The following is a 72,089-nucleotide window of genomic DNA, read 5'->3' as shown; positions in this document are numbered from 1 at the left end:
TTCACTCCAAACAGCCTAAATGGAACAATCCCTTCCTGGTTCAACACTAATCTTTTTTCTACCCTGGCCTTTCATATCTTATCCATCTAATCCCTCTCTGAGACAGATGTTGGAACAGAGCATTCCTTCATGAACATTCCCTAGACAGAAGGTAGAACTGTGAAGAAAATCACAAGGTAAAGCAAAATTTTTCATATTATATTTCATCTCTGGAAAAACTTATTTTTGCATGACAATGGCCCAGCATTACTTTTGCATTCTGAGACAAATTGATCGGTAGAATAAAAAAGTTATGATTTTTCACTTGTAGAAGTTAAAGTGTTAGGAAGAAAGTTGAAAACAAACACAAAATAAGCCAGCTAATATTGAACTAGTTATCTATCATAAGCTACATTTTTAGTAGTCTCCTTGTGGAAGTTAAAGTGAGTCCTGAAAAGACGTCCTATGTTTTTCCCAAGATTTAAATTTACCTATGCTCAACAAAATAACATACATTTGAATACTACTTACCAGGACGGTCCAGGTCTGTTTCAAAAGTCCTTTCTTTCCAATATTTATATCTATATTTCCAGTATTTATATATATTACCACTATTGGTGTTATTCAGAGATTATATAAATAATGATTTAAGGTTTTCTCCTGGCTCATTGATAAAAACTGTTTACATTGTAGGGCCATGAACTGATTTCTGTGACCAGGGACAGCTCTTGCTATTTCACTGCAGCAAGTGAAATAAATTTTGCTGTGCATTTATGCATGTTCATAGGAATTCAGACCCAGGAAATGAGTTTGTTTTCTATGCTGTAATATAGTAATGAAGATACAAATCAATTAAAAGGTCACTTTTACATTTAGAGTTGATCTAAGAGGAGTGATCTTTCCAAAATTTTTAACAATAATAAAAAACATAATGTACTATAGGAAGAAGAGGTTTAGGAGAAGGCAGTCTAGTAGTCACCCCAAGCACTTAGAATTCATATTTGAAACTCAAAAGCCTCATTTCTACATTTATTTTAATGTGTCATAAACATACTTCATTCTCCAAAACAAAATCACTTGACTGGGGTCTTGGAGAAGAATGAAGAAAAAAAATCTAAACCCCTGTTTAGGTAACTTTGTTAACTAAATCTATTTGTCCTACAAATTTTTAACAACTATTTCAGGGCAATGTACTCTGAAAAGATGAAGCCTACAGACATTCACATTGTGAAAAGGGTATGAACATGTAAATGCTGAACAATTATATCCTTTTTTTCCTTTCTGTTATCCTATGTAGCTGTGTAGTCTGGCCCTCTAATATACCAGCTTTTCTGAGACATCTGAACCCTCAACTCCCTTCATTGCTTCCAGCTTTCAAATTTCACTTGAATCTATTATCCAGTAATTAGTGCATTCAACTTGACCTGTATGCTTCCTATGGCGTAGTGCCTCGATCAAAAAGTTCCATGGTACCAAATCAAATATCTCACCATGGAAATTATTTTAACCCTATAAATTTTATCAAAAAATCCCCAAAACTTTATTTTTAAAAGTATTTTGAGATAGGTTCATGGGAAAAGGCTATGCAATAAGAATTCCTTTGTCAGGTCTTAATTTTTCTTAGGACCAAGGGTAGCTCGCCAGGCCGGCAGATACCTCATCACCTTGTTTACCCTTTTGAGTAAGCCCATCAGATGGCACTGTTGCACATAATCTTGTAAATGCTCTCTCAGCCCATTTGAGCAAAGTTTTAGCCCTGTAAGAAAAGGGTTTTGTTGTTTCTTTTTCCCCCCAGACCTGTGGTCCAAATGGGATCCATAAGACGTAGTCACGGCTATTTCAGTTGGACTGTCTGCCACAGAAAGTCTTTCACCAGACAGAGCTATCTGACCTTGAGAACTGGGCATAGGCATCTGAACAGCAGCCCTTGAAAGGAAAGAAATTCTTGGAGTGGCATGTAGTTGTGTTATAAACCTAGCTGCATTAAGACAGCGTTGTGATACCATAGATAACACTGGCAAGGTTGCAAAGCCATTTTGAGAAGGAAAGTAATTCTCTCTTTCCTCACTTCTTCCACTCTTATATGCCATGTCAGTGGATCTCTGCCATAAAGGTGGGCCAGTCTGTTCTTTCCAGCTTCTGGGGATACAGCTTCCCTGGATCAAGGAGGGGGTCAGAGTCTTCATTCAAGACAAACATGGAATATTTGATGTAAGAATCATGGAACGAAATAGCAAGGTGCAGCTCAAGAAAAAGTCTGGTTTATTCTTTGTGCTTTCAGCCTTTCCTTTGTCTGCTTTAAACCAACTAGCATCACACATAGGTTCATTTTTTATGTGTTCTTTGGTATTTAAGGGAAGAGGCATTAAAATTGATTAAAAAGTGCTTTATTAGCCACTGAGGAACCCATGTAGAGCTGTATCTTTGCCTATGCTGTTCAGAAATTTTATTATGTTAGAAATCCAGCAGCAAGTTAATAAACAACCAATATGACCAGAGCAGTCCTACTACCTGCCAGCAAGATCTCCTTCTTAGGCTGCCTGTTCTTGGTTTGTTCATCTTATGAAAGCAAACAGGCTTGAAATGTAACTAACAAAGATTCCAAATGTCCCACAAAGTTCCTTCCCAAACATAGTATCATATTGTTATGATTATAATAGAACATTCTCCGTGGCAGATATTCATCATCTCAAGAAAAATCCCAATCATGCAGGACCCTAAAATAAAACTGAGGAAATTATGTGTGTGTATGCACGTGCACTGTGAGTATATAGATCATCTTTTGCCTGAACATTGTATTTTAATATAGCCAGTATTTATTAATCCAATCAGAAGATCAGGGGTTCAATTCTCTTTCTTATTTATTCCCAGGAAAAATGCTGAGCTAAGTTGGAGAAAGCACAAAAAATAACCTATACAGAAATTATTTACTCAGTCACAGGAGACTTCAGCATTCTTTAAGTGAAGCCTTCAACTAGTTTTGATGATGAATGAGAGAAATTAAAGTTGAAAATACTGGGTCAGTTCTTCAGCAAGCAGAGTAAGTGCAATTATATGAACATAAACTGGGAAAGAGTTGCTTTGCAGAATATATGACATACATAAAAATAGGCTTAATTGAGTGCAGTGGGTCAGACAGTAATATTACCATGGGTTTAGATAAAACAGCAGTCAGGCTCCTCCTAGTTAGACTTGCTTTAGTCTGACTTTAACCATCACCTTCATCCATTTGTTTCAAATGAATCAATTCTGGTTTACACCAGTGTGGCAGGAGGAACAGGTTCCTTGCTGTGGCCAAACACTTCAGCAGTGAACTCAGTGATGGATCACAGAGTTATTCTTAAGCAAGAAAACATTTATAAACCATTTGTGGCCCATTTGTTTTGTCTGTAGTCTTGAATTTAAATTAATTCCATGCTCCTTTGTGAAACACTCCTTGACCAGGAAGAGAAGTTTGAACCTTAAAATGATCCCATAACTATCCAGTTCTGCATGGGAATTGTATTATTTGTAGCTGGAGGAAAATGACTTGCTGCATCTAATTCACTTTTTTTCACCCCTGAGTTGAATAAGGATCTTTCCACGTTGCCACAGGCCAGCATGCTCTTCTTTCATTATACCTTCTTTGAAACAGAGCCAGGCTCTGAGAAGACCCCTTGGAAATGTGAATGTGTCCTGTCACATGCTTTATGGGGAAGGAGGAATGCCAGGGTGACTGATGGATGGAGGATTTGTGTCCTAATGTAAAGGAACAGGCTTCCTGCAAAAGGGAACAGAGCAACGGGCTTTCTTTTTCTGTATGCGGTCTGTTAGGAAAGGTTGGTTACAGTCCCACAGTAAACCTGGATCACCCTCTTCCCACCAGCCCCCAAGAGCCCTCAAATCTCAAAACTGTGAATGCAGCCAATGAGTCACCACATGGGTTAATGTTTCAGCAGTCTTGCAGACGGGCCCACAAGGACGTGAGGCACAACGCAGCCTCCTCGCAGGGCTCAGCTGAGCCCATGGTGTCCCGGCCCCGGTACCAGCCATTTTAAACTGACTGTGACCTGAAGATACGAGGTGCTCATTAGAGGCCCTAGTAGCCTAATATCATCAGTAGATTGAACCAAGCTGTTCTAGTCTTTGCCAGCACAAACATTAATAAAAGGGACCATGTCAATAAAACTTCCCAAGATGAACCCATAGAATGAGGCACTTATAGACTATTATAAACAATTTGCCCTTTGGTGGTTGTCTGTTATCAGGCCCAGTCAAAGCCTTGATAAGACTTGCCTCTTTAGGAATCATTAATTTCCTTGGAAATTTAAACAGCTGTCACTTGTGATACTCTTCAGGTGTACATGTGGGAAAGATTAGCCAGTGTTTATAATCCAATCTGTTCATTAAGTGCCTGCCCATGTGGAACCTCCTTCACGAGCGAGGAGTCCGGCCTGCTAAGCTCCCACAGATAATTGGAGGCGGCCATGAATTATGTGAATGAGCTGTCGACAACAGGGATCATGAGGCCTTACTGGTATCAGCTGGTCTCAGGACAACTTTTAATGATTCTCAGCAAACAAGATCTGGCCTCTCTGGGCCCATGTACTCCCTATTAATGAAGAGAGCCAGGCTGATGGCTTGGGCTTTCTGCTTGGGCTTCTGTCCGTCCGTCTTGCTCCTGCTCGCTAAGATGGCATCTTTCCACAGCACAGGGAAATGACTCTTGGAATCAGGGTCATATGAGGTCACCAACTGGCCTTAGTGGCCCCAGCTGGCCTCACTCAGGATATTCATCCACGTTTCCTCTGTCCAGGGGCTCTCTGTACGGTCATGAATCAGCACTCTGTCTGGTCCTGAGCTAGGTGTGACTATCTCCAGGTCCTACTCTGTAGCTAGCTGGAGCCACTCAGTCACATGTTGCAGTTTATCTCCAACTCTGTCTGCAGGTCCTTCTACTTGTGCTGCTTACTGGACCCCCTAGGTGGACCCTGGCTCTGGTTCATCCCTTATGTTAGGGGTTGTGCTATGGACCCTGTGGTATCATGCCCTGTTAGTGAGGGTATGATCTGTGCTGGAGCTGCCCTTGGCTGTTGATTTGTCTGACTCCATGGAAGAGTCTTGTTCTTGCTGCTCTCTGGTTGTAATTCCATTATAAGACACAAGCTTCAGGCTTTGTCTGTGCTCCTTCAATGCAAGACCTCTTTCTTCCTTGGGAGACAAGAGATGAGCATCCCCTGCGTCACATTCCAGTACTGAAAATGCTTCTGAAGCTGCTGGTTCTGTGGCCATGGTCACAGTCAAGACGATGGGTGTCACTGGGCACCAGTGTTTTGTAAAACATTGCCATAACTCAAGGAGTCAGGGACTTGCACAACCGTGCCCTTAAGAACACAAGTATTTTAAACACCTACTTATTTCCATTCTTGCTCATTGTGCAATCCCACTTGGGCAGCCAGATCAGACATCATCACAATAGCTGGCATATGACCATTTAGCATGAGATCAGTGTTTCAAATGGCCCATGGTTTTGCTAAAGACATGGGGAGCAGCTGGCAAAATACAGCCTCTCCCACTGAAGCTACTGAGAGTGGAAGCTGCTAAATGCTTTGCAGAGGATGCAAGTAATTTTCTCAATTTACTCCTTCGTCATTATTCTAAAAGGATAATTTTCAATTTTCATTCTCTACCCCTTACCCTTTCTTGAAGTTCCCAACAGTCAGCTGGAATACAGTTCTTCTAATTTTCCTTCTCTTTTACTGCTTATCTTTAAACCATTGCCATCATAATGAAAAGAGAGACTGTATCTCATTTCAGGGTCCACCCAAGCCTGGTTTAGGCAGCCTGCAAGAACTGCTGGGCCTTCAGCCAAGGTTTCTCATCTAGGCCAGGGTGGAAGGTTTGGGTTTTCAGTGAGAGTTTTTGAAGGGATGGGTGGAGGTTCATGTCAATACTTCTAAAAGTCATGCTCTGGCTTTGAAGCACTTTTCTGGAGATAAACAGACCCTGCATATACCACACATTGTTTCTGGAATTTGTGCTACTTTCTGACCTCCTTGACTAAGGATGATTTAGATCCTCATATGTGATATTCAGATGGGCTCCCTTCTTATAGCAAAAGTCTGCTCTGACCCATCACATAGACCAGCACCATAAGTCTGCAAACTCTAAAAGCATGTCAAGTACCAGACTGGCTCAGAAATGCTCAGTTGAAATGAATTATTTTATTATTTTCTGTGATGTTCATATATTGAGGTAAATAAGTTTGTCACTGAAAAATGAAACAGTGGACTTTGGGGTCTATCTTTGAAGGGCAGCCTAGGTTCTCTATGTCATTACACTGATTGATTCCAAACAATGGTTATGTATTTATGTTTTAGAGCAAGGACAGGATTTGACTCAACAACAAATGAGTGAATAAGGCAGACCACATATTGGACAACTTCAAGAGCAGCATGCTGGTTAATTACAGAAAGCTATAATCAAACTTGATGCTTGGGAGGCCATACCCAGGATACAGCATCTCATTTTAGCCCCAGTTCAAGGAGGAGAAACTGGAGAGAGACTAGAGGGATAGGTTAGGAGCCAAACAGCTTAGGAGCCCAGAACATATCACCTCTGAGGAGAGATTGAGTGAGCTGGACTTGTTTCTTCCTGACAAAGAGAAACCTAAAGGGTGGCTCCTAACAATAGAAATATTAAGATGTGTCAGAGCCAAACTTTTATCTTCTGTGGCAAAGTACCTGGGAAGGATCAGTAGGCACAAAATGTAGCTTGGGAGGACATTAGAAAAAAAACTTTTTGATTAGGAGGGTAGAATAGAGGAACAAGGTAGTGTGTTGAGAGCCAGATGCTTCCCATTAGTGTCCAGTGTAAGGACAAGAGGCAATAGGTGCAAACTGGAGTACAGGAAACTCCATTTAGCACAGAAAAAGCTTTTTTTAATGGTAAGGATGATCAAACATTGGAAGGGTTACCCAGAAAGGCCGTGGAAACATCTATCCTTGGATATTTCAAAATCTGACTAGGGAAGGTTATGGACAACCTGCTCCGGCTGACTCCTCTCTGAGCAGGGAGAGTAGACTAGATGATTGTAGAAAGTCACTTCAAACCTCAGCTGTCCTCTGAATCCCTGAAGTTTATCTGTTGTTGCTAGATTGGTCAGAATTTGGAACATTTTTTTTCTTCCTCCCGGCATATCATAGATACATAGTCCGTTTTTGATCATCCAAAGGAAATTTTCAGGTTGTGCATTAACCATGAAACAGAGACATCAAACCTAGCTCAGTTTGAGTCAGGACAGTCCCTGAGTTTGTGTGGTGCCATACATCACTAACCTGGGTTGGCACTACTTGAATGAATTTTTTTGAAGATACCCAGAAAGTACAATCTGATAATTTAGATCAGCTGTATTTTGACATTGTCTGGCTAAGATTAGTTCTGTAATAATCGCAAGACATTAAAATACATATTTATTTAAATCTCCCTACTGATATTGAAACAGTTTGCTTAAAAATCAGCTTCTGTTGGTGTCACATCTGATTTTCCCTCCCTACTTGTATCAGATTATGCTCAGTTTTTAAGAACACAATTTATGAATCTATTGTTCATAAGAGGATATAAAATGCAATGTACATTGTGGCCATTCTGGAACTCTTACCTGATTCTTCTCCCAGGAGTACCAGTACTGTCACAGGTGTACCACAAAATGCTTCTGCTGAATTTACCTGTATTTTCTTAAACATAAAAGAAATAAGATAGGCAGTTTTACCTAGTCTTCTTTTTTCTTTTTTTCTAGATTATTTCAATTTTAAGGTGCCCAACTCCCCTTAAAATGTACTGCTTTAACATTGCACTATGTACTTCCTGAGTTCCTGAAGCTGCAGACTTGGAAAATTGTTCCTAGTGGGAAAACCTCCCAAGCCTGCAGCTATATTGTTATACTGCACAAACCACAAATCTCTGCATATACATCGATGGCAACATGTTGATATTGCACTACCTATTGGAAGGTATCTCATTTTAAAAAAAGTAAAATGAAATTATCATGCAGGGTTGCTAGGAACTAGTGCTGCATGACCATTGAATTTGCACAGAGCAATTAATGTCAGATGTGAACAATCAGGAGGCTGAGCCCAGCCACTTCTTATGACTGTGCAAACAGGTGGCCAACTTTCTCTCTGCCACTAAAACCCAGTGTCTTTCAGGAAAAGCAGCTTATATCAAATGACCTTAAAAAATCCCAGTTGCCTAGCCACTGTGCCCTAGAGAGAAAGCTTGCCTTAAATTCTGTTTACTTTAACAATAGTAAACAATTTATAAGAACAAATTGGCTGAAAGAGGATCTAACTCTTTTCTTACACTGATGGTATCAATGCATTTGCACTCAGTGGTGCTGCAGTTACTGACTTGGCTGCTCTGGGAAGTCTCCATCCCAAATGAAACTCAGTGTCTAAGTGTCTCCGTTCGGTCTTTATTGAAGACCAGCAACTAACCTTGTGAACTGAAGGAACGACACTATCTGATCAGTTGTTGTTTTTTTTTTTTCCCTTGATTATTAATTAGCCCTTAAGGGCATTACATATTTAAGGCTTAAGTCAACCCTAATATAATGTCAGTGACTTATTTGCATTATACGGAAGGTTAGATGGTCTTCTATCCCACCTGCAGGGCCAGACTCCTCCAGGCTACATTAATCTTGTGTGCTTTTATGTCCTTTTCCAGAGTATCTAGAGGTAAAGCTGCTGCCAGCACTGGCCATGTTCTTGTGAGGAGCTGGCCATGCTGTGCCGACCTCAGCACGCTCACTTGTGCTGGGAGCAAGCTGTAATGGACTGCAGCTGCAGAGACACATCCTAATTTCTGCACCATGGTAGAGCATAAGTGAGAACACGCCTCACAGCTGAGGACCTGCTGTGGCTATGCAAGCTCTTAGGGAGCTTTAAGACAATGACAAGACATAACAGAGGAGCCCACTAAATTTTAGATGCCTTCATGATAAGGAACTGCTGGATAATAGTATTCTTCATAATTTTTCTTGGACCTAGGTTTTGTCTACATTGCATTCAACCCGGCTGCTCTTGATCCTTCTAAACAAATTGGAACAATTTTTTTTTTATAAATGAGTTATATTTTTATACATTCACTATAAGAATTTTAATGAAGTTTTGGAATTCTGTTTCCAGGATGAAATCTGCAATATTGATGTATTTTCTTTTCAGTTCCTCCCTTTCCTTGGCAATCCCCTGCTAGCATTAGATTAAAGTATTTGCCTTTCTGAATTGTAGCCTAAATGGTTACAGCTGTTGAATCATCCCAGGCTAATCAGGATGAATTATGGCATCTGATATTTGAATAGACTTAGCTCTCTCTTCACTTGGCTTTGTAAATCACTTTGCCTACGTCTACACAACCTTTGACATGAAACCATGCTCATGGCATGCTCCCTGACATGCTGCCTTGCAGGAGGCTCACAAACAGCCTGTCTGGGCAAAACAGGTGGTGAGACCAAGGCTGTGGGATGCTATCTGTTGGGATGTTCTCCAAGATCACCTGGGGTCAGTCTCTCAGAATGGCTGCCTGTCTGTGGGAGCTGTGGAGCTCTGCCATGGCAGGCCACAGGGCGGTTCTCCAGGCTGTGCTGGGAGCAGTGATGTCCAGTGACAGCAACCAGGGTCACCCAAGAATCCAGAACACCTGAAACATCCATATACAACCTTGTATAGATGTTGAGTTTTGAACTCTGAGGTGCTGGAACTGTGCTACTACATGTTAGTTTTTATTTATAGGCCACAGTGATATTCCTGGTGATACACCAAAGAGTGACTCTGGACCGAATGACTCTGGACCGAATGAGGCGGACAGCCTGTTTCTGCACAGCTTAAGTCTCAGCCATTTGGAAGGTTAGATTTTATCCTTGATGCACATCCGTGGTGTGCACTGTGCTACAAGTACTACCTCTTCCTCCCTTTCCTCACAGACACCACTGGACATGCTAATGAGTACCAGAGTCTTAACTCACTGCACAAAGCAAGAGCTCTCACTCGTCTGAGATGTGGAGAGAGAAACGTGCCAAAACAACAACCAGGACTGAGATGGATGATGCTGCCTGCCTAACATGGACTGGCCCCAGTTGGTGCTTAGATTTTTCATCCAAAAGAGTTTTGGTAAATACTAAAGCAGAGATGAGTGCAGACTACACATTCAGGGGGAATGTGGAGCTGACATATGGATGTAGATTAGTGTTGCACAAATCAGTTTGGAAGGTCCCTGGCTTCCAGTGAGATAGGAGCTCTGGCAGGTATGTGCATTCAGTGCCCAACCCTGCAGTTCATTTGCATCCTTCAGCTCTGGAGGTTGTGGCTGCATTTCTTCCCTCAGCTGCTCATTTACAACCTCCACACCTCAGGACCCACAAAGTTACAAGACTTTACCATCAAACTCCTCCTGGCCCTGTCTATGCTGTTCACAGCTTCTGTGGAAGGAACTTGATGGGATTTAGTGTTCCCTCACTCTGTCTCTTCCTTTTGGAAGGAGCACCACTGAGCAATGCCTATTCTTTTGCTTGAGCTGGATGCCTTGAAGGAGTGGCGATAGCATTGGCATCTGCCCTACCCACATGTTCTACTTTTGACACTTTCTTCCTCTTTGATGGCGCTTATATTTTTGCTGATTTTTAAATTTCATCACTGTTTGCTTTGGGTGGGTAGCTGGTATTAGACATGAATGAAGTATGTTCTTAGGGAGAAATCCATTGAGAACAATGGTCATAAGCAGATAACTCGGGAAAAACAAGAGCAGAGCGAGCAAATGAGTGTGCTATGAGGACTCCCAATTTTACACAATTTCCAGAATCAGGTGCAGTTTCCATGCATTAAGTACTCTGTAAAGGATTTTTCTTCCACCACTACCTGATGTAGTGTCCCCTCAAACACATCTCTGTACAATGTCCACTACTGCCCATACTACAACAAGACCCTCCCTGTCACATTTGTTTGGATCAGAATATGCAGTCTTTGCTTGATACCCTCCTGGCTTTTCTCTGGAGAAAATAGTGAGCAGCTGATCCCTATTCACTTCTAGCCTCTTATGACTATGTAAACTCCTCCTACTTTCCTTTGGTGATTTATTTTTCAGAATAAAGAAGACTGGCCTACTCAGTCATTCCCTGTACCCGAGTCACCATTTAAAAATATAAGGGCTATTGCTTATAAGCAATTTATACCTCCTCTAGATAATTAATATTTTATGGATGTAGAGCCACCATTTTTAAATGCCATCTCTTTGTACTGACTCTATTTACAAAGAAAAATATGCCTAGCACTCTCACTTCAGAGGTAGTACTTTATGGTATCCTTTGAACTGTCTTGTAAACAAGGATAACATGGATCTTTTATCCTCCATCACAAAGACATTCCTATTTCTATAAACTTGGAGGCTTCCTGTAACACAATACAATAATTTCACAGTTTAATAGAGTTTTCAGTTTCACTGAAACAACAAACTAGGGAAAAAAAAGAAATTCTAAAAACTCTTGGAAGGCACAACTTGAGCTACAGTAAGCACAAGCCAAGTGTCTGCAAAAGCTTACTTGTGTTGTTTCTCCTGCAGCAATTGCAATAACCATATAATGTGTATGTGAACCTTCAAGGGGGCAGGAATGATGGTTCAAGTGCTGCTGCCCATAAATAACATTGCCTGCCGTGATTCAAGTTCGCTGGCTTTGAGCCTCCTGCTCTGATTTTTACTCATTTGTAAATGTAAAGCCCACGCTGTCAAAGATAATGCGTGGATGCTCTAAGAGATTTTTCTTAACCACAATAGGCTAGAGGATCTATTTGGTATGATCAGACGTTTCTGTAAATGATGTTTCTTTTCATTGGCACATGAAAGTCTATTGCTTTTGTCTCTTTAACTATATGATGTGTAAATCATCTTGCTGATACCACCATCCCAAGAACCAGTTATGTGAAAGAGCTTTTGCAAACAATGCTTCTTGCCCTTTGACCATTTAAAACCCAACCAAAACAAACAAAAAATCCTTCCATAGCTAAGATGTGATCTGTTTAACTCAACAGGAGGTTTCCAGGACTTGGGTGAATTTTAACCATCCTTTTTGACATAAGTCAAGCTGTGCAAAGCAATGAAATTCTGATTGACGTGTGCTGGGATGACTGGATAGTGTTACAGTTCCCTCATTAAGAGGTACTGGAGTTAAGCAGGGGGAGTTGAACTTTCCTCTGTATTAAAACAACAAGCGTGGGAGACGAGGAGAGCAAGCTGGAGAACAGGAGTTCACCTTATAACAACAAAGGCTTAACATGCAGTATATCAAGTCTCCTGAACTTTGTCCTGCTTGGTAGTTTATCAAACAACCAAGATGAACAAAACAGCAAAGAATGATTTAAATCTGTCCTGATTTCAATCTTCTGGCCTAATTTTCAACTTCATTCTTTTTCTATTCTATCATTTCATTGTTCTGTGTTCCCCCTCCTCAAGAGACGTTCACAGTTTATATTAATCTTAGAGTTCAAAATATATATAGATCTCGTTAGTGAAATAAAACGCAGTGAAGATGGGTGAGATGTAAGACAGACGTTTTTCTAACCTAGTGATGACTTCTTCTTTTTCAGCATTGTATCCAATTTACTCTAAAACAGAAACATGGCTTAAATAGTCTCCAGTAATTTTTTGTCAATGTTAAAAGTACCTAACTACTGTTAAAATCCATGCCAATACATTTGTGGCTTTTTTGAAACAGCAAAGATTTTTCATACCACCAAGATGAGAATAAACCCTATAATATGAACTGACACTCTGAATCAAATTTTACAGAAAGTCTGTATGAAAATTGGAAGACATGACATCTCAGTTCACAAAGTTAAAATAAGGCTATTTTGATTGTGGGGGGTTGGTTCCAGAAAAAGACACCACAACTCACAAGACCAATATTTAGCCTTGCTGAATTATTTAGAAGCAATCAGTCATAAAATATTTTGCCTTGGAAAAAAACTAATTATTGAAGTCTTGATGTTGAGGTAAATCCAAGACACTGAGAAACACTTCTGTTGATTGTAGCTGAAGAAAAGCAAGTGAAGGAAGACAATTATGCAGTGGATCTGTAAAACTTGGTTTCAAAAGGAATTTTGCCGCAGGTTCTGTTCTACTCTCCTTGGGAATTGCAGCTCCCTCTTCATACCTCCTTAGTTTTTCTTTTCCAGGTGCTCAGGTTCTGTTATGGCCATGTATACACTGATGGCTCCTCTATGTGCACAGATTGATTAGGTAGAGCTGTAACAGTCTCTTAGCCAGAAACAGTACTAATTCAAGGTTTTGGAAATGCTTTTGCCAGGACAATAAAGTTAAAACACAGTGGGACAGTGTGGTTTATACAGAGAAAATGGTAGAGAAAGGAAGGGAACCTGGCACCCTGACAGTGAGTATGAGTTCCAAACGCTGTCAAAGCTTGAGCAAGGCATCAGTTTTCCAAGCCAGACTCTATGACTTCCTAATGGCGCCTGCAACAGCCAGCAGCTGCAAGAGTCATCGTTTCTTCTGTCACAGGGCCTTGAACAACACATTCCTTTGTGTCTAAAGTGTGGCATGGAGTTAGAATTCAGTAACAGAGGGCTGAAGAACAGACTAGACCACCGTCTTAATCACATCTTCTCTTCCAAGAAAATAGAAAAATTTTTCTCAGCAATACTCCCTCAGTGCTTGGAATCATTGTGTTTCCTAAACAACTTACTCACTTGTGGGTTAGATAGGCTAATGTCCAGGCTAATAGCCAGAGTTACAGGAGGAAAAAGCAACCATTCACTTTATTTTTCCTTCCTAAGTTTTCTCCTTTTTGATTTATCTTGGTTAGCATTTCATTGTGGCAACTATATGTACTTCTCCAACTACTTAGCCCTGGTGTTCAGGGCTTGAAGCAGAGACTTCATGCCTCTTTATGGTGCCTAATTCAATAGAGCAGAAGACTAGCTTCAACTCCTGGATACCGCAGTAGCATAAATATTTAAATAAAGCATTACTCTGTTATGCTGTATGTTTGAAGTTTGGCCCATGTACATCCCCTCAGCAGTCTGCAGAGTTTGTGCTGAGAAGGCAAGTTAATAGGTTTCTCCAACAGAACAAGAATGTATTCTCCATTGCCTTGGGTAACATCACCTGATAAATTCACTGCAAGCATTTCCAAATGTATTGTGTGACTGGAGTTACTTGCAGTGTTACTAGGAAAAACAGAGAAATTTTTAGCCTGGATGCTTGACCTAGTAAATACTTACAACCTAACATAAGCCCCAATTCAACAAGGTACTTAAGCACATACCTAAATACCCATATGAATAAAGTCAGCCATGCTTTTAAGTGTCTTGTTGAACCTGGGCCATACAGAAGCTGAACACATCAAGCAACTACCCACATCAAGTTGCAGTAAAAGAAAATTGATTTCCAGAGTGTATTCCCTCTGACTGTTAACAGTGAAAAAGAGAGAGAAAATTTCTGCTGCTTCTTCTTGGACAGAGACTGTGCATGTTCCTCCTTTCATTGGAATGTTTTCTCTCTGGTATCAAAAGTGATTTATGAAGTTTTGGAACTAGATTTTCGTTTCACTATAATGTGAAACAAAACCCATGTTTTTTAGTATTATTCAGTCCCTGAACCTTTCATAAGATCAGAAATAGTAAAATAGGAAGATTCTGATAAATGCAATAAATAATGAAATAGATGGAAATTAGTAACAGGGAAGCTTGTTGAAATGAGTTGAACTTTGTGGCATGTCTCTTCTCCAAAGGGTTTTGCAGTCAGTGGACTAGTTTGAATTTTATGTGTGGAATCTACAGCCTCAACAGTGGAGAAGAGCTGCTCTGGAATATAATGGTTGGTCAGTATTTTGATGTGTGCTTTGTTGCCATTTTGAAAAACATCAGTGCACTACAGCTGTCTTAACTTATCACTTACAAATGCTTCATGGATGCAACCAGAAAACTCTATCTGTGCATCAACTATTTATCATACATTCAGAGATAAGTGGAACTTTTAAATTTTTTTAAGGTAACTAAAGTTCTCTCTTAAAGTACATTGAGTGCTACCCTGAGATTTATAGTGGCACTACTGTTATACAGCATGAACACAACAAAATCACTGCCTTTACTGAAATAATTACTTACACTGCATTATAAAATAATCTGGCTATGTGAAATTGTTAATTCAGAATGCCCTCCAGCTAGTCTGTCTCCAATTAAACCTACTACTAGATCAGATGATAGTGATACTCTAACTTGCTCTATGGAGCTCAGGGCAATCTTGCTATGCAGCAGTGCAGACAAATTCATGGTTACCAGGCTCACAACAGCACTACCACTGCAGTTTTATCTGCATTGTGATAGTGCCTATAGACTGGGGAATCATAATTCTCTGCTCTAGCCAAATACAGCTGGCTGTCAGTCCCTTCTCAAAAGGGTTTAATCATCCACTTAAAGCAATGATTTAATCAGTGTGTTGAAAGCAGTGGTGATAGCAAAAGAAAAATATGGTTGTACGGTTTCTTATGATACGCATTTTTTTAATGCGTAATCTAGACATAAAAAGCTAAAAGACCCTAATGACTCTTTGGATGGGATGATAGCCTGGTTCCTTCAGGGATTTGATAACAGAGTGACCTTGTGGATTATGCATATCTGTAAATGACTGCCTCAGAGAGAGGATTAAATGATTTGGACTTAAAAAATTGCATGAAACACTCTTTTTCCATGTCTTCAGAGGAAGTTCTGTTGCTTGGCTCTCCTCAGTTATCTTCAGAATGGCCCAAGCTATATCTATGCCTTCATACTCACGTCTTTGAACTAAGCCACTCTTAAACCATTCTTTTATCAATAACTGCAGTGTAGCAATTCATTATTTAGAATATAGTTGATCTTTACAGAGACCTAAGGAACCAGAAGTATTTCCTCACTGGCAGCCAAGGTGGACCTCATGCCTTACTTCCCCAGTCTTAAATCGAACCTCAAGGGCTTACTTTTGTATCTTCTTGTTGGCTCACTGGTCTGGGGAGATCATTCCTGTGAGGAACCTTGTTTCTGCATTGAGCACTGGCAGCTATCATTGACTTTGAGAAACAGCAGCTTGGAAAACTGGACTGCTGTGGGGCTGAGCAAGGACTTTGATCTCAGCTTGTCAAATAGTGTTCATCTGTCTTGTTATGAAACCTGAGCACATTATTTAGTTTCCTGTTTTACAGTTATGCAATGTTTTCTTAAGACCATTATTTGAATCTTCCTCTGAGATGTGAACTAAAAGGTAATGCAAAGGTAACATCCATTTCAAAATTTCCAATGAACAGGAAGATTTCTGGACATGAAAGGCGCATTTTTTGGCCAAGGAGTCCTGAAACCAGATGGTATAGATTTTGTACCTAAGCTTATTCAGCATTTACTGCTGGCTGCTGTATTAGTCCTGGCAGCTGCTTGGAAACCTCCTATCCCCCTGAAAATTAACACCTGGTTTCAGAAATACTGAAATACAAGTGATGGAAAAACTATCTAGATTCATAAAAGGAAAATTCATACATTATTACATGGAAATTTGTCAGCCCAGAAGTAACTCTGCTTCTAGAAGAAGTTAAAGGCAAATCTCCTGAAAAAAGATAACTTTGTCCCATGGAAGAAATACCCAAAAATATAAGTAACTTTAAGGGTGTTACTAAACACGTTCAGATAAATAACTATTACTGTTCATGCTTTAAGTGTTTGGAAACTAAATACTAACTTACATAATGTTTTCAGACTTGGGCATCTACCACCACAGAGCTAAAGTAACACTTCCAAGTTTTCAGTCCAAATAACCTATTTGTTTTTAAGTATGCCTGCCTGTGTTCAGATTTTAGGGCAATGGTTTGGTCTTGATATCTTAGAGTCAGGTACCTTGTCCACAAAATGCAGATCATGATTTCTGCTATCAGCTTTACTGTAGCTCTGTGACTAGATACTTGCTTGCAAAGGTCTCATAAGTGTTGAAGCCATCGATGTATGTGTATTGGGAAAAAAAGGACTAGATCTCATTAAAGCATTGAAACACATACAATTTTTCCTATTTCAGTAGGAATTAATAACCATTCTGGATTTTTAATATTTTCTTTATATGAATTTAGATCAGAGTGAATCCCTCTCAATTTCATAAAATAAGTAGATTTTATGCATGTGATTGTCTAAGGTCTCTTTCTGAAATTCCATGTTCCTAAAATCTGCATATTCTCCCATGCCTACTCAGTGCATCATACCCCTCAAGGCAGTCCTAACAAATGATCAAAAGCAATGAATGCCGAACTCATAGAGCTTGTGCCTCAGAGACTGTAAATATTTACAGGCTCCTGCTTGTCAGCTGTTGTCCCTGCTGTAACTCCAGCATTTTTTTCACCTCAACTTCCAGTTGTGGAAAATAGGGCAAGATCAGGTTTCACTGGGGCCTTGAGGGTGAGGAAATGTCTCCTTTTGTCCTCCTTTCCTCTTTTTGCCTCCTTCCCATGATTTATAGAATCACAGAATCACAGAATGGTTTGGGATGGAATGCACTTAAAGATCATCTAGTTCCAACCCCCCTGCCAGGGGGGTTGGCAGGGACATCTTGCACTAGACCAGGTTGTTCTAAGCCCCATCCAGCCTGTCCTATGAACCTCAGACTCTCTCCAGACAGAGATTTAGACAGGGCAGCACATACTTCTCACATGTCTTTTGGCAGGTAATAGGGGACTGTGACATTGTTTGGGTCCCCAGGCTACTTTTTCTGAGTAAGTGGGCATCCACACGTCAGGCAGCGACTGAAATTTACAGATCTCTACACTACTTGAGTTTGAACTAATCACTTTTAGCAACTAGTGTATATCATACAGCTAAGACTTCAGAAAATTTAAACACCACTGTTAAATTCACATTGTCTACAGCTTGCAAAACTTAATGTGGTCAAGATCACGTTTAAAACAGAGTTTCACCCTATAAATAAAGCTTTTAGATAACCCAGTAAGAAAAACATGTGCTATTTCATAGCAGCTGCAATTGTTCTTCCAGCTGTGCAATACATCCACACACTAATACAGGGTCTGGTGTTTGGCTCTGCATCTGTTTGCAGAAGCCACACACATTCCTGAGTTGCATTTGGGCACTGTTTTACTGACATGTACTTGAGCTGCACATGAAAGCAGCAGAGAAGGTGGAGTGTGGTACAGTTTTGTAGCACATATTTGCAAGAATTCTTTTCCAGCATTCTTGTCCTTGTCCTTCACTATGAACTATGTTTTCTAATTTGGCTTTGACATGTGAAGGAGGCCTAGAGCCAAACATTTTATTGATCTCTGGAGTAAGTGGACAGTTACTCATGCAGTTAATGAGGATTCTTTTTTTAGAATTTTTGTTGTGCTTCAGTTGGAAGTCAATAGGAAGACATTTTGTAAAAGGCAAGATGTATTTATTTAACACATGACATAGTTTAGATGTTTGTTTACACAGATAATAGATGCTGAGGTTGCAACTAATCATACAAAATTCAAAAAATGTCCTCATTTTTTTGTAGACTGTAGATTTCTTTGAAGTTAAGTAAGGACTGGTTGTATCTCAGACAAAAACTTTATTAGTGAGAAATGCAAGACATGATTGTGTACAAAACTTGTATCTCACTAACTTATGATTGTGCTGCTTTACAGAACTGAAAAAGCCCAAGCTTCTGAGACACCAAGTTAGGTGTCATGGGCATTTTATCTCTTAAGTTGTATTAATAGTTTTCATTGTTTGCTTCTAAGAGGAAAAGGTAAGTATATGAAAAAAAAATATTGCAAAATATTAGAAACTTTCCAATAAAATCTATTGATGTACTTTGTGATGGAGAAGAATTAACTAGGGAGTGAGGAAGTTAGCCATTACAAAAATATCCTAGGTATCCTCATTGTGTTTTGTACAGGGTATTGCACAAGTATTAGGAACTTCATTATTAATTTTCAGACACTTACTAAGCTTTAAAGATTGGAGGAATATTTGTGATCACATGATGTTCTTCATGTATTGAAAAATTCATTAAAGTATTAAAATTTCATTGAGATTAAGAAAAGGATCTATATGCTTCAAGCTACAGTTTTCAGGAAGCATGCTAAGAAGAGGTTTTCCTGTTCATGTGTGTATAGATTTATGGATCCAAGCAGATAATAGACAAATCAAGGCTGATACTTGAAAAGCACTTAAGAGATGCCAGAATCATATTTATGAATCATAAGAATATGAATCATATTTATTATACGCCAGAATATAGGTAATGCTGTATAAAATGCATTAATCATCTAGTTATGCATACAGTAAGTCATATCTCAAATAGGTTCAGGCATACTTTTTTCTATGCATAACAGAGAAAATTCATATATTGGAGATTTCGAGCTACCAGAGAAATGCTAGAACTGGAAATATGGAATCCAATCTTTCTCAAAACGGAATTTCCAGACCCCATCTTGTACTTTGTTATGAGTAAGCAATTATGGGCACAAAATTCAGAAATCACATTTAATTGCTAAATTCAGCTTTATATACATATGGAACAGAGTCTCCAGAGGAACACAATCTAAATCAAAACTTCATGTCCAGACACTGCTGCTAGGAGAATTCAGATCTTTTGTATGTACAGCTGTACAAATATATTTAACACATTCTCCTACAAATTTATGCTCAGACCTGTAGTAATTTACTTACAGGTTTAATTTTGTTGCTCTGCTATTGCACTGTTTCCCATTGGAGTAAAGAAAAATAAAATTTTGGAATTAAGCTGTTTCATAGAAGATTTAATATATTTCTTACCCTGTGCTTGCTCCTTGACATCAAGCAACTCTGAGTGTTAAACAACATAATTCTAAGTTCTGCTTAACATGTGAGAACAGTCTAGTTCCACAACTGATACTGTCTAAAAAAAACCATGGCAAAGCAAGAAATGAATGAAAAATAGTTCTTTGAAATGGCTGAAGCACAGAGCAGAACCTGTTGACCAGACTCTGTACAATCAGTTGTTCACTGGTACTTTCTTCATGTTCATCTCTACCATACTTTTGTGGTGTCTGTCCCAGAAAAAGGATTTTCAGTGCCTTTTCACAATAAATTTTGGGGTTGAAGACTGCATTTCCCATCTCCCACATTCATGCCCCAAGGCTGTGGACATGCAGAGATGTCTACTTCCCATTATGTTGAAATATTGTTGTAGCAAACAGAGCATGATTAAGGACTAGAAAGAAAAGGCACAAGTGGTTGATATTGAAGGCTAGTGATCAGGACAGCCTCCAAGGGTAGTGGAGATTCACACCTTAGTCCTGCCTAGCTGGAGCATAAAATAAAACCCAGAAACAATCCTGACAAGGACCAGACTCCTTGTTAAGTCTGACCATTGAGCTTTTCTAATTTTGCCATACAACTCTTTGCTCAGGACTCTTTAACATTCAATCCCTGTGACAAGTGCCACAGTCATTGCTGCATTCCTGCACATACAGAACACTAAACTGGGGGCCAGGCACAAAGTCTGGAGTGCAGTAGTAGTAACTACTGTCTGTATAGCATGACATTAGCAGGCAGCAGCCCTGGTCTGAGACAACAAGCACTCTCCCAGCCAATTCCTGGATACAGCCCAGAGGCTGCTGCATGGCATTGTCCCTAACAGTGGGGATTAACTAGGTTATCTTCTATTTAGGGAGAATTTTGCCATAAGTACTGAGGGTAGCATGTCTCTTGCGTTCAGACCCATGACTATGTCTATCACTATACTCATAAGTACGCAGCTGGCCTAGGAGGTCAAAAAGAAGAGTTTATTCTCAATGAACAATCAGATGTTCATTCATTCATTCTGCTGGGCCTGCTAGAGGTAACCGATTCCTAAAGAAAGAACAAATTTTAAAAAAGTATAAAAGATAACTATTTAAAATTCTTCTTTCTGCTGGGGATCACACAGAGAAGGAGTAAGGCTGTGAAATATACATCTGGGTAATGATGTCTGTGGATCTTTACACAAACAGATGTATTTCAGAACCATATTTCAGGCTTGTAGCTAAGGGCAAATAAACATTTGCCATCCATGTATAGAATTAACAAGTGTAAGAACTGTTAAAATGCAGAAGGCAATTGTTAAATTTATTGTGGAAGTAAAAATCAGTTTAATTTTTTGTTAAAAAAGTAATAGGCAAGTACAATGCTGGTAATTACTGAAATCTGTGAGAGTACTGAGTTCACAAAGCACCCAAATTGGATTAATCTGCTCAAAATATAATGTTACAAAAAACATTTGAAGCATATGCATTTATTAACATATGTTTGTATTGGGTCTGGCTGAGATGGAGTTCATTTTCCTATAACAGTCCTTACAGTGCTGTGCTTCGCATTGGCAGCTAGAAAGGGGTTGGTAACATACCAGGCTGTGGGTGGGCAAAATCCTGGGCGGGGACACAACTGGGGCAGCTGACACAAATTAACCAAAGGGATATTCCATACCATATGACATCAGCTCAAGGACAAAAGCCAAGAAAGGAGGAGGAGGTGGTATTTGCTATTTACAATGTTTGCCCTCCTGAGTGCTGCCATGGGTGTTGAAGCTTTGCTTCCTGGGAAGTGGCTGGACTTGGCTGGCTCATGGGAAGTAGAGAATAAGAATGTCGGTGTTTCTTCTCTTTGCTATGTGCATGCACAAATTTTTGCTTTAGTAAATTGCCTTATTTCAACCTAGGAGTCATTTGCTAGGAAAATTTTCCAGTTATTTTCTCTCCCCTGTCCAGCTGGGAAGGGGGAATGATGGAATAGCTTGGTGGGCACCTGGTGCACTGCCAATGTCAACCTCCTGCAGTCCTTTTGACACCTAATGCGAGGCATGAACCCATGACCCAGGGATTAAGTGTTCCATGCTCAGCCAAGGCTGAGGAATCAGGAATGATACTAATGGCTCTGTGATAATGTGTTTAAGAAGAAACTAGAGTTACTGTGCAGAAGTAATTGAGGCCAGAGAAGGAACTGAATGAGCACATGTGAGAGGAACAGCTCCGCAGACACCAAGGTCAGTGGAGGAGGGGAGTAAGTGCTCCAGGTGCTGAAGCTGTGCCCCTGCAGAGCATGGATCACTATGGGGGTGCAGAGATCCACCTGCAGTCCCTGGAAGAGGCCACTCTGGAGCAGTGGGTGCCTGAGATGAGGCTGAGAACCTGTGGAAGGCTCATGCTGGAGCAGGGTCCTGGCAAGGACCTGTGAAAAGAGGAGTCCATGCTGGAGCAGGTTTCCTGGCTGGACTTGTGACCCTATGGGAAATCCACATTGGAGCAGGCTGTGCATAAAGGAATGCACATCATGGAAAAGTGGCTCCCATAGCAGCAGTTCATGGACAGCTATTGCCCATGGGAAGGGCTCACACTGGAGAAATTTGTGGAGAACTGTCTCCTGTGGGACAGGGACCCCATGCTGGAGGTCTCCTCTCTCCAGGGAGGTAAGGACTCTTCTCCCTGAGCAGGGGCAGGAATACTGTGTGATGAATTAACCATAACCTCCATTCTCTGTCTCCTTGTGCTGCTGGGTGAGAAGGTAGAGCTTGGGAAGGAAGGAGGGTGGGGGAAAGTTTTTTGAAGATTTATTTTACTGCTCATTATCCTGCTCTGATTTTGTTAGTAACAAATTCAATTACTATCTCTAAGTCAAGCCTGTTCTGTCCACGATAGTATTAAGTCAGTGATCTCTCTCTGCCCTTATCTCAACCTGTGATCCCTTTGTTATATTTTCTCTCTCTTGTCCATTTTTGGAGGAGAGTGACAACGGTGGACTTTGTGGGTACCTAGCATCCAGGGTCAACCCACTACAATGTTCTATGTTTTTATTTTGTTTAATCTTCAGAGGCCTCTAAATTTAATTTTAGACAAACTGGCAAACTTTTACCTGACTAGAGAATGCCAAATAAAGCCTAAAGAGGGATTGTTAGGATCAGAATGACTCCTTGCCTCCATCTACGTCATTCTGAACATGTATTGTAAAGATGTAACAAATGCTGTTGGAGAATTAAGCTGTCTTTATAGCTGTTTCACTTACTTGTAGCACTGCAGAACAGTTGAGCATAGCAATGAGCACAGGCCTTCCACTGAATGACTTTTACACAGAAAGTCCCCCATAAAAACTAGGCCATCTAGCTCCCAAATTCATTATGTGCTTGGGTTTTTTTCCTCTCATTCTCCTGTCCTGGCTCTCTTCCAGGACACTTTGCAGACAAGAGTCAGCCCAGTGATATCACTACATCATCAGATAGAAGTGGGAAGAATGCTAGAGAACTGCAAACGCAGTGATTTTGAAACACAAAGATTTAAAAAAAGCAAATACTTCTAGACCAGTTTGAAAAATATGATGGAAAAATTCTCCTAATGACAAACATAAGCATATTTTTATTCCCTACAGGGAAGAGCATCATTCAGTATCAATGTATTGCCCTTATAAAAACCCCATAAAAAAACTGGAAAAAGCACGCACCTGCCAAATTTTTAGGCAAAGAGCTGCCTCTGAACCGCAATTTTGTGCTTTTCATTGTGCCGTTTTATGGCAGCACTGAATAGTTGGTTTGTACAGGGGCAAAACATCATCAGTCAGGGTGGCAAAGAGCAGCAGGGTGAGGCCACTGACCTGATCCAAGGGAAACATTCCACAGTACAACTGGTAATATTGGTGCATCACTGGTTAAGTTAAGGAGCCACAGCTCCTACCCAGGTGGAGATACTTAAAAAATATCAGAGCAACCTTACTTACTATGATGAACATCACAGTACCCTGAAAAACAAAACTCTGCCCCTATTCAGATAGGGCAGCCTAAATACAAAACGTAAAATACCCAGGGTAAAGATGAGAGACCTTAGAGCTGACTTCTGTTTTCCAAGTGTCAGCTCACATTACAGAATGTTCCTTCCAAAAAAATTTTGCATTTGTGTTATGATTCACTCGGTGTTTTTATGGTATTAGTTTTGTTGTAATTGTATTTGTGCTGACGCAAGAGGTGTGGCTTCCAGCTTAAAATAGATATTTTTCTTAGCTTTGTGGAAATTAGGTTACCCTATGTAAGTTCAGGTAGGGAGCCTCAATGTGGCTAGAAAATCAGTATTGAAACTCTGTTTACTGAACAGTTCTACTGTCTGTGGTGCCTCCACATACATTTATGTACTTCTTAACAACAGGCTTACAGAGTCATGTAGGGCCGGGGAAGAAAACTCGATATGGCTTCCTGTCCCCACAGTCACTATGGTTATTCTTGGGTGTACTGGGCTAAGGCTCTGATGCAGCAGAGAGCAGCACCTTGCCTCTGTGCAAAGCTACAGCTGCTATCTTTTAGTTTTATTAACCTGAGGTGTTACACCCTTGCTGTTTTCCTTTGTGTCAAGCACTGTTTGAAAAAAGTGTATTTGTTCTGCATGGAAAGAAAAAGATTGTATCGGCAGTTGTTTATTTACAAAACTGTGGTCAAAGTTCTATTTATTTAAGTAATACTTAAGGCATTGTTTTACATTCAAAGAAGTATATACACTATCTTTCACTCTCTAAATTACCACTTCCATTTAATTGCAAATGAAACTGCAAATGTTACTGTCCCCAGAAGGCAGAATGATTCTAAGCTACTGAAAGAATTTTTAGCTCAATGGATAATTAATCTTTGAAACTTCTTTCTAAACTCTATATACCAAGATATTTAAAAAAACAAAACAAACCCACACCCAAAACTACATTCCCAAGAATAAAATTAGCAATTAACTAGCCAAAGGGAAAAGGATTTAGTAATTTCTGTACATCACCATAGTCTCTGAAGGAGTACTTTTCCTTTAGGCTACAGCAGCAGCATTTTAAAACTTTCCTTTTGGTACCTTCAGAAAAATACTGATTCTCAATACAATTTGGAAGAGTTTCACAGGGGTTTATATTTTGCTAATAATTGCTGTTAAAAAAAAGTTATTTGTGAATTTGCAGAAAGCGTGACAGAGTCAAAGATTTCTGTGTACTCAAAAGAAATTCGAGCATTTCTGTAATGATGGAAACTAAAGAGTAACGCTGTAGTTCTCTAGAGTGCTTATTTTTTACTAATACAAGTCTAATGTTTTCAATCACTATTCTTTTCATAGAAAAAATAGGTAGTTGAACTTTGCATTCCACTCTTGATAGTTTGTATTAGATCATTAATTTCTTAGCATAATTTTGAAGACAAATGATTTCATGTCTGCTTGCTAAAGAAAGCAGATCACTGAGGAACCATTTGCAGCAAACTGGCATATATTATATTACTTAGTTCTCAGGTGAATGTATATTCCTTTTGGCAGTTAATAAATAACTTCTAAAAGTCTTCATGAAAAAAACACATTTTGATTGCAGCCTATTTGAATTACTTATGTTTCATCTGAGATGTTCTCTTTTTTAATAACTCCCTTATTAATTATAATGGGAAAAGAAATAAATACAAATTACTTATTTTTCTCCTCCTCTCTTCTTGACAGCACAGTACATGCCAAATTTGTGAGCTAATAGCAATTCCTGTTGTAGTATTTTTGTATTCCGTGCACTCTGAAGGTAATCTTTAAATTCTTGCTTCACTTCAGTGGCCATTCTTTTTATTCTATCATGTTCACATATAACAATAATATTATGGCTTGGCTTCTGTCACAAAAAGTGTGATTTAAGTGACCAGCAATCAGTTTACCTCATCTGAAACATAACTGGTCTGTTACTTTGTTTTTTCTCTTTGAATTTAGTTTGCTGAAGTCTGTCATCAGGGTTATTGAGGCAAACCAGGTGGCAGGCAGGCATCCCGCTGGCTATCACCTACCATTTATTAATTACAACATATAATTATATTTATTATTAATTATTATTATATTTATTATTATTATATTATATTATTATATTTATTATTATTATATTTATTATTAATTAATTATAATTAACTGTATTTGTTTTTTGACCTGAGATATACATGCGATCAGTTTTCTAACTAGCTTTAATGTAAGCTAGTTAAAAATGCATATATATAACCCTTCTTTTAGTATGTTCATGGGGTATGTGGGCAGTACCAGGCAAGAAGTGGATATTTGTCATTTACATTGGTCTAATGACCACTTCCACCTCTGCTTTAGGAGAGTTGAGGATTACTGACAATCTGAAACATCAGCAAGGGATTAAGTTTTTGCTTTAAGTGTGGATATCTCAAATTGTGATCACCCATTTTCCTCTGCAGCCACGGCCAGGAAACTGGTAGAAAGTTGTATAGCCAAGCAGACCATTCCATAGCACATAATTTTGTGTTTCAGAGCTGACATAACCCACGGGAAATTAATGAAGAGGCAGGAAAATGCTGTTGCATATTACACTTCTAGGGCTTTTTTTCTGACTGAAGAAGAAGTCAACAGGGAAAAAACGTGGTCCCTGTGGGAGATGAGGCTAAAAGATGTTGCTACCCTTCATGCAAAGAACAAAGCAACCATGAAAGAAAAAGTAACCATCAGTTTCAGGCCTTCTTGTGGTCAACTCCTCTGATCCACTATCCCTGATAAATGTAATTAGAAATTTGGCAGTTGGGTAGTAAGTATCTATCTATTAATCTCTGAGTTCCTTATTGGCGGCTATTGCTACCACATGTTATGCTAATTAGGCTAGTTTTTAGTAAAGTAAAATCCTGGATAATATAATTAAATTTTGTGCTCTACTTTCTTCTCTGTTTGTAACACATTTGCATAAAATATGTATTCTTAAGGCAGAGAACAGGCATTTTTCAGAATACTGTCTAGGTTTGCAAAAGTTTCTGATAGAAGGGAATCTTTTTGGCAGGTCTGGATTAGCTGATCACAGCACAGGTGCTGGAAGATCATTCTGGTTTGTATGTAGTTGTTGCAAGCATGACATCTGAAGAGAATAATAACACTCTGTTCCTTCTGGAATTTCAGGGAGGAAATAAGACAGGCATTAAATGGGTGTATTATATCCGGGAGCAAAACACAAATAAAGTGCAAATCTAAAAAAAATAATGAGAAAAGTTACATGAACACACATGAAGTGGGTATTTGAAGATTTCGGGGTTTTTTGGTGTAATTTATTAATCTTTATGGTTTTCATTGAAAACACCTAAAATAAACATTTTCCTCCTACATAATTTAATAAAGTAATGGACAGTAATATCAATGTGATCCTGCATCAAATTACTTCAAAAGCAGTGAAACTGATACACTTTTAGCTGATGGCATGTGAAGTACACGAGGAATATCTCTGAATGTAAGAGTGACTGCTGAGCTGTGATTTATATGCTTCAGTATGAATGACATCCATTTTATGAATGCAATCAAAGCAGTCACAACAGACAGATGGTGTCTGGCCTGTGGAAGTCAACTGACTTCAGGCAGGTTCTCAGAGCCTGATATACAGAGGGCTGATACACAGAATGTCCTGAAAAATTAAACTGAAGCTTAAATGGTAAACCTTAAAATCAGCAAATAGTCACAATTTCAACTATAATTTACGATGTTTTGCCCTTCCTGTTTTTTAGTGTTCTGGGCCTGAAACACAGATAGAAATAGAATTAAATTTAAAAAATCTGAAAGTAATGAAAATAATTGATTCTAGAGAATTTTGTCCTTTCTTCATGAAAATAAAAGGTGAATGCCAAAGTTTTGAGTAGTATTTATTACTGCAATTAAATTATTGTCATTACATCAATAGTGACAGTCACAAGGCAAAAGTTTCCTGTTAAAATTGCCATTTCCCCCTTCTTTTTCAAGAAAGATGTTTTCTGAAGTTCCACAGAGGAGAAGAAAACATACAATTTGCTCCTTTGTATTATCTCTTTTCCTGTTTCTCTACGAAAGTATTCGACCCCACCTGAATTATCCAACAGAAATAATACACAAATGTAACAGGAGAGTCAGTCTGTATACCCCAATCACTATGATCAAGCATATCAACTACACTATAGGAGAGTTTACATTTGCTGAATTGTTATGTACTGTTTTAGAGATATCTTTTCACCACCAAACAAAACATCAAAAGATTTTAGGCTTTGACATCCATATCCAGGATATGTTTCCAAGTCTTTAATCAACCACTGAAACTGGATTACCACTAGAAAATATTTAACAGTCTCTACTTGACTAGAGAAGAAACAGACAGACCTCTGGCTTAGCAAGAATTTATAAAATGTGATTATTAATTTCAACATATAACACTCTTTAAATGGAATATTGTAATATGAATATTTAAAATGAATACTGTAAAATTCAGCATTTTTGGAGAGAAGATTGAGTTTAAAATTATGATTTGATGAAGAGCTGATGAAGAATTTGACTGAAGATGATGTCAAAATCCAGAAACAAAACAGTTAAATGAATAGTTATGAAGTACAGACAGGGAGAACAAATTTAGCAAGTTAGGATGTGCTTACAAAAGTTTCAGCATAGAAAGGAAACATGGCTTTTTAATTTCATTTCCAAATATTACCATTATTTCAACTTACAGTGCACCAGAGAAGTGGATAAAATTAGTCTTTAAATTCACCTCTTTTCTCACAGAAAGAGAGAGCTAAATGTTTACTGGTTTGAGGTTCAGCAGTGATGGCCCCAAACTTGGCCTCTTTTTAGCCACTGAAATGTATGGAAATGTGTTTTCAAGAAACCCACATGATCTGGAAACAAAAATGACAAAATAATGTCACTGAAATTGCCTGTGTTAAAAAAAAAAAAAAAAAAAAAAACAACAAAAAAACAAAACAAAACAAAAAACAAACAAAAAAAAAAAACAAATAAAAAGGAACATGAAAAGACTGTTTTCCTGAAGAAGTCAGACCTGGATGGTACTATTTTAATTGCTGAAGTGTCCTTGTTTTAATCATCGGTCCCAGATGATGCCCTTAGTTCCAAAACACAGCTCAACATTGCTGGAAAACTCAGAAGATGTTGTGCTGCAGCTGAAGTTCACAAAATGAACTAATGTGTTTAAAAACTGCAATTGCTAAAAAGTGGAAAAATATTACATTCTTGAAACATTATTTGAAAACAAGGCAACTGCTTGTAGAAAATGGATTATAAACTCCTGCAACTTTTGAACAGGTAAAATATGAAAATCTGCCTGTAAGGCATTGAATTCCCTTTTTTATAAAGCTGCATGAGCATGAAAAAATTAGCAATTTCAATAATAATTTCCAATAATTAATTTAAAATTCATTTTTCATTATCCTTTTGCTTATTTAAATATTTCATAATATTATAACTGAACATTATGGATTCTATTAAAAAGACAGAAAACAGTCATGTTCAAAATCAGACATATACCGAGACTGCAGTTTTCTAAATCACTGTAATCTAATCATTAATCCCTATGTTAATACAGACCAAATAATTGAAACAGATGTGATTTAAAAAATAATTTATTTAATTTATAAAATTATTCTTGTCCATTGAAATTCATAATGTACAGAGCTACAATTTTTTCTTTTTCTACAATATTTGCATATTAAAATTAAGCTACTAAAATCATATTTACAGAAATATTTATTGATAAATAGCCTAAAATGTAAATTGAAGGAGAAATCTGAAATACAGAATTTCATTTGTTCAGTAAATCATAACCTATAATTTACATACATTTAATTTACTACATGTACATTTGACTTCTGTTATCAATTGCTTGAAGTAACCATTTTAATTTTTCAAAACCTAAGAAGTTAGGAAATCTGGTAAATATGTAGATTTGAGCCAGCACTTTAGATTACTATTTTCTGTGGCTAAAAACAAAACCAAAACCCCCCCTAGTCCACTAGAAATACAAAACCATCAGAACCAACAAAACTCTAACAGTATTACACTTAATAGTAGATTTCATTATTCAGTCATTCTCTACATAGCAAGCACATGACTAAAAGATAGAGTTACTAGTCTTGGGTCTCAGTATCTGTTGTTTTATGCAGGTCACTGCATAGTTTCAAATTTGTGTGGTGTGTTTTAATAGTTTTAGACTTACAGTAGAGGCACCTTTGCAACTCTTACAGTTTGTAAAATGCTTGCCCATGCCATTTTCCCACCAACAGTGCGAGATACTAAGGCCCAGCTCTCAGCCCACGTAAGGTCCAGTGGAACTCCTGATCTATCCCAGCTGTAGATTTGCATCTGTTGACATGCTGAGTTATTGTTGATGCAAGTTTCTGTGTGTATATTATGAGCATTACAGTATATGACCCTATCTAGCTCCTGAGTCAGAGCCATTCAGTTAACCGAAAAAACCCCAAATGTTTACTTGTAGCACTGCTGCTGAGCCATTAACTGGGACTATTATTAAACTGTACTGCACAGAAAAGTTCTGCGTGTTAGTGTGCTTATTCTTTCACAGAAAAAAAGTTAAGACCCTGACTCTAAGATCAACATTGCTGTTGACGATTAATGGCAAGTGACAGTCAAAACTGAAAGAAGAAAGCATCATTTTCGAATGTCTGATGGAGTATGAAGAACTGGCAAAGCTTAAATTCTCTCCTGCTGTCAGATATCATACTTCTATCTGGACTACATTTTGTGCATATTGTAAAATTAACTAAAATACTAAATCATACAGGCTTAAGAACATACTTCAACAAAACTGATTCATATCTGGGTGCTAGTATTTTGAACATATTAAGCCGATATATTTATCTTATCAACATTTAAATTTGCAAGCATCCCATAGGCCAAAGAAAACAAAAAACCCTAATAAATATGCTGAAAAACCCCCATACCTCAGTATGAAATCCTGACCCTTTCTCCAACTAAGTACACACCGTCCAAATACACTGAGAATGCCAAGCTACAGGGGCCCCTCTGTGGGGAAACCCGTATTTCAGTCAGCAGCATCCGACAGCTACAGCAGGAGTGCAGGGACAGATGCTGGAGGAAGGATGACACGTAAAAGTATCACGACTTCAGAACCAGTGTGTTTCTGTGTACAAATAAGTCAATGCCATACTAAAGCAGGATTTTGTCCAGATTTACGTGCAGAACACAGCTATCACTCTAAGCTCATTTCCGCGAAAGATAATGGTGATAATTAGGGCCCCGGTCCTGCAGTCTTGCCCCATCTCCCAGCGAGGTCACACAGTCTAAGTGGGGCAAAAGCGTGCTGTCCATCTCCCTTCTGCGGCAAGGAAACACCAGCAACTTGGGCCACGATCGCCAACTTAAAGCCCAGCGCCGAGGGTGCTTCCCCCTGCCCCGTGCCGCGTTCCCGGCGCTTCGGGAAATTCCCCCATGCGGCAGCGCCACTCGAGGGCTCGGGAACGGCACTCGGGAACTGCCCGCGCCGTTTCCCGTCCTTGTAACTAAAAACGCCTGGGTGGAGGTGTGGGTAACTGGCTACAGCCAGCTCTCGGCTCGCTCACGAGGGAAGCGGACCCACACGGAGGGGAACGGCCGCGGGGGCGGCCACCGGGACCCGCCCGTCCCTCGAGCACCTGCTCGGGGAGCGCCCTTCCCCGCTCGTGCGCCATCTGGGCGGCGGGGGCGGGCTCGGCGGGGCGCTCCCCCCGCAGCCTCTGGGCCGCTCGGGAAGCGCGGCTGGGAGCCCTCGGAGCGCGGGCCCCGGGGAAGCGCCGGGACCGGGAGCGGCAGGGGCGGGGCGCGGGGCGGTGCCGCGCGCGGCCGTTGGGAAGTTGCGTCACGGCGGGCGCGCGGGGCTGCGCGAGGGCGGCGGATTCGAACGGCGGAAGGAGCGAGGGCGGCGGGAGGAGGAGGAAGGAGAGGAGAGGAGGAAGGAAAGCGGGAGGAGGAGGATGAAGCGCACGGCACCCCGCAGCACTTTGAGGAAAATTATAAAGAAGCACAAGCCGCAGTTACGCCTGGCGGCGAACGCCGACCTGCTGGTGAGGAAGGAGAGGGGCGGAGGAGAGACGAGACGAGGCGAGGCCAGGCTGCCCCGGGGAGCCCGGGAGAGCTCCTGCCTTTGGCCATGGCGGCAGCCGCAGCTGCGGCGGGGGCAGCCGGCCCTAAACTGGGACGCTTATTCCCTAAATGTTGCGGCCTGTGCGCCCTGTGTGTGACGGGATGCCCAGTTACTACCAATGGTGCTTCCGCTGGGACCCGCGGGCAAGGGGGAGGCAAAGCTTGGAGGGACAGACAGAGGTCTGTGAGAAAATACGGGTGATAAGAGATTGCCGCTCCCGCTTTGCTGGTGGCTGCTGTATTGTCTCTCTTTACAGCGATCTTGTTCCCAGCGATTCAAGGGACGGGCTCGTGTATGGCTTTTGTGTCACTCCATGTACACACTGATGTTCATAGAGTTTGGTGTAGACACAGCGAGAAATAGCAATTTGGGTTATCTGGCTGCTAGATGCAGGTGTTTGTGTAGATCAGTTCGGGTGTACACGTATTCAGCTGAGCTGTGATCAATGAGCTGCTAAGCTGCTCTTGAGTGCTGATATGTTTTTAGCAGGCCATGTAGGTAGACTCTGCCCTAAACTGTGAGATGACAAGTCTTGTTAGGAACCCAGTAAGGTGCTGGGGTCCTGATCACGGTTTAAAAACGCCTGCCAAAAAAGTGGGGATAAAAGAGCCAAGTTTGCAAAAACAGGCCAATAAAGCTGAATTGTGTCTGACCTGCTCTAAGGGGCTTGCGGCACAGGTAGGGTTTGTCTCACCAAGAAATTATATCTCTACAGGAAGGAAATCTGACCTCAAGAAAGCTTGTGGTAGTTGCTGTATAAAAAAAAAATGCATAGAAAAGATACTATTGGAAAGAACTTAGTCGACTTAACTTGCTGGACTGTGATATCCTCTTGTTTACAAATGCATGTGGCTCTCAGAGCATTAAAGCATTAGCACTAGTATGCTGTATACTGTGTATGGGCCTGAGTTAAATGGTAAGTCAGCGTTTCATGTGTGTATAAAAGTTGTGTCTTGCAGCATCTTGAAGGTTGCTGTCTGGATATATGAAGCTAAATGTAAACATACAAAATTAAAATAAGTAATATGAGATTAAAGTGAAGGAAAATGGCCATTACTTCAGAGTATTTAGATTTGAATGCAAACATTAAATATTTTTCTAATGGAGTGGAGCTAATAAAAATATGATCTCTTCCTGATGTTTTTGCTGCATTTGGATTTTTTGTGGACTAAGGACCTGGCCCCTTGCTACTCATGCTCAGACCTACTCAAAGCTTACTCAGTGGAATGCAGTAGTCAACTAATTGAATGCACACAATCACACTTTTTTATTTAATCCTTGGTAACAGTTGGTCTGTGTTTCCACGGTAATGAAAATTTGGTTTCAAAGTAGTGTGGCTGTCTGAAAAGGGGGAAGTGGGACATCCCTCCAAATCCTGGCCTTTAGTTCCCATCTCTTCCTGGTCCTGGCACTAAAGTTCTCTGAGCTGCAAAGACAGTCAGTGAATTGAATGCACTGAAACTTATAAACAACAGCAAACAGATCCAGCTTAAAATATGGCTGTGAAAATGTTCATTGCAGCACAAAGGATGAGATCAGAATAAATTTTAATAATGTAATGTAAACTTAGATTGTCTCTTCTGGTGATGTCAAATTACGCAGCCTTTAATGTTACAAGGCTTGGCTTTTTTATTTTACCTTTAAAGAAGAATGTCCGGGTGTGGTCATTGTCCATGATGTTCTTCAACTAGGCTTGTGTCTAGCAGCTCTTTCGATCTTTATTTCCATGGCTAAATAATCAACACAGCTGAAATTATGCCTCTTTTAGGAAAAACAAAAAAAGGATTGGTGAGTTTATTGTGTAGTAAGACAGGTGACAAATTTTGAGAGTGTGTTTTCTGGTGCCTGTGTTATTCTCTGCAAACCCTGTAAGAGTGATTAGATTGCATATGTCAGAAATTTATATAGTAGTTGTCTTAACAAGATGGAGCCATATATCTTTTGAGCAGAGAGCTTATTTCTTCTCAAGGGAAGTATGAGAAACGTGCTAGTTCAGTTTCTGGGCTATCTTCCAGAATGATCCATGCTTTATGTCTGAATCTATTGCAGTATATGCCCATTTCAGTAAAGGGGTCTGCCTGCCTTAAGAGAAAATAAGACTTTCTTTTTTCCCCAACTTTCAGTGATTATTTACTCTATAAACCAATGTCTTCTTATATGATCGTAACAAGTTTGAAAGGCATAAGAATTCAGATAATTTTTGTTGAATACTTGGATGAGGTTTCTTCTTCACTTCTGATCAAGTCTCTTCGCAAAACCTGAAGCTTTGTCAGAACCTGTTTCCTAAGTGTTCACATCTATCTCTTTGTACAGTGTAGCTATCAAATTTCATTAAACTTTCTCAGGAAGATGTTTGGTTTTGTTTTGTTTTTTTTTTTAAGGAGTATGATAATATCTCCGGGTGAAGAGATGCAAATAGCGGTTTAGGTTTTTTCAAGGCTCTTTTTGAAAATAAGAGGTAATGATTTTAGTACTGAAGTTCAGATATTTCCCAATGGTCAGAGAAGAAAATATATTGCAATTATAGAAGAAAAGCAGGATCTCAGCTGCTTATTTTGTGCTAGAACAGCACATGTGTGTTTCCATTGCAGGAAAAGCATGAGGTATTGTGCTGAATGGCCTTTTTAAAATTTCTTATCACCATAGAATAATTAATAAGTGTGCATTGAAGCTGAAATATCAATTGTTAAGAATTGTTTTGAAGTTACAGCAGTAAAACAAAATTACAGTGGTTGTCCCTGCTATTCCTCAGTTCTGTCGAACAGGTGTGTGGAAGTTGCTGTGTAAATAGTGCTGTGAATTTTTTATGTATGTTCTTAAAATTTTGCATCCTTTCTTTTCTGGAAAATAAACATTCAGTTTTGTAAGGTGATTTTCATGGCTAGTTAGTTCAAAACAGTCTTTAAATTTTATGCAGAAGGACAAAAATTAAATATGCAGTAAAGCAATGTCCTTAAACAAATATGGTATTGCTTAGTTAGTTGCCAGTAACTGTCCTAGTCATTCTGCCTTTCACTGGCCCTTCTCAACTGCCTTGAATAACCTGGAATATTTATTAACCTGTGTGCTCTGTTGTGGAATGCTGCAATTTTAGTTACGTGACTGTTTAAAGCTATTGGAGTACAGAGGAAGCTTCTCCACATGCAGCAATTTGCTTTGAGAATAGGAAAATAAAGGTACAGTGATTCTGAGACAAGATGCAGTTTCAAAAGGCAATTTTAAAATTAATACTTTTGCCTTTAGATATCTCAGAAGGGCATGCAAGTATGGAAGCTTTTGTTCCATCTTTCACTTCTCCTTCAGGTTGTTTCCAGAAATCTAATCTCCATGTTGATAAGTTTAATAATGAGAATTCTAATGTTGAACATTATTTTAGTGCCACTGCTTGATTCTGCTGGAAATAATTTCTGTGTGAATATTTAAAGACTGATTCTAAATCAGCTTTTATGTTTTGTGAAATAAATCTGCAAGTACATCTGCTTTCTGTGTAGTAGATGCTTCCAAATGATGTCAAATATTATGTAAATTTATCTATTGCTTCATTTAGTTCAGGATATTTTAAAAAACTACCTAAACTGCTTGTCATAGGAACCGAGTTCTTGTGACAGGAACATGTAACAGATTCTTCGTGCTGCAAACCCACTGCCAAAATATTTTTCTTAAACTCTTAATTTGTAACTTTCCATGTTACATTGTTCCAGGTTTACAGATAAGGTACAGCAGAATAAATGCATCACCTTATTCATATAAAGAAAACTTTCTTCTACTTCAGTAATATTTTTTCAAGCTCTTGATTGCAAAAGTCGATTTCTACACTTTATGTAGCAGAGGTAATGTTGTTTGAAAGTTTAATTTACAAAAGGTGCAATTATCAATTTTTCAGGTTGGGTTATTTAAATAATTCACACAGTGCCTGTATAATGCTAGGGGTTTGTCTTATAGGCCCCTGATTAATTACTACACAAGTGTGCTGTTGGCTGGCAGTTTAAGTCCAGGCTACAGCAGTTCCTTCCTTGCCTGCTGCAATTTTTTTGTATTAGCAGAACAGCATTCCATATGGAAAGGAACACTGCCCAACCAGTTCTTTTAATGTAAAAAAGCTAAGTGATGAGCTGGGGAAAAAATGGATGCAACCTCCTGACACTGGAGAATTCCAAGTTCTGGAGAAATTAATGTCAATGTCGCTTTACACTGGAAAGGGGCAGAAGTCCTTGAACTTGTCTGTAGTCCATTTGGTGATAAGGCAGGAATGAATTTGCTGTTCATAAAAGTCTGGCCGTTGTAGTCACTGAAAACTAACTGTATTTACTAGTAAGCAAAAAGTCTCCTTATTCTGTGATATTTGTGTTTACCTTTTATTATTAAAAACTGCTAATAAAAATCAGATGCATTCCTCTTAGAGCAGTTGTGGTTTGAGTGATCATTTCTGAAGCACTTTTATTATTTAAGTATACTAAATTTAAACACTGTTTACAAGAGTCTTGCATGAAGGGAATGTCTTGGAAATTTACTGAGGCTTGAACTGAGTGATAATTTTTTTTTTTCTGAGAGCACCTTTCAGAAATTTGGAAGCAGTATAATATGCAAATTTTCTATTGCAAACAATGAATCTTTAAAAAAGCAAACTGTGTTTAAACAACTTGAATAAAATTTTTTTTCTTCTCTATTTTAAAGGTTCATTTGAATTTCTTATTGTTTCTCCATCGGCTAGCAGAAGAAGCCAGGACAAATGCTTTTGAGAACAAAAGTAAAATAATAAAACCTGAGCACACCATATCTGCAGCAAAGGTATTAACGCACTTCTAATATTTTTCATTTTTGTATAATATATTATGACAGCCTATACAAAAGCTTTCTGTGTTAAAGTTGATATTTGATTTATAATCCAAAACCTATAGACACTTAATATTCTTTGTCCATCATTGGCATAATTTACTGTCACCAAGAAAACAAATTAACTCTCCTTGTGCTATTAAATATAACCCAATTTTTCTTGATTATTCCCTGTTTAAAGTCATAATTTCAATATATGAGTAAGTCTACAAAATGCTCTACCAGCAAGCCTTCATGGCCTGAAAGGCAGTCCAAAGTTAGAGGATCCTTATTTCAGCTGATACTACATACATACTGCAAGGAAGCATGCTGTCTTAACTTCAGTGATATAAGTGAAGCTTTATGGAACAGGTGAGAAATAGTTCAAAGAGGTTCAAATACCTTTCTTACAGCTTCAGTTCTTACCTGCTTAGTCTGAAATAAGTTCATAGTGGGTTCTGCGGTGTTGTGTGGATACAAGAACAAACAGATGCTTTGTGTGATGTGTGATGTATTTGGTAAGGAAAGAACTAAGGGAGAATTAGACTGTGGATTGTTATATGGGTAGTTCAGCATAACAAAAATTGCTGTATGAATGTACATCTGTGAAGAAGGAATTCGCTGCATTGCAGAGCATGGTGAGTTTTGTTTACATGCAAAAGAAGGGAAAAGGGAAGGTGTTATGCAGCTTTGTCTCCTAGAAAGAATTATTGTCAAAATATGACTGAAATCCTTTTTTTATTCTGTAGCTCATTTCTCTCCGTCGGATATGTCTGCTTTACTTTGTTGTCATGAAGGAATTCAGTCTCTTTATCTCTTTAACCTCCTTCTCCTGCTGAGCAAATTGGGAGGACAAAACTTCATGTTACCTGATATTTTGGTCCTGTGGCTTCTGTTTATCTTCACTATTTTTTTCCCTTCTGCTGAAAGGTTTAGTTTTATACTTTTCTATTACTATAGTGACAGAAACATATACAGGATATGTAAGGTAGCCAAGTGAATGTTGCAGTTGGAGTCTTAGACATTTATGGTTTCTTTTTAACTGCAATCTTAACACTTTTTGAACATTTTTGTGCTCCATTTATTTTTTTAAGGTGGGAAGAAAGGAAAAACTGTGTGTATTTTAATAATTTTAACACTTAAATAGTCCCACTTGGGCTTTGAAGTTCATTTTTCAATTTAAACTCCAAACCAAAAAATGTCCTTCCAAACGTCTGTGTGCTCTTGATACAGAAGGAAGTGAGGCACTGCAAACAGAAATTGAGCATAAGAACTGTATTATTACAAACCTTATTTTTTCTTTTTGTCTAGGCCTAACAGAGTAAGAACTTTAAGGAATCCACTGATGGCTCAAGAGTACTGTTGATTAGTGCCATTTCTCAGCATTAATTTTCAAAATAAGCCTTTTATTTTACAGAATTCTTGCTTATGAATGTTCTTTCTTTAAAAAAAACCAACTTGAATTTGAAATCTTTCTGTATACTTTTGCTTTATTTCTAATTTTTTCCTTTGGGTATTACCCTTTGCAACACAGCTCTTGGAAACAGATTAGCTAGATGAACCTTTTGGTCTCTGTCTTCTGCCTGAATTGTATTGATAAATATACTTTTTTCTTTTCTTTGCAGGTTATTTTAAAGAAAAGCAGAGGCTAGAAAACAAACCACTGGATTTTTAAAACACATTTTTCAATGTTTTCTGACTAACTTGAGTTATACTGTGATCCAGCTTCAGCATTTGTGGAACTATGTAGTTTGTTGACATCTATCTCCTGACTATCTTGCTGTTTCTTTAAAAAAAATTTAAAAAAGATCTTAGAATGTATGTTTTCTTACACTTAATGCATAATTTAATTTATGTATGTCACTTGTCACTTAAGACTTTTGATGTACTTTATTTCATAATGATGGAGTAATGCTTGTACCATAGATAGCCTTTGGGTACAATATGGCATTTATTATTAAAAGTGTGAAACTTCTTAAGGGGAACAGTTGTTAAAAAATTACATAACACTAAATTTAGGTTTCACTAAATCTAGTGTAGATTGTGCAGTTCAGAGCTGATTTACTAGCTAAACAAAATTATGGCTTTCAAAACCATCACTGTAGAAACAAGTGTATTAAATACCATGTCTTCAGTTTATTGATAAATGTCTTGATAATTTTTTTAATTACTTTGAAAAGCAGGTTGAAACTTCTGTGTTCTGGGGAAAGAATACATAGGTGGTATTTTAAATCATGGTTTGAACTGTTAAGCTGACCTGTTTGATGTGGTACATGAGGCAACTTGATGGTCTGTAATTGAGTTGGTGTGGACAGATACACAGGTTATGGAAAAGGGAAGATCTGGCAGAGCTGATGTTTTCAAAGTTAGATCTTGTAAAAATAACAAAGATAAGTTGGCATAAGTGCCAAGCTATTTCCTTCTCTCTTTTGTGTGTCATGCTAACTTGTCAAAAGTCTGGAAATGTACATTATATAAAAATGTCATCTTAAATTAAGGCTATATTCTGTACCTATTCTGATATTTGTAATAGTTTACCAAACACTTCGCTTAATAAATATATCCATAAAGTTATAGATTAATTTTACTGTTCGAGCTGATAATGCAGTTTTGTGGAATATATGGTAGCTGATCCTTAATATGCACAGTGAGCTGTTCTTAAAATAAAGACTCTTTTCAAGCGTTACATATTGAGTAGTCTAATTTTGTTTGACACCTTAACAAATATATTCTAGAAACTCAGCAAAAAATTACATTTTAGAAATTTTTGTAGTCTAAAGAAACTGTTGCAGTGCCAGTACTTATAATTTCATATCATGTCCATGTTCTTTTTAAAATGCTGTGTAACCTTTGAAAAGCCATCCTCTTCCAATATGCAGAGAGGAAGGAAGCCTCACTCTCCTGCTTTTCTTGATGCACAGAGCTTAGTGCATTTGGCTTCTTGTAAGGGTTGACTAGATTCTTTATTCTGCATTTTCTTCTCTTACTCCCTTGGAATCTACAAAGAAGGCCAAGAACATACACATGTAGAGGATATGTGGACTTAATAATCTGAAGTACATTCTCAGGAATAAGGAAGACCTGACTAGGTATTTATATTTTTATTTGTAATTACTGTCTTTGATTTAACAATTTTATTGCCACACTCAATTTTCCTTAGAAACGTTTTTTCATTTTCCCTGAAATATTTTCTTAGAGTATAATCACATACCTTCCTCATTGTACAATTGTTTGAGTGCTATAGCTTCTTTTGGAACTTGATTTGATATGCACTTTAACTTTTTCATTTTTGATTTTTCTAGGAGCAAGGTCCACTCTGAGCTTAGTGGAATATTATCATTCTCATGTAGTAGGTTGATTAATGGTCAGCTACCGCTGGGTATGGGAGGCAAAAAAAGGTTAAAACCAACCACCAGTGTACTTTAAAAATATTTTGCACAGTGAGTCTGGTGTGTATTCATGGGTAAGAAGCTGCCTCTTTTTAATAGAAGAGGGACTTTGATAGTACATTGTGAATGTTTGGTAATAGCTGGAGCAGGCAGGTATTAAGAAGACCTGGGTAGCTTGACAGATATTCAGGTTTCTCTCCTAAACTTCAAATAAATACTTACTTGAAATTAATGGGGCCGATGAAGTGGGCTTAAGCTTTTAGAAACATAAAATGCTATTGTGTTTTTCTAGTATTGTCTTTAATGTTCACCATAAGGTTAATTGTATTTCTGTTTGGCAGCTCTTCTGTTCTCCTTCATCTATATACCTAGGGTCTCCATGCAGTATTCCTTGCTGGATTTTTGAAATTAAAACTTACAGCACTCTTGTCCAAGTACCCGGGAACACTTACAATTAATATAAACTTGGAGGCTATAGTGATAGTTTATTCCTGTGTTGTGTCTCTGTTTAATGGCAAAGTATCAAAGCAGGTAGCTCTATAAATTTTTTTTGAAACTAGATCTGTAGTAGAAGATCTAATGAAGTTGTGTTATTTGAATTCCATTGTTGATCCTTTGCCATTAGGAGGAAAAATGCAAGGATTTTTGAGGGAAGTCATGGTGATGCTCAGCTGTTTTCATGAAACCTTGCAAAATTTATAGTTCTGAAACAATTGATCAATATTGAATTTCCTCTGGTTTTAAGCATATGCTTGAAGAGGTTTTTGGAAAGAGAGGTGCTCTGTCAATACAATTAAAACTCCTCATTTCCTCAGAAGGTAGGACGGATGTCCTAAAAATTCAGAAGCACACTCAGACATCCATTTTTTCTATTCTTTCTGCTTTGCAGCTTTCACCATGTTCTGTTTTACATCCTACCCTGCCCTTTAACTCTGACCATCAATGAAAAGGGTACAGTAATGAAGAAATAGAATTTGGTAGAAGTATTTCTTGTAGCCCTTATCTTGGTTTTCAGCTTTCAGTGGCTAGTGTTAGACCCTGGGCCAGGGTAGTATCATAATGGATTAAGCTGCAAAAGAAGAAGGAAATTGTTTATTGATCAGCAGATGACTGTGATGGAAGAGAGTGGTGATGCTGCTGGTTTTGCTTTACTTATAGAGTGACTGGTGAGAGTGCATCTGCATCTGAGTGTCTTCTGGTGGGGAATATGCCCTATTCCAGCTCACACTCACAGCGTGCATTCATGCATTCTGTGTTTTGATTTTGTGGAGCATGTAAGTTTAATATCTTCTGAGTGGTATAAATAATGTGATTATTATATTTAAAGCTTGTAAAAAGTGTGCATATTAAGAATGGTATGTCAGTGAAGGTTAGATCTATGGACCTGATACCTAATGGTGTCAATGAATAAATGAACTGGTATGCTTTGATGGGTGAGGACCCAATAATCACTGTTCTATTTGAATGTAAAGTTGTAACTGTTATTTTGAATCAGAAAATCAACACAGGTGCTAGAGAAGACATTCACACTTTGGAGTTTCATTGTGATTTTATGTGGAGAAGCGAGTGACTACTGAAAAAGAATCTAAAGTTTCATAATAAAAGTAGTTTGTATTTTCTGGTTATAGTCATACAGTAAAGGAAAAATAAATTCAGAAATGTGTATGCTGTAATAGAAAAATTCTTTTTCTAGCCATAAGGTGGGGATAGAGCAAAAATTCTCTTTTTTGCCTGTGGTAACTTTCCATTAGAGCAAGTATTCTGATTATTCCTACTAAAAAGTATGCTGCAGATTGTGACACTTTCTGATCTTTTTAGAAGACTACCAAGCCTACTCTGCTGACATATGTAGGGCAATTAATGTTTAAAAGAAAAAAATACCATTCGCATCCAAAACAGGATGTTCTCCTGATCTGTGCTGAGAGGATGAAAGATATGAAGGGTCTTGAAGATTTTTCTTTATTTAAAGCTTACTCTTTCAGTATCATGTAGTTTTCTTAATTAGAGGTCTATAGTTATTCGTACAACATAGACTCGGTTTTAGAAACGGGTATATTCTATGGGCAGTGTTATGAAGGAAATTCTTGTACAAGACATTACTTATTTAGCAGCCTTAACCATGAAGCATACAGCTTGTACTGGCTGATGTGCTGACTCGGCATTCCATTAGTCTTTATCAGTTTAGAGCAACTAAGGCCATGTAAATCCTAAATGCATAGGGTTCTTAGGTGACTTATGACTATGTATTTAGAAGGTGACTTGCATTTCAAATAAAAATGCTGATTACATTAAATCAAAATCCTTTTTTGCACAGCTGTGAGGTATGTGTCAAATTCAAGTTCATTAGAATGTTTCAAAGCAATATGTGTAGTTGTTTTCAGTTCCATATGTGCATTTTATACCATGTGTATGTATTGGCATATAGATTCCTTCATATATTTTAATGGTACTTTATGGTAATGTAGCTGCTGTGATAGCTTACTTAGATATGATAAAAGAGGGTAGTAGAATAAATTTCTTATATGTTTGAGTAGCTTCAGTTCTGGGCTGAGAAGATGCTGACAGCATTTCTGTTGTGCTAAATACAGAATTGCAAATTTTTGAAAAACCTGAAGAGTCTTCCCACCTGAGAGTTCATGGTTCTGCAGACGTAATCAGTTGGAATTCATTCATTTACTGTTTGGTGAACAATGTCGGGGGTTTGTCAGTTTCTTTGCAATCCACATTCATCAAATTTACATGGGCTTTGATACATAATATTCTCCTGTGGGCTGGGTTATTAATGTTATCCTGACCAAACTGCTGAAAGATCTTTTCAGGTCATTTGATACCTGTAAGATCAAGTTTCTTACTGAGAAGGTCACTTTCCTGGGGGAATGATTTCAGGGCATGGAGAAATGGTGGAGTGTAGAAAAACACCTAAAGACCCCTAAAGTAATTTCTGGTTTAAAAAACCCCGAGTGTAGACGCAACCTTACTACCTGATAATTACGTGACTGCAGCAGTTAAATAAAAGAAAGAACACTTCCTCCATCAATGGTTTGCTCAACCTTCTGTCACTAGGTCAGACTCTACAGAAAGACTCCTATATTGTTTCCTGAGCATGTAGAAAACACAGAAAGGTATGTTGACAATAGGGAGATCCTAGGACAGATCCTACATCAAAATTTATAAAGGGCAAATACTTCCAAATAAATGCAGTCAGGGATAGAGTTGGATTAGCTGGAGTTTCCAGTCCACTATATTGGGTTGAAATTTGTGTAATTGTATTGGTGCTGGCCTCTGAAATTGACAGCCTAATGTGAATTGATTTCATTTGTTCAACTTCAGTAGGTAAGTATGCACACAGATTATATTATATAACAAGTAATTTTTTTATGAATTGCTGCAAGTTTTATAAACAAACCAGATAAGGGAAAACATTTAAGTAAGAAGTCAGCTAGTTTTTAAAATTCTATTGCATGTCTGAAATCTTAGTACGAGTAAGCCTCTAGCTATAGCTATTGAAGCTGTTTTTTATGTAGTAAAAGCTTAAGTTACCCGTGATGGTGGGTTACATACAAATGTTTAAATTCTTTAGATGGCTTTTGCTCTTCAGAGAAAATTATGTATGCTTCCAAAATTGGTCAACTGTTTGAATATTACTGATTCCTGAAGATTGGCTGGAATTAAAAGTGAAGTGAAAGACAGTAATGAAAAAAACCACAACCAAACAATTACAACAAAAAAACCCAGGAAGCAGTCAAGAAAGGGGAAGGAAAAGCTCATGACATAGTTAAGGTTAGCCAGATAATTTCTTCTTAGTTTCATCATTTGTGTTTCATGTTGAAGTTTAACTGTGGGCTCACGCATTTTCCAGATTTAAAAGGTTGGGTCTCAGTAATGGAGGGCAGTAGCTTTCATGCAGTCTAAGTAACAATATTCTTCTAAAATGTTTTCCAATAAAGATATGGGATATTTTACTAAATTGCCACCAGAATTCCACACAGTAATTAACTTTGATGATACTTTACCTGTACTCTATTATGGAAGTTTTCCCCACAAATTCATATGGAGTAAACCTTGAAAATTCAGATCAGAATTGGATATAATGTCATCTTCCTTTGTCTTTTATTTTCCTTGTTACCCTTTCCATTTCTGGATAAGACTGGAGAACCATAGTGAAGGTTTATTTTAGGGCAGTGGCAACATTTAAAAGTTCAGCATTTAAAAGTACTGCCAAAAGGATGGATTAACTTTCAATCCCTTTTGAAGGCAGATTAGTATTCACAAAATGAATTATGTGGGTAAGGTTGGGAGGGATCACAGTGGGTCATTGCTCCAACTTCCCCGCTCAACCAGGGTCATGTTGGAGAACATGGCACAGATTTGTGTCTGATGGTTCTTGAATGTGTCCACTGGGGGAGACTCCACAACCTTGGGCAACCTGTTCCTGTGCTCTGTCACTTGCAATGACCTGCACAGATATTTCTGTATATGTGTAGTATGAGCACAAGCATTGTGAGACTGTGAAAGTAGATCTATGGTTTAATGATAGTTCTTGTTGACTGCAGTTTTTGAAGTTAAGCCTCAACAAAATAGATAGTAGCTTACTGGCTTGAGAAGTTGTTAATTTTACTGTAACTTTCTATCTGTGAACACCAAGAAATTTTGTTGTTAATGCTATTGTTCATGCCACTGGACCTTCTATTGAACTTTTCTTTTTTGCTAAACATCTAGCTGGCAGTGCAGATATAGCCAAGAGTTGGAGGAATATGCAATATTAAAAACACAAGACAAGTGCAAGCACAGCAGTTTTACTTTGGCATGTTATTTTCATGAACCTAGCATCTTTTGCAAGGTTTTCCTGGAAATAAAAAGAAAACACCTTTCCAAATAATTTTTACTTGGGTAGAATGGATGCTTAATTACACTAAACTTCTCCAAAACAAATGCTCATGTATTTAACTGAATTGTACCTTGGATATTTCTGCTAATGTGTTTTTTTCTTCTTGCTTGCCCACTTATGCTCAAAGAGAGGATGGGATATGCTGCATACTCCTTTCTTCTAAGGAAGACTCTTATAATGGCTTTCTTTGTTTTCCCTGAAGTTCCTGGTGAAGCAGGAAGCCATACACCTCTAGATCAATGTCTTAAAAATTATCAAGAAGGTATTTTTTTGTGTCTACTACCTGTAGTATAAAACATTTGTTCTGAAGTGTGAAGTCTGCCTCTGTACATACTGAATATTATGCACATAAATTTTAAATCTCTTTATAAAGCTTGGTAAATCTCTTTATAAAGCTTGGTATTTTTCAGTTCAGAAATTCTAGGTATTTTCTAGTATATAAGACCCAGATGGAGCTCAGACTTGGGGCTCTTTTATTCTCTGAAGAACTCATCAATGTAAAATATCTCTCTCTTTGAGAATGGAGAGGATTTTTCATAGGTTATTTTACATTTTTGTCCATTTGGTTTTGGTTTTATTTTGTTTGGGGGTTTTTTGTTTTGTTTTGTTTTTCTAACTACATGGGCTGCTAGATTTAAAGATTTTTGCTAAATATTTGATATCGTATTTCTTTATTCAAGCACGAAAATTCAATTATGCCTCACCTCCCAGAGGAGTCCTCCAGTTTCCATAACATTCCTAATATTCTTAATTTTGAAGACTAAGCAGAGTTTCTTCCCAGTATTTTCTGTTGCTCTTTTTCCAACCCTGAAGTTCAATGCTAAAGAGAAGGAGAGGAGAGGGTGGTTGTGATGCTGCAGAGCATTTATACTGGAACATAAGCAAGAATGCCAACAAGTAGCAGGCTTTAAACTGAGAAAAGTGTATGTGAAGGAAATGCTCTATCTTCCTTACCAAACTTACCTGATCCTTTGGGAAGACAATTCACAAGATGAACCTTTGTTAGCAATGTTGTTGCCTTTGCGTAAAACTTGTGTAAATATTCCATCCTCCTTCAAATTCAGCTTTTTTTTTTCCCCCTCCTTATTGGCAATAAAGAAGAAAGCATCAGATCCAATGTAAACATAGACAATTTATTATATAGTGTGTTCATTATTGATTTAAAACTAGTTTGTTTACTATTTTTAATATTTTTCCTCTGAGGAATATATGCTCTTTTGGGAAAACTTCTAAAAATTAGAAGCAGGATGTTTAAATCTGTACGAAAACTGGGACTTTATAAATTGTACTAGTACCTTTGTTAAAAAAAAATAACAATGTGAAGTTATGACACAAAGGAGCAAATTACTACTAATCATAGAGAAACACTTTTGAAATATCAGCTTTTTCATATTTTCTCTTGTAAATTCCATGTAAAATTCCATTATGATATCTGTTAAAAAGATTATATGTAGTATTTTTAAGCTTAGTAAGTTTAACTCTTTTCTGCATCCCTCTTGGAATGTGGATCATGTTTGAGACATAATTTGTGTAACAAAATATCTTTATTTCTGAGTTAATTTAATTTTTACATGCTTGTCTTACAGAGGAAGTCTACTTTTAATAAAATTCATGTGTTTAGAGCCATAATTTTTGCATTCAGCATAAATTATTTTTATTTTGTTACTGTTTGATGTGAAGTCTACATTTTCTATGAGTAAACTTAGCAGTTCAGTATGGATTTCATCTTTCTCTATCAGTACCACCATGTTAGCAGTCACTGTATTGAAAATGCCTCTTTAGAATTTAATATAATGTTTGAGCAAAGCTATGAGTGTAGTTTCAATGCAAGATGCACTGACCATCTTTTTTTACCTAGGCTTCATATATCGTCCTTGTAACCTCAAAGAAAAAGACATTTTCCTCCATTCTTGTAGTTTCCCATTTAAATGGAGCCTGTCACCACATGAAACACTTTCCTAACCTTTAGCATTGTCAGAACATGAAACAGAGGAGGAGGATATCCTATGGTGCATAGTACATTAAGGGGATTGCCTCATCAGCATGAAAAGTCCGTAACTAATTTACACCAGAGACATGTAAGCTCTTGGAGCAGGACATTCTTGAGAATATAAAGAAACACATCAAAACATTTTCTCTGAGACTTGTTCAGAATGTAAGTGGAGCAGCCGGCCTGTGAATGCAGTGTCAAGTTTTCTCTGTTTACAGAATTTTCTATTCATATATCCACCCAGACCCCAAATTTCCAGGCTGAGGCAGGATTGATAAAACATAAAGGTCTGCTTCTTTTGGAAAATTCAATTTGGGGTGAGGTTGTTCCTGGTATTTTCCTTCTAGTAAGAATCAGTGTTCTCCTTACCTTGTCAACATTGCAGGAGGTAACTGATTAAGAGGGAAGCTTTTTGTTTTTTCTTCAGATTTCCTGAACTGGTTTGAAATACTACCTTTACACTAGTTTAATATATTACTTCTCCAGTTTTGCTGAGCTTGTGTGGAACCAGCAGAGAAATGAATGGTGATGATTCAAACTCTAGCACTAGGTAAATAAGATGCAGTTTTGTCCATCCACAACATGCAACCCTGTAACTGCTGCTATGATGGATTTGCTGTAACTTACAGCATGTGTACTATCTTAATATATGCTTTCCTGTGTGTTATCTTTTTTTTTGCCCTAACTCAATGACTGGTGATCGAGTTGAAAAATTGACCAAAATCTGTAAATACAGTTTTCTAGCAATAAAGAGTTCATGAAAATGAGTCAGCCTAAAGCTCGATTAGCCATGCTTAAATCTTGAAATTAATGTGGTTTCTAAATCCTTGGGTTTGGGAACCCTGTTGCAAATTTATGCCTGAATCCTTATTTGAAAGTATTCCTTAGTATTAAGAGAGAAAATAACCCAACATTGAATCTATGGAGACTTGCCAAAATTTTTTTCAATTATTCTTATTAGGTTGCAATAGTCTACTATAGGAACATGCTAGAATTGTTGGCTCATCTACATTGCAATATATTTCTTGAGTTTCAGAAGAGCAAGACAACAGAAAGCATCCTGAGAAATTAAAAAGTAGTTTTTTTCCTGTTTGCATAGTTTTAACATCAGGTTATCTTTTTTTGTTTATCTCCTAAGGAATTAGATTTTGCTATCTAATCAGCACCCTTGTGTGCTGATTGATGAAATTTTGTATTGTCTCTGAAATTCTCATCATTAACTGTATTTTTCAATTATTTTTATTTTCAACAGCAAGTATATCTTATTTGAAAATTTCTTCAGCAGGATTCCAAAATATTTTTGAGCAAATAATTAACAAAATTTTTCTTCTTTATCATGAACTGTTGATGTATAATTCAGTTTCTTCAAATATATTCACTGTTCAGAATTGTTTGTGGAATATTCTGTTGAATATTCTAGGGGACCCTGCTTGAGCAGGGAGATTGTCCCTTCCAACCCTACCCATTCAGTGATTCTGTGATTCTTAGTAAGTCTTGGTTTTTAGGTCACTGAGCAGCTGTCTGTTTTCACTGATTGCCATTTGAAAGGCAAAAGTCTGTAATCAGCCCATTAGTTTGCATGTTGTGTTTCTTCATCCCAATTGAACATGGGTAATAATTCTTAGCTTGCAGAAGACAGATGTAAACATGCCTTTCAGTAAACACTTTCTGAAGTGTGCCTAAATGTCTTAAATCCATATTCTGATGATAATCCTAATTTCCTTAACTTTGGAAAAGCTGAGCTAAAATATATGTCTCTTCCTAAACATCTGAATTAATGCTTGTGGAAAATATTTCACAGTAGTTGATTGTTTTAGCTGCAGAAATTTATAAATGTAGTAAATAATAGAGCCTTGTTGAAGTCAGATGCTCTCTCTTTTGCTATTGAAGTGGAATAATGTATTTGAACAGAACATAAGATGAGAGTTTTGACCAAAAGCATTGGCAAAACACCTTCTCCTTACAAAAAATCCAGGAAGAAGAGACGTAACCACCAATATAAGCAGTTCTATAAATTGAATCCTTGTGATTTGAATGAAAACCAACTACTAAAATTTTGAAGACAATAACTTCTTTACAATGCCATGTTCTCAGTTATGATTTAGGGAGACAATTAACTTTCTCTGTTTACCTGCTATCTGCTCTGCAGTAGGATCCAAATCTCAGTTCGACAGAAGTAAATAACAGAAATTTTAACATTTAAGAGATCAGCATTAAGAGAAAATGCAGAATTGTGTATCTTGTTTCCAGTAATGAGAGTCATTCTTGTCACTATATTATTACCTATGTTCAATTAGGATGAAGAAACTGCTTTTAAGCATTAGATTTTCTTAGGGACTCAGCTGGGTGGGCATTGCAGTAGCTGAAGGGACATTATCAATTGGGTGAGACAGAACATTTCAGGAGAAGCTTTTGTTAGCAAGTTTTTTTTTTTGTGTCTGTCTGTAGATACATTGTGGGCCAAATTTTACCCATTTGGATTGGTGTAAAATCAAAGTTGTACGGTGATCTATATTGCTGAGAATGGGAGAAAGGTTTTTGCCCCAATACTTTTGACTGCTTTGTCTTGCTCTGAAGCAGTTTCCAGACTGTGCCTAATTTGTGATATTCAATGTTAACTAAGTGACAGCATCTGCAGTGCTGCTAAATGGAGGATTTTGAATGCTCAGCTTCCACACTAGCAGATATTTTTGGCAAGTATGTACCTTTACCGCAAAGTTGTTGCTATTATGGGGTTGTTTTAATCATACACTGAAACTCATTTTCTTAAATGCACTTTTAATTCTTTCTTTGTTTGTTTTTATTGTTTGCATAAGAACACCACATGCTAATTCACCACATGATGTGTACTCACAGTCCAAATATCACAAAGTCAGTTCCAAGGTCCAGACATTTACCAGTCTCCCTTTCATAAAGCACATAATGGCATAATCCTTAGTCCAAATTCAAGTCAACCAGAACTTTGGAGTATTTTCAGAGTAAAATACGCTTCAGAACAGCTGCAGGGATCTTGATATATAACCCACAGTGGGGTGGACATAACCCTTTAATACTGAAAATATACTTTATAATTTACACATGATGACAAGATAAAAGTTTTTATAAGAATTTCTTCACAAGAAGGAGTAGGAAAACAACTAAAAATAAACAGAAATGGTTTCCTATTCTGAGCCCACATTGGGTACAGCCATGATGGCAGCCAACACCTTTTTGGTACAGAGCCCTGCCAGTTGCCTTGTCTCAAATTCAGGGACACAAAACTCAACTCCTCTCCTGGATCTTTTCCAAACAGTTTGGGAGTTTGCCTTCCTGCAAGAGGCTGGTAGAAGGAGAAAGTATAATGCTTTTTCTCTTGCTTCCTGCTTGTTCCAATTTAATTGGAAATTACATAATCTGCAAACATACACTTGTTTTGTGGGTTCCATCATTAGGCATAAATCATTAAATTTTTTATACCAATTATTTTGTCTCAGATCACACAGTTCTCATATGTAAAGCAAAATAAATGCATTTTAATTACTTATCGTATGTTATGAGAGTGTATCACAACCCATATAAAATCAGCTCTTTAATATCAAAAAGATGAAAACTTTTTTTGAATTTCTTAGGATCTTACGTAGTCAATTTTGCAGCAGCATACATCCTTGATTTGCTAAGGGCTTAGTGCATAACATTTTCAGACAATTTGGTCTCAATGTGTCTTACAATAATAACCCTTAATAAAAGCTCAAGAGCAAAGTATTTAAAGAATTTTTACTACCAAGAAACAATGCTGAAGAGTTCTTCCAGGACAGAATTTAAAAATACATAAAAATTATAACCTGCACATGAGAGAAAGTGAAATTTTCTTGGGTGCATACATACATGCTGAGAAATCTATGTGTGGGTACTCATCTCCATGAAGAGTCACCCTGCTGAATGCCAGTCCTGGCAAGACACAGCCTCAGATCCTAGTTCTGTGTTTTCATTTTCCAAACCAAGAACTGTAAACATCTTCTGGGCTAAAAAAAGAGTAAGACTGCAAATGCAGAATATTGAGTTCAAAAGTAGAACACAGAGTTCCCAAAGACTCTCTGCTGTACACAACAAGGTGAAAGATATTTGATCTGTTTCTCTAGTCCATTGAGGGCCTTGCATGTCACCACATGAACAAAAATAATTTAATCTGGCCATAGGGAAAACCAAATATGTGCCATCTGGTTTTACTTTCCCACGTTAAAAGTCCTAGCATAGAGTAAGGTATGAGCTGTTGTTGATGTAGTTATTCTTATCTGCTGAATGATGTTTTGAGGCTATTGGCATACAGAATATGGTAGAACAACTTCAAAACTTCCCTACCTGCCCCAGAAATATTAGGCTGGACATTCTCCATAGGTCCCCTTTCCTTCCTCACTTTTTTCAGGTGAAGCAGTAGAGATTTTGTCTACTTTTGCTCCAGAAAAGTCTTGATCTGCTTTACTTGGATTTTCTAAATTCTGATCTGTGATGACTGCCCCTTGGCAAGGAGTAAAGCACTGCTCCACATTATTTTTTGATATTATTAAGGAAGTCCAGCATCTGTCCAAGTCAGAATCATTAGAAACTCTGTGGAAAGGATGACTGACTTTACCCTGACTCCCATACTTCCAACTTTTCATCTCCTGATACAAGTGAATTTTTTGAGTGCCAGAAGATTTTACAGTTATTGGTAGTGAGTAAAATATCTTCATTTTGTCAGGATATGTTACTTGGATATGTTATTTTGAATTGAATCATAATCAAAGCAAGATATGGTCTAGTAGAGAGGATTTCTCATCCTTCCTCTGTGGCATATGACTTAATTGCACTAACTATGGGGAGCACAGTTGCTGTTGTGAAGCCAAGAAAGGAAAAACTTATTGGTTTCAACAAGAGATGCTGGAAACTGTCTTGTGTTCAGATACATAGAGGTGAATTTTATTTTGTCTCTATTAAATATAGTTACATGCTGTCCATGTCTAGTTTCATTGTATATCTAGAGAAATCTTATGATTCTGTAAAGATGAACTGACTGCAGCAGTATTTCTTTATTTCCTATCAGACCCTTTTTAACCAGATTGCTATACTGGATGTTCCAGGTTTCTACCATATCTTAAATTTTAGGTTGGTTCATTTGGAGGATCTTGCTGTTCAATATTTCATATTAAAACCTGGTTCTCTGAATGTTTATAATGTTTGTTACAGAGTTTGGTTGGGGTTTTTTTTTTTTTTTTTTTTTTTTTTTTTTTTTTTTTTTTTTTTTTTCACTTTCTAGATATTACAAAGGCTAAGAACATTGTCTGTTGTGAGAAGACATATGAGGAGCCTGTCCTACATGTATTGAGAGACTGGGTTGAAAGGTGAGTCCTTTTAAGTCTTAGCTCCTAAAACAGTGAAGTGCATAAGTCAGCTTTTGGTTACATTAAGTGGAATTTTCACTAGCATGGATTTTAAAGATGGATCTAGACTGCAGTTGTTTAAGTAAAATATTCATGGTGTACAGAAAAGAAATGGTAGAAGGCTGGTATAGACATAGCAAAACATTAATTACAGCAAACTGTGTTATGAATTTCTTCATCTTACTGTAAATGTGATGCAATTTACATTTCTGCCATTTTGCTTGATCGCACATTCACACCATAGCTTGTAGCATTAAACCAGCTTAAAAACTTTCGAGAATTCTGCCCTTTTAAGAGTGTTTTCCTGTTCTATTTTGTTTTGTTGAATTTAAATCTCTCTTAAAAAATCATGTAGTCTTATACTTCCACACATAAGTTATATTAGATTAGATTGTTTCAAAGCAAAAGGAAGATTTTTTTCATTGACTTGAATTTTTATTAATTTCCCTTTCATCTCAGGTGAACTAAGTTTGTTCATCCCGAGTTTTGCAAATTTTACTTAACAATCCATTTGGAGGGCGGTAAAACTTATTATAGTTCTTTCATTTTGCAACTTTTTTTTCTCTATAAAGACAGAGGAATGAGATAATAGCAAAACAGAAATTTTGCAATAGTGTTTTAATGAAATAAAACTTTAAAAGCAAAAATATTCAGTAAGTCTTGGTGCATGATGTTTTTTTCCCTTTCTTTCTCTTTCTTCTAAGATATTGGTATCAACACAGATGTGGCATGTCTTGCTGAGAAGGACTTGGGAGTGGTGGTGGATGCGAAACTGGACATGACCCAGCCATGTGCACTCACAGCCCAGAAAGCCAAACTTTTCCTGGGCAGCAGGGCCAGGAAGGGGATTCTGCCCCTCTGCCCTGCTGAGACCCCCCCTGCTGTGCTGCATCCAGCTCTGGGGTCCCAGCACAGAGAAGAAGGACATGGACCTGCTGGAGTAAGTCCAGAGGAGGCCACCAAAATGATTAGAGGGAATGGAACACCTCTCCTGAGAGGAAAAGCTGAGATAACTGGCTTTTTTCAGCCTGGAGAAGAGATGGCTTTGGTGTGGCCTAATTGCAGCCTTACAGTACCTGAAGGGAGTCCTCAAGGAATGGCTTCAAATGAAAAAGAGAGTAAGTTTAGATTGGATATTAGGAAGAAATTCTTCACTGTGAGGATAGTGGGCCCTGGAACGCTTCCCAGAGAAGCTGTGAATGCCCCTTTTGTGGAAGTGTTCAAGGCCAGTTTGGACGGGGCTGTGAGCAAACTGGTTGAGTGGCTTCCCGAGGTCTGGAACTAGATGATCTTTAGTGTCCCTTTCAACCCAGACCCTTCTGTGATTCCATGCTATGCAAGGGATAGGTAGCTGGATGTTCTTAGTACTGGCACCTGGATCTTGTTTTTCTGAAGAATCTGAATTTTTGGGCTCTGCTAGAATTCTTGAAAGCTTTAATCAGAGCTAGATATTGACACAGATATGAAATCAAGAGACTACTTTAGCTGTCAATCTGCTGAAAATAATGTTTTGTTTTTGAGTTAAACTTGTATGTCTGTGTTTACTCTAGTGGGGTGCTAATGTAAAATTTAGATAGGTGGCTCATTATTCCCAGAGACATCTAAATTTGTGATATGTTGAAGCTGCAAAGCCTTATATAGGGAGGTTTTCATGGCTACTGTAACTAAACACAGTAGATATAGTATGAGCAGCTGCATTAAAAATATTGCTGGAAGCGAGCAGAAAATATTGATATTTTCTAAAGGTGTTACATTGGCATTACTTCTCAGTAGGCACAGAAATAATGGATTATAACATAGTAGGAAGTAGCTATTATTACAGTGTTGGTTTTTCTAATAACTCAGATAATTATTACTCACACCTCTGAAAAGCTTCTGTAATTGAATCAAATGCAGTTTTCCCAAAGAAGGTCAAGAAAGAAGGTATCTTGCACTGAGCATTTTGTTGGTGGTTTTTTTTTCAGCAAGAAGGGCAATCTTTTGGTTTAACACTAACTTTCAAATACAATGAAACCTTTCTGCCAAACAAGTGTAAGAAATTATTGGGTCACCCACACACTGCATTATTTATGATCTATAAATCCTCTTTTTGCAGAAATATATATCTATTCTGTAGTGGAAGAACAATCAAGAAAATAGTAAAAGTTTCAAAATATGTTTCAGGAATTGATGGTATGGGAAAGTAACAATGGATGAGAATTATCTTTTGGTCCCAGAAGCAGTATATTAATATAAGCAAAAGAGTAAAAGAAACTAGCACAGTCCTGAGTCTATCTTAAGGGAGTTTAGGATCAGAAAAGCAGAAAAAGAGAAAGCTGCTGTGAATTAATGTCATAGATTTTACAGAAGTTCAGAGGAGGGAGGAATTAGTGTGGGGAAGGGAACAGTTGCTGAGGAGCAACCTCACTTCCATTTTTGTACAAAATTTGAAGAGATTATTGAATTTTTTAATGAAAAATACCAATTCAGATAAGAGAGTTATTTTGAACATTTAATGTAATTTAATTGAAATTGCCCCTCTGCTTTATGACAAAAGCGAGCATATGATAATGCTGCTATGATGGCATTACTTTGGTGTTTTGTATGGAAATCTTATAAGAGATCCTCTCCTTTGATATTTTCTTCGCATGTCAGTGGGTCTGATAGATATGTGTGAGACAACAACATGATTTGTAGGGGTCTGACTGCCTGAGAGATCTCCAAAATTTCAGTTATTACTTTCAGTCTATCTTTCTGGAATTTGTGGGTACAGGGCACAAATATTTATTGGGTAAAGGTAATGCTTTCAATCAGACTGTGCAGACTGCAGGATTTGGCCCTGTTTTTGAAAGGTTATGCATCTTACCTCCAGCTTCATTTAATGTAAGTAAATCAGAAAAAAAAATCAACCTTAACCATTTTAAACTAGATGATCCTTTTCATCTGGAGTAAGTTTATCCTTAAAAGGACTAAAGAGTGCAGCCCTTATAGTAATACCTCATTAAAAAACATGTATTGAATGACCATACTTTCAAAAGAAGCATTTCAACTGATTGCAGGAATACAGCTGTCCTTGCAAAGTCAGCCTGCTAGGGTGGATCATGCAGATTAGCACAGACATAACAATGTGAGCCTTTTGGGTCAATTTGAGGAAATGGCAAGAGTCAGAGTGGCTGGGCGCACACCTATTCAAGGAGACCATGTAGTCATTTAGTCCTGATGATGTAATTTCATCAGCAAGAGAGTATTTAAGCTGCTGTTTCCTCCACACATTTTACCCATCGAGTTATAGATGAGCTTCCTTTTGTAGATGAGCAAAATTATAATCTTTTTCTTCTAACAGAATCCAAGTAGGATTAAATTTTCTGTGCAGTAAAGATTTGTTGATGAATTGTTTTTAATTCGAAGAATAAAATATGGGAAATTTTACCTGGGGACTTAAGTGAACTTCTAGGAGGGGAAAAAAATCAACAAATAACCATTGCATCCCTGCTTTTGCAAAGCTGCACTGTGCATCACATGATGTCAAGATTTCTCTGGTGTTCCCCTGAAAATTGCAAATCTGGCCACTTGAATGGAATTATTATTCTTCAGAATGTACGCATGAAGAAAAAAAAGTATAGTTTCTTGTGGTTTCTTTCTAGTTTGATTATATCAGAGCCCAGAACGCCTCCTGCCATCCACAAATGAGGATGCCTGATAGTGTATCCTGGTGTGATAATGCAGTGACATGGAGAGGTGCTCGTGGGCAGTGAGTTAGCTCTGTTAAACCATAGGGTCCGTGTCTATTTGGGAAGCTTCTCCTTTTTAGTTTATTTTGAATCTGACCAGATGTCTGCAGATATTGCTATAGTAAATGCAGTGCAAGGATCAGAAGGACTTGTAAGGCTAGGAAAGAAACTGGAGAAAACTGCTTCAGTTAGCACTGCTGCTGAAACTTGTGAACCCACAGTGGCAAAAGCACAATGAGTTAGCCATAGTGAAGTCCTGTGCTAATCTTATATTGTTTCTATTGGCACACAAATTATCTTTTGAAGAGACGGTTTGAATGTTGCAATGGGCATCACTGCATAGTAGCTGAAAAGTCTCAGCCTTACTGACCACTTGCATGTAAGGACAGCTAGAGCTTTTTGCAAGCTTTTTGTCAGCTTTTTGCAAGGATTTGAGTCCTTTTTAGTATGGAGGTTTATGACTTTCTATCACATCCAGTTCTCCAGCTATGGAGAAGCATGGGGTGAGTATGTATACTCTGTGCAAATTAGCCAAACCCATGGTACAGCATTAAAGCTCAGGAGAAAAAAAAAACAACAGAACTTCTTTTACTGATAACTCTTGACACAATTTGTATCAAAAACAGTGAATGCAAACATTTACTGAACTAATTTTTGTGGTGCCATGAAAGATGATGATCAGACCACACAAGATGTTCATAAGGTTCTCTGTATATAGAACCATATGTCCTAAAATGATGGAATGGATTTTTCTACCAACAGTTGCTGTCTAACACTCCAGAGGCGAACGGTCTCACTGCTGCCATCAAGCAGAATATGACTGATGGGAATCAAGTAAGCTTAGAAACCAAGCCCCTGTATGACTTTAGTAAATCTTATTGTATGTTTATAAAGGTTGTAGTCATGGTAAAACCAAGGAAAGAATTACATATTGCTTGGAAAAAAATTGTAGGAAGTTCTGTTTCTTTGCAATCTCTAAAATCAAATCTCCACCCTACTGCTTTGGTTTAAAGTTTGTATGGGAGCAGGACTAGACTATCTTCCCTGTAGAAAAAGATAAGCCTGTAATGCAGGAAAAAAGACAGAGATGATTTGCCTAACTAATAAGGAGATATCAAATATTTATTAATGCATTATATTAAATTATTTCTGTGCTACTCTTATGCTAAAAGTTCGACTCCTAAAGTACAATGAAGTAATTAAACTTTTGTCTTTTCATGCAAAATATTCTTTTGTTTGATAACTTTCAATGTTTAATAATAGGACATCCTCTGCTGGAAGTTGGACTTAGATGTTATTACTGTATGTGAACCTCTTTAGCTGGTACAATTTCATGCAAGTGGTTAGAACCTACTTCTAGGAGGGTAAAAAAGTACAGTAATACCCTCATCTAAATAACCTCATTCTACTTTTTTTTAATAAAAATCCTTTCTTTTGTTAATATTAGAGAAGAAACTGAACATTAGTGACTTACAGATTCTGAAGAACTCAACAGAGTAAAATTAGATGGAATGGTAATAATAGAGGAATGAAAGGTATATAGTGAACTTTTGTATAATGGCATTGCTGACATTTCTGAATATCCAAATTAAGATTCACAGTGCATGTTATAAGCATGCATTTATGAAGATACTCTCAGTTTTGGGAAGAAAGTAATTATTTTGCTTGAGAATTCTGGCTAACAATTTATTTAAATGCCATATATTTCAAGAGAAGAGTAGGTCTCAACTGTTTCTTACTGAATTGAGATGGACTTGGCATGTCATCACATGACTCCTGCAAAAACCTGATACTTAACTCTCTTTTTTCTTTTAACTTCAATGGATAAACAAAAATAAATCCTAGGAAAATACGTTCAGACACAAAATCTGTTCTAATTTTTCCAAAAAAGATGAGGGAGTGAAAGGCAGCCAGTAAAGTACCTGTTTTACTCATTTGTGGTCATGTAAAGAAGCTTGCTCAACATTACCAGAAATATCCCTTTGGGATATTGGAGAAGTCTGCCTCTTAGTCTCGCAGGAGCAATGGTTCCTTATTGGTGTTTCCAGGCAGTTTAGGTGATCTGCAGATTACTTATGGCCATGAGAAACAAAAGGAAAAGTGTTTAAAACCTATGCCTATTGCTTTTACGACTTGGATTTAGAGGGAGATGAAAGCATGTTTGTGGCAGTGTGCTTGCTCATTCAGTGCTACTGACCCTGAGCAGGCAAAGTTCTCATCCACTGCTCTGGAGCTGTGAGAGTTCAGGCAGTAAATGCAGTAGGATCACAGTTTGCCCTTGACAATAAGGAATTTGACAGAAGGGTTCTGCTAAAAGCAGAAAGCAGTGAGAGGCACTGTCACTACCACTCCTTTTACCAGCTGAATTTACAGCCATGTGTCTGATGGGAAATGCCAGACAGTGTTGTGATCTGCATGATGAGCCCTGACATCTCCAGTGACCTTTTCTTGCATCTATTTTCAGAGACTGCTTTTAAAACAAAATATTTAAGTGGTTTGCTGCTTATCTCATAGATACTGAGGCTTTCAAAGACATTGAAAGGGTTTTGTCTTTGAATTTAATGGGTTTAGGAATTTATGATGAGTCTCTAAACTACCTAGGTAAAGCAGTATTTAGTGAAACACTGCCTACTCCTTAACTGGACAGCATGTTGCAAAAGTTTCAGTCCCAGGTGAGTTTTTCAGGCTTTATAATCGTTGTGGCACAGCTGGGAACCCTAGAAACTGATCTTGGGAGACAAGCAGGGAGTGTCCTATATCCAGAAAATGGATGGAGAAGACAGAGGTGAAAATTTTGCTCCAGGGAATTTTTATCCTCTCATGTAGCTGGAAAACTAAAAAGGTAATTTTACTGTGTGTAAAAACTGAGGGAAACTGTCTTTGTGTATTAGCATGGAACCTCAGCCCAGAAATTTGTTTCTACAAATGGAACAAATTTGTCAGGAGAGAATAAGAAGGATCTGCTCCTCAGTGGCCACTACCCAAACAGTTGAGTATCTCAGCTGGGACCAGGAATCTTGGGACCAAGTTTGTGTTCCACTTGGAGCATGGCAGGGGCTTCAAGCAGCTCACCAGATGTGGCTAATCTGCACATATACAGACCAGCAGAAATTTAGATCCTCCCTGGATTAAGTGGCAGTAAAGTAGCTGAAGAATGTAAAGAAGCCAAAATATAAGTTAAATGTGTAAGCAGGAATGCAGACACCCATGTATCATGGAAGATCTGAAACTAAACACTTAAACTTCCTGGGTATTAAATATTCTCAGCAGAAATGTGTCGCAAACTCTATAGCTACACTTGGATAAATTCATAAACTATGAAAGTTTGCTATCCTGGCAATAAAGAGTGTAACCAAGAACTTGGTTAGACAAATGAAATTTGTCTTTTATTACCTCCAGTACAAACTGGAGGTAATAAAAGACAAGTATTTTATTACCTCCAGTTTGTACTTCTGTTTTAAAATCCCAGAGAACTCCTTGTTTTAAAACTATACAGGAAGCCAGACTTTTAACTGAATCATAATCTGGAATCTTTGTCACAGTGCACTGTAGAGAAGCGGTGTTATTGGAAGGAATAGCACATTGAAGAATTGTTTCCAGGTTATTATAGGACTTTCTTGCTCAGTTTTTCCATGCAAATGCTGTATCTGTACAGTCATCATCTTCACATGAGGATTTTGAGATTTATAGGAAAAACACCATGATAAATTTTGGATAGAGTCCCAGTTATATGCAATAAAGTCTTATAAAGTCTGATCACAAGATTTGCCCCCAAATTATCTTCTAGGCAGCAGATTTATCTCACTTACTCAAACAGCATTTGCAAGTCAAGAAAAGTTGGTATCATCTTCTTCTTGGAGGTTTTTCATGTCCAAGAAGAGAGAAAAAAAAGGTCATTTTGATCTGAGGAAAACTTGGACAAAGTTAGTGCTTTCTCAGAAAAAAATGACTAAACCTTTTAAAATTTGTGGAATAGCAAATCCATATAAAAGTTTGGTTATCTTAGAAACTATTTATACCAAATAAACTTGTGATTTCATCCTTCCTACCCCTTGCTTCCTACTAAAAGTTTATTTGTCAGTGCATTAGAGACCTTTTCAAATGTATTTTTTCTCATTAGCTAGTGAATGTGTTTGGTTGTTAAACTCCTGCTGTAGATCCTGTTCCCTGTACCCCTTGCTCCTGTATCTTTCCACCAGACACATTTCCTATTCCTACAACAACAAAAATTTTGTAGGATCTTTCCAAATGCTTACTCTAACCTGCCTTTCAGGAGGTATCTGACAACTTTGATGTTTACTCTTTCAAACTGATACATTTCACACAATAATTTACCTATCTTTGTTTTTGCCAACTGACCTTTCCCTACTGAAGCTGGACAAAGCTAAGCTATCAATAGTTGGATTGCACTGGCCTGGGGAAGTACACAAGACTGTAGCGATGCCACAAAAGTTATTTTTTCTCTGATCTTATATATATCTTGCAATATCCAGTTCTAGGGGGAAGAGAATAGTTTAATCTACCTTTCTGCTCATTGAAGCAGCTTTGCTGATGAGAGGAAAAACAGTGTCTTTATAGTCCCGCCTTGTATTCCACATGCACCTCTCTAGCTGCTCAGCAGCAGCACTGGCAAGGGTTTTAGACAGCATCTGTTCAAACCTTGCAAGCACACATCATGAACAGAGACATGAAACACCTAAAAGTTTGTTCATACCAGAAGTACTGAACAGTAACACTTGAAGGGAGCTACAGGAGAGCTGGAGAGGGGCTTTGTGCTAGGCTATGTAATGATAGGACAAGGGATAATGGCTTTAAACAGAAAGACAGTTGGCTTGTGTTAGATATTAGGCAGAAATTGTTTACTGTGAGAGTGAGAGTACTGTAAGAGGTTTCCCAGAGAAGCTGGGGATGCCCCATCTCTGGAAGTGCTCAAGGGCAACTTGATGGGGCTTTGAGCAATCTAGTGTAGTGAAAGGTGTCCCTGCCCATGGCACTGAGATTGGAACTAGATGATCTTTAAGGTCTCTTCTAACCCAAACCATTCTATGATTCTGTGAAATAAAATTGTCCTTCACTTCTTCAGGGTGCTCATGTTTTGTGAGCCTTCACAAAATCTTCAGGTGTTTCCATGTTTTGTGATTTGACAGAGGAAGATCCTGAGGAGAAGAGAAGGGAAAAGTGTTGCCTCTCAGCTTTTTATCAGTTTTTATAGTCTGATTGAACAAACACAGGCACCTTAGCAGAAGTAAATGCTACTAAAGCACATTTTACTAAGCAAGGATTCTGCAAACCTGAGTCTATCTATACCCAATCACTACAGTATATCATTAGATGATGTTATGTAGCTTTTAAAAGGAGCAAAAACTTCTGGAAAACGTTTTCAAATATCTGTAGACAGCGTGTCCCCAGCATTATCTGTGTGTCTTCTGACAAGAAAAGAGTTCAATCCCAAGGAACGAGTAATGCCAATTAGTAGGGGAGAAAACTAAGCCAAGAATTTTGAAATATGTTAAAAAGAAAGGAAGGATGTGGGATTGTGTAGGGTGAGCCAGGACACTGTAACTAACAAGAATAACACTTTTAAATGTAGCATAGGAAAATTAGGCAGATTTATGGGAATTTTTTTGCTAATAATGAAGTCTATTAAGCTGTAGAAAGTTTTCCAAGAAAAGTGGTAGAATATCCATCCTTTGGGATATATAAAAAGAGCCTGAACAAAGCTCTCAAACCATAAAATAAGCAGGACTCTGGCAGTGACCTTCAAGAAGGAAAAGATGAAGAAATGTCTTTTTCAATAACTAATTTTCACAAGTCTATGAGAACATAAAACTAAACAGTTAAAAAATAAGTGAGGCAGAAATTTTGCTGTAAACATGAGAGATTTATCTGAAAGCACTAATTGATTGTCAATAAATCAGTTCCCTAGTGAAAAAACTTAAAAAAATATTTCTACACCACAAAGTTGTCCCCAACTGAAAACAAATAGAACTTATTTTTAGCAGTGTATTCATCAACTCTTAATTGAGTGCATATTTTTTTCCTTCACGCCATGAAATGATACATTTTTTTTCCTAGTGGTAACCAAAGAATTGGTGATCTCTTAAAAATTAACTTTACTTTATGGGTAGAAAAAGGGACATTTGGAATACAGATAAAAAGGTGTTTTTCTCTCTTCTAACAGAAGTGGAAACCCCTCTTGAAGTTTAGCAGTATTTGGACTGCTTAAAAGTCTAAGCATCACTTAAGAGTCTAGACATCACACAGGACAGACAGCCACTGTGTAAAAGAATGAGATCAGAGCAAGTCTTAAACTTACTGAAAGCTGTGTCTAGTGATAATGATCTCATTTTTATTCCCACAAGAAAAATTATGGAAAAGCTGGCCTTAGAAAACATCATCAAAATAAATACATTGTTAGCCCTTTTAGCGTGTGGGGAGCGGGTGATGAGGGTAAGATATGAGTATTAGGAAAATTATGGTTACTGCAAGTGCTTTGGGAATCTAAAGTCTCTTTAATTATTTTTTTACAATGAGATTAAATATATAATAACGTTTTATTGATTTGGCGTAAAAGATCTTCAGATACTTGGATTTGAAAGTTCTACCATAATTAGATAATACCACCTTTTGTTCCTTTCCCGGGCTTTGTGTTAAATAGAGTGCAGCCTCTCCCAGGATTTGGCCCTGAATCTCCTCTGCAAAAGTGGGAAGATCAGCAAGGTTTTCTCAAAGCCCCATGAGACAGTGGTCCCAGCATGCCACTATTCATTAAATATTCATTTTAATTTTTTGAGGTATGTATTGAGATAATTTTGGCCACACTTCATATATTTCAATTAAATAAGAAAGTACTCTTGCTGGAGGATGTGAGCAAATTCTCCCTAAGGCTATAAGCATCTCATTTCCCATGATTTCAAATAAAGAAAAATCAACTACATACGTAAGTCAAGAATTAAAAAGAGATTCATGCTCTTTGTCACATCTGCCAGCCCGCTATTGAAAGAGTCTCCATGAGCTTTCACATCTCCAGCCTAGTGGGGAATGGAACTTTAAAGTATTTGAAACTGTTGGTTTAATAATATTATAAGGTTTTAAAACCATTTTTATTATGAGGTAAAGGATATTGACTTTTCTCATTATTTCCAGTTTTAGCATTCTTTTATTAATTAAAACATTGTGTGCCACTGGCTTTTCTTTCCTTTTTCACTTCCTTTTGCTCTTTACTTTTCAGCTGGCCATGAGTTTTATATATTTCAGAGCTGAAAAACATATGGATTTTTTTCTCATTCTTGCCATGACAAGAATGGGAAACAACCAGTTCTATCCTAAAGGGGAATACAACTGTTAAAAAATAATTAGACTAGACTACACTAGACTAGAATAGGATAGAATAGTTCCAGTGGGGAAGGACTGATGAGGTCTGTCTTTATGGCCAGGCACTGTCCTGAGCTGGCCACACTCCGGAGCACATCTCTAAACTCTCTGTTCTCATTCTCCTTCCCAATCACAATCCAAAAGACTCTTTGACTTATGACCACTGTGTGTAGGACCTAAATGATGATTAAAAGAGAGACTTTAGTTGGATTGATGGCAATACAGGTAAAGATAGCAAAATGTTTTGACACTAAAAACTATGTTTTTGACATAAAAAAAACCCATGTTTTTTGACATTAAAAAAACCCCCTATGTTTTTAACATAAAAACTATGAACTGTTTGGTTGCCTTGGGAGGTTGTGAAGCTTTCACCCTCAATGACAGGTTGTGGTGGTACAGCTACACACATAATGGCTGATCTTGTTTTAGGATAAGAAGAAAGCTAGCTGATCTCTTAAGGCCCTTTCCTATTTTTGAATAAACCTCTGGGCCTAATTTCCTTAGCTGCCTAGAAAGGAGTTGCTGACTGGGTTAGCTGCCCAAGGCTGGGTAATGTGAATACTTCCCATGCAGGTCTAACACTTCGCTACAATCTGTTACTACAGTGTGCCATGAAATTTCAAGGATATCTGCTGAATGCAAAGTGTTCTTCTCATTCATGTCTAGAGGCCCTTTCTCACAGACTAGAGCAGCCTTCTACTTCTCCCAGTTACTCCATTCACTTAATTTACATCTGTCTGTAGTCCTGTTTCCAGAAGTTCACTGTCAGTTCAGTACACTGAGTGAAGCAGCTCTGGAAATTAATCAGGCTTGATAGTGATTGCCTAAAAGTCCCAGTCTCAGCAGAAGGTAGAAAGGGCTGCCAAAATCACAAGCACATTTACATTATTAAGGTGTAAGCTGCAATGAAGAACTGGATTCTTTCTCTGCATCTGCTACAAAGGGTGGTGAAGGTTTTATTTATCCCCAGTCTTTTACATGTAGTTACTGCACATGCATGACTCATTTTTTTTTGTGCCAGACAGAAAAGCATGAGCTCTGATTTGCAGAAAATTTGAATCTTCATATGCGTCATTGGAATTTTTGATCCCTGTGCTTTCAACATATAAAGACTTATGCAATACTTAATATATTGAAAAAATTGGCCAGAAAGTCCTAATTTTGACACCAAAAACTGATGGCTTGTTTTCTTTTAGATCTATGACTCATTTGCATGGAAGCAAATGATCTCCTAGCAAATTAGGGAGCAGATACCAGTGATAAGAACTACAGATAAGCAGCTCATGACAAAGAAGTGTAACCTTTAAAATTCAACATTACTGAGAACATAAACTGTAAGTTCAGTAATCAAAGCTATGTCTTCTTACAAGTAAAGGAGTTTTGGCAACCTTGTGCTAATCTTAGTTAGTTTATAGTCCTTACTTCCTTCTTATCTGAACTACCATTTAGAATAGTAGACTGACTAGAAATAGGAGTTTGCTTTTTTATTTTTTTTTGTGAAAAGGTTTTATTTTAACAATTTTTTGGAGGGAACATTTTTTGGGTAAAAGACTTTTGCTGTGTCTTTTTGTAAACACACCCACACGTGCACATTTATTTATAAAATCTTGATTTAACTCCCTGTTTCCTTCTGCTACGTTTTCTTCTGTAACCATGGCAGCAATTGTGTAAGAGATGTTGGTTATCACCCGTAGTGTTGCTATCTTTTAGTCTTCAGAATCAGCCCTTTTTTTTTGCGTATTTTGGCTCCTCTAGTACCAAGAAATCTGTATCTTGTCAGATTTCTTGGCTGATGTGTTCCTTGCTGTGACCTCTCACTTTGAGATGTGCCAGTGACATTGAGTTCCAGTGCAAAGTGTACTATAAAGTTGTGGGATCACCACAATGTGACACCATAGCAGGGCTCTTTTAAGCTGAGAAGATTTTCTTAACTGATGAGTTAACAAGATGATAGACCAAAAATACCCTGGGACAGATTCAGTTCCACACGCTGGCCTCTCTGTGCCTCAGGAATTCAGTTGTATCTGGCCAAAAGAAAATTTCCCAGCAGAAGAGAGTGTGTAGTAGACATTAGATTGGCATGGTCCTGAACCTTACCAGTCTCAGCCTATAAAATAAAAAAGCCAGAGGTTGGAGGGGATGGGACCCCCAGAAAAATTCCATCTGGCTGCCTCAAGACCATTGTCATCTTGTGTAAATTGGACCAGCCTGAGAGTTGCTCTAACACATGCTGTCTCTGTGGCCAGTGCTGGTAAAGAATCAAAGAGTTGTAACCAAATCTTTCTGATTGTTCCCTTTCTCTCCTGCACTGATCAGCTCTAGGCCATAGCAATGATTTGCCTCTGTGTGCTCAAGAGTTGCTTTCCAGACAGTGGGTGCGAATCAGAAGTGGAGCTGGGTAGGAAAAAGGCTTTTTCATCTTGCAGAAAGTATTTTAATCAAAAGTCTTTTTCTACCCCAAGGAAAATCCAGGATTTTTTTCAATGGTTCATAGACAGTAACATAGCTGATAGTGTAGACTAGATCTGGACTTAGGACACTTAGAAACTCAGGATTCCGTGTTTCTTTTAATTGTTTCTCTGAAGTTAGGTGTGTTCCTCTCTTTCTTTATCTATACTTGGAACACTGTTCAACAGGTGAGAATCTTTCTTTCACTAAAAAAGAGTTCAAATTATTACATTTCTGCTAAAAACTTAGATTTAACTTTAATTTAAGTAGCATGTTTCAATGTGTGCACATAAAAATTGTAAAACAAAAATATCCTGACTTGCTTTAATTTGAAGTTCTGGATTGTTTTCTAAGGTGTAATTTATCCCATGGTTCTTACCAAGTTGATTTTATTTCAGCCACACAAGAGAGAGTACAGATGCTGACTTTTCTCTAAGTGATAAAGGGATGCTACTTATTTTTTATTTTTGTGCACTGAGTACTAAAGGAATCATGTTAATCCTTTGAACTAGGAAAGTGCACTATCTACGGATGTTTGCAGCACCAAAAGAACGTGAGGAACAAACTTCATAAGCTTCCACTTGTCTAGATATATTGAGAGGAGAGATGGATAATCCAATTTTTTACCTTTCTTTCACTGATTCCCTCTATCCAGATGACTCAGTTCCTTCTTGTCTTTTCTGTCACTTCCTAGTGTGTGGATGGAGATGCTTCAGCTTTGTTCCTGCTTCGAAGTGTACTTTAGTCCCTGGTTCTGTGCAACAAGAACTTGGCCAATACTTTTTTGGCTGCTTTAACATCCCATGGCTCTTTTATTACTATGTTTAGCTCACATTTCAGAGCAGCCAAAAGCCTTGGAAATGGAGGGACATAAGCATTTTGCACCCCACCGCTTTTACAGTCTCATACTATAGTAAGCATCACAACCTACTTCACAGGGCCAGCCAGTCATTCTGTAAACTGAGCTGCAGGATTTCTGTGTTCAATTACAAAGCAACCAGATATGTCCTGAAGAAGATCTGTGGTAAGAAGGGACCAGTTTTCTCTGCTGTAGTGATCCAAAGGAATGTATTACATATTATTCCTTTCCCTCACAGTATGCAGGAGGACTACCTGTGCTGTTCAACCCAAAACTGAAAAATTAATATAACATATTCCAGCATCAGGCACTTCTGGTTTTGTAACACATTTGACACCTAACCTAAGGCTCTGTACTTCTTCATCCTCAGCTGGCATTGTAACTGTAGCTCCACATCTTTATGAGAAATCTAACAAATTTTGTTGGGAGTCCTTTTCAACTAATCGTGATCCAGGCTCAACTTCTCAGTTTATTTTTCAGACATTTAAAATCTGAACAAATAGTGAAAGGAATAGTGCAAAGAGCTATAGATTATAACATCACAAGGAATAGTGGAAAGAGCTATAGATTATAACATCATACATCAACAATAAATGAGAAATAGGTACTTTAAACTAGAATTTTGTCCTAAATAGAGCTGTGCAGAAAAATTAATGCAGAGTGAAAAAACAGAAAAAAAAAATTTGTTTTCCTGAAGAAATTTTGTATTATGTTTCATGCAGCTGAGAAACATCTGTTCAGCTGTTTGTTTAAAGAGAGGGAAATCATGCTGCTGCATGAAACAAAGTGAGCCTAGAAGCTTTCATTTGGTCATTCAGAAATTACTTGTGTTATTAGAATGATGAAGTCAGATCAAGATAACACCATATACCCGAAGTCTTAGGTGAAGTCTGAATGTCAAAATCCAAATTTCTGTCTTGTAAATTGAAAATTTAATTGACTTTAATTGTCTACGTTCCCAAAACTACACCAGTCCTGACAGCCTGCTTGACGCCTAACTCACATCTGTGCCTTTTTTTTTGGGAAGAATGAATATTGCAACATCTATGTTAATAAATACTGTGTTGGGAATGTTCCTGGACATAATAACTCGGTCATCTAACTGTTAAATTGTTAGAAGGGCTCCTAGTATGATTTTGACCTGGACCAGCTAGCACTATCCCAAACAATTGCTGAGTACAGTAAGGATTTCCAGAGGCCAAAGGCCATTCAGAGATCACAGGCAATTTGGCTGCTGCTAGCATGTTTTGAAAGATGAGAATTTAGGAGTATGGATGCTGCTCCATGCCAGTTGGACTCAGTGACAGAAAACAGTCCCACACTCACTTGATTTACTAGTATCTATGTAGCCAATGTGTTTTCTCTGTCTCCCAGAGAGGCTTAGTTTAGTAGGTGTTGTTGAGAAAACGAAACACTTCCCAAAGTTGGGATTCTCAGAAAATGAAGTTATAATTTACACTTTATGCCCATCCAAAATGCTCCATTTTCCTCTCTCCTCTACCTTATCCTGGTGTAAAACACTCAGTTGCCTCCTGACTGAATTCCTAAGGGAATACCAGTCTGCATTCCCAAAATGTTACAATACAAGGCAACCTTCAAAACAGCCTTTAGGGGAAGAAATTGAGATGCTGAAGCTGAGGCAGCAATCATCAATTTTTATTTTTTAAAAGTAGCATCCCAGTGCAGAGAATTTGTTCCATCTAAAGAGAACATAAAGGCACATAGGCAGGAGGCTGACACGTAGCCTAGTGAAGAAAAAAAAATCAGCATATGATGGGAAGACTGGTGTTCCAGGCCTTGCTTCCAGCATCATCCCTCTATTTTTGCAGCCATGGGGATGTAAGGCAGAAGCACATATCTCATTCCCCTAAAACAAACTTTGGATGTGTAAGAGTTTCTGTTACCTTCACTACATTTGTAGCTCTGGCTATGAGTTAGATGTGAAGCTGTGTCCATCTTTATTTTACTGAAGAAAAATCCTCTCAGAAAAATGCAGTAAGAGGTAAGTGGGATGTAGGTCAGTGTCCAAACCCTCTTGGCTATAGCAGACCCTATGGTGTTTCCAGAGAAGAGCTGTTCAGCTTTGTCTTATTTACAATGAGCATACTGACTTTGGTAGATCCAGTGTCACTCCTAAACAGTTTATATCAGCAATATTTTTCTAATAAATATGGCTAGCACTTCAAAACTTGATCCCTGCTCTACCCACTTACCAGTTACCTTGGTTTTCCTTATTCACATTGGCTAAGGCAGTCGTTATAATCAAGTGCTGCTGTTTAACAAAGAAAGTGTGGATGTCACAGACATTTCAAATTTATTTTTTAAAATATTAAAATACTTTTTAAACTTTTAGAAGACTACTTTAAAAGCAGGTTTTAAATATTTTTTAATTTTTAAAACAGAATTAAGTCTTCACATGACTTAATTAGGCTGTATTTTCACATGCAATCAAGAATTTGTTATTTGCATGTGTCTTTATTGAATAAATTTTTCCTGAGACTACACATCCTCTTTTGTTCTTCTTTTGGAGAGATGCAAAGCACGCAATATGTTGAAAGTTCAAAGTGAAAATGCCCACAGCAGTTCAAATGCATGGTCTAACACACCCAAACCATTCACCTTTAAATAGTTTTTGTATAATTTTAATGTTATCTTGTTTAGCAGGATGCTGGTTTCTCCCACCCAGCTAAAGCCTGGAGAGAACTCCACCTGCATCATGTGTTTTTCTTTCCAGTAGACTTTTAGCTCATACAGCTAAAACCACAACCTTATCAGTACAGAAAAAAACTAAACTAATTAGAAACTGTGTTTCTTTAAATGAAATTTGCTATGCCAGCTGTACATCATGCCTTACTCTTCACAACATGATAGCCTTATGTGCACTATCTGTGTCTGTGTTTGACCCAGATGAGGGTGGTTGCTTAGCTGCAGCCTTGGGGCCCCCAGGATGGGCCAAAACAGACAATAAACATGCATCTCTGTCTCCTTGGTCACTTGAATGACTTTGCATCGTTGGACCTTTGGTCTGAGAAGGAAAACAAGTTCTGAAATGGTGTCTCCTGGATTTCTTCACCCAGCTCTGACTTCAAATAGTAATAAATTCATGTATTTACTGTATCACTGAGGCCCATGTTAATAAGTGTTTACTCTGTGTTTCAAAAAAAAAAAGTTGTACAAGTGGTTACTATGACAACCACTGGCTCTGAAAAAGCATTTAGATTTATAACCTTTTGATTCTCATTTTAATCATCCTCCCAGATTTTCTTCAAATACTAATTTAATTTTGTGTGTTTTAAGAGTTTTTCTTCTGAAAGAAATGCTTCAGTTTGAAATGCAGTACTTTGTACATCTGTGGTGATGATCATCTTGCAGGTGGTGACAGGTGTATTACACCTCTGGGTACACAGTTTGTGCCTCCCTCTGGTCACATTGGATGCAGAGAATGTGAAAGTTACTGGGATTAAAAAAGAAAAGGAATGGCATGTCTGCAGCAGGCGTCCAATGCATATTTTTTATTCTGATGGTAGACGGTAGAGCTTTTGAAAATCCTCTTTTCAGTAGATTATATTTATTTTAATCTCAGTTCTGTGCTGAATTCCAATGTTTCACAGATGTGACCTCACAAGCACTCATCTCTTAGCCACGAAACAAAAGAGAGTCAGAAAACCTGATGGTGTAGCAATATATTGCTGTTTTTAGAGGCATGCTAGGATTCCAATATTGAGTTCTTAGGCCAGAACCCACATTTAGGGCTAAGTGGTTTTATTCTCACTGGTGACCAGCAGCTTTCATCATGGTGGTGTCCTCGCTATGGGTCAACAGCTGGAGTGTGCGGGCTCCCCCTGTGATCTCTTCTCTTCCAGGAGAGGCCTTGGGTTTACACCTTCTCATCAGCAGCTGCAGTGGGCCCCTGTTAGTGCTTTCTGGCCCTGTTTCACTGCTGGCTAGGTTCAAGTCACCACTGAGATACTGCTTCTGACTGAGAGGAAAATTGTTCTTCTGAAGGGCTGCACTTCCCTCTACCCTTGTACATGTGCTTTCTTGGATGTCTTCACTGTTTTGTCCTGTTTTCATCTGACAGCTAAAGTGCCAGGAAAGAGGGAGACAGCATGAGAGTTTGTCCTCTCCTGCTATCTGTGCACTGGGTAACTAAAGGAAACCAAACCCCTGTCCCTCTGAAGAATTTTCTCTGAAATCACTGGCACCGCCTCAGTGAAGATCCATAGGATATGCATGAGTGTGTTTTAAAAGAAATTGAATTCTTTAATTTTTTATAAGACTTATCAAATCAAAATCTTTCCCCAGAGGATTCCCACTCCAATAAAATGAGCTTCATATCTCCTAAAGAGCATTCAGAACCCAACTCCTTTAGCATAAGAAAACCTCCTCTGAAGTCATTGCTGAACAAAGATCTGCAATCAGACATTTGTCAAGTGTCCCTCACTGACATCATCTTGAATCCAGTGGTCATGAACCCAACCCCTCCACAACCAAGGACTTCCTTAAAGGGAATTCAGGGTGGCAGCAATAAAAAAGCAAGGTGAGAGTCAGGCACTCACATACTACCTGAGTAAGTGAGGCCTCTTCTCAGTGCTCTAGAGGAACATATTCACATAATGTTTTGTGTGTGTATCTACTCAAAAATTCGCAACAGCTTCTGCTCAGATATTTTTTCTACACTGTAAACACACCAAGACCATAGCTACTGAAACGAAAATTCTTAGGTAAAAAACAAATTGGAATTTTATTAAGTGACAGTATTTTTATAATTGAGCATAATAAACTTAAAGAGATACTGTCAACACCATAGCTTTACAAAAAAAAATCGCATTTATCTCTTCTATTCAGAGCAATATATGGGTCAATATTATAGTAAAAATTACTTACTGAAGGCCTGACTGATGCAGACCGATGATTTCCAGATTTTGAGACTCTGATGCTGCCAGAAAAGAAAGAGTATAAAAGAAAACAGGTATCAAAGAAAAAAAATAATCACTGTTTTCAAAAGTGTCTTGTCCAAAAATGTGACTAAAATTATAGTATCTTTGGGCAAAAATATATTGTGTACCTATGTGTGTGTATATAATATATATGGTATATATATATGATAATTGTCAGCCATGAATAAAATTCTCGGAGTCCAGCACCCTGACCCACACCTGCCTCCTGTTTCACTGTGAAGCTGTACTTCCCCCATCCATCGTGGTGTCTGGCTGTGTTCCAAACTCAAGCAGAAGGACACTCTGCCATGGTTTCATGGGGAGCTGGGGACCCAACTCTTTCAGCCTCCATGCCTTGGAGACTTTCTTAATG

General features: G+C 37.9%; 1 protein-coding gene across 2 annotated transcripts; it reads left to right on the top strand.

Annotated features, from left to right (window-relative positions):
* Positions 1-28,936: 28,936 nt before the first annotated feature.
* CENPW (centromere protein W) lies at positions 28,937-39,408 on the top strand. Of its 2 annotated transcripts, XM_059468256.1 has the most exons (4): positions 28,937-28,965; positions 31,734-31,830; positions 36,585-36,698; positions 38,348-39,408. In XM_059468256.1, the coding sequence occupies exons 1-4, from the start codon at positions 28,937-28,939 to the stop codon at positions 38,372-38,374; spliced, it is 267 nt and encodes an 88-aa protein (XP_059324239.1). In that variant the 3' UTR covers positions 38,375-39,408. The 2 variants fall into 2 exon arrangements, with proteins under 2 accessions (XP_059324239.1, XP_059324240.1); XM_059468257.1 differs by lacking the exon at positions 28,937-28,965 and having other exon boundaries at positions 31,646-31,830.
* The last annotated feature ends 32,681 nt before the right edge of the window (positions 39,409-72,089 follow it).

This window comes from Ammospiza nelsoni, chromosome 3, assembly GCF_027579445.1.
Source record: "Ammospiza nelsoni isolate bAmmNel1 chromosome 3, bAmmNel1.pri, whole genome shotgun sequence".
In the NCBI taxonomy this organism is placed as follows: domain Eukaryota; kingdom Metazoa; phylum Chordata; class Aves; order Passeriformes; family Passerellidae; genus Ammospiza; species Ammospiza nelsoni.
The sequence above is the reverse complement of the archived record's forward strand: the minus strand, read 5'-3'. Positions and strand labels throughout refer to the sequence as shown.

Coding starts and splice junctions, on each gene's coding strand:
- CENPW (XM_059468256.1), top strand. CDS start 28,937: ATGTGTTTAAAAACTGCAATTGCTAAAAA. Junction 28,966..31,733: donor AAAACTGCAATTGCTAAAAA/GTGGAAAAATAT, acceptor GGAAAGCGGGAG/GAGGAGGATGAAGCGCACGG. Junction 36,699..38,347: donor ACACCATATCTGCAGCAAAG/GTATTAACGCAC, acceptor TTTTCTTTGCAG/GTTATTTTAAAGAAAAGCAG.